Source organism: Echiichthys vipera (genome assembly GCF_963691815.1).
Source record: "Echiichthys vipera genome assembly, chromosome: 4".
NCBI lineage: Eukaryota > Metazoa > Chordata > Actinopteri > Perciformes > Trachinidae > Echiichthys > Echiichthys vipera.
This window is the reverse complement of record NC_139829.1, coordinates 16,062,949-16,124,844: the sequence shown is the minus strand read 5'-3', so window position 1 is coordinate 16,124,844 and position 61,896 is coordinate 16,062,949. Positions and strand designations below refer to the sequence as shown.

At 39.3% G+C, this 61,896-nt stretch overlaps 4 protein-coding genes across 4 annotated transcripts; 2 read left to right on the top strand and 2 right to left on the bottom strand.

The window, feature by feature from the left end:
* Window positions 1-24,278: 24,278 nt before the first annotated feature.
* htr1aa (5-hydroxytryptamine (serotonin) receptor 1A a) lies at window positions 24,279-25,601 on the bottom strand (the record flags this gene model as incomplete). Its single annotated transcript, XM_083912249.1, has 1 exon — window positions 24,279-25,601. The coding sequence occupies exon 1, from the start codon at window positions 25,557-25,559 to the stop codon at window positions 24,279-24,281; it is 1,281 nt and encodes a 426-aa protein (XP_083768375.1). The 5' UTR covers window positions 25,560-25,601.
* Window positions 25,561-39,312, top strand: rnf180a (ring finger protein 180a; the record flags this gene model as incomplete). Its single annotated transcript, XM_083912214.1, has 7 exons — window positions 25,561-25,737; window positions 29,454-29,771; window positions 30,066-30,188; window positions 30,411-30,512; window positions 36,875-37,112; window positions 38,036-38,161; window positions 39,107-39,312. The coding sequence occupies 7 exons, from the start codon at window positions 25,561-25,563 to the stop codon at window positions 39,310-39,312; spliced, it is 1,290 nt and encodes a 429-aa protein (XP_083768340.1).
* Window positions 39,313-42,183: 2,871 nt separating this feature from the next.
* Window positions 42,184-49,713, top strand: rgs7bpa (regulator of G protein signaling 7 binding protein a). The gene is made up of 6 exons (XM_083912976.1): window positions 42,184-42,946; window positions 43,754-43,920; window positions 47,121-47,251; window positions 48,055-48,199; window positions 49,296-49,366; window positions 49,574-49,713. The coding sequence occupies exons 1-6, from the start codon at window positions 42,797-42,799 to the stop codon at window positions 49,663-49,665; spliced, it is 756 nt and encodes a 251-aa protein (XP_083769102.1). The 5' UTR covers window positions 42,184-42,796; the 3' UTR covers window positions 49,666-49,713.
* A 1,294-nt stretch (window positions 49,714-51,007) lies between these two features.
* Window positions 51,008-61,236, bottom strand: c7a (complement component 7a). Its single transcript, XM_083911958.1, has 18 exons — window positions 61,134-61,236; window positions 60,752-60,813; window positions 60,537-60,615; window positions 59,823-59,964; window positions 59,236-59,380; window positions 59,012-59,150; window positions 57,931-58,074; window positions 57,577-57,820; window positions 56,571-56,684; window positions 56,297-56,463; window positions 55,942-56,170; window positions 54,554-54,725; window positions 54,321-54,408; window positions 53,641-53,770; window positions 53,375-53,563; window positions 53,078-53,174; window positions 52,777-52,961; window positions 51,008-52,680 (listed from the first exon to the last, which is right to left on the bottom strand). The coding sequence occupies exons 1-18, from the start codon at window positions 61,209-61,211 to the stop codon at window positions 52,505-52,507; spliced, it is 2,580 nt and encodes an 859-aa protein (XP_083768084.1). The 5' UTR covers window positions 61,212-61,236; the 3' UTR covers window positions 51,008-52,504.
* Window positions 61,237-61,896: the final 660 nt, after the last annotated feature.

Here is a 61,896-nt window from a genome sequence, read left to right as displayed (position 1 = left end):
AATCACTCTTTTGGCAAAACCATGAGCACTTTTCACCTGTTTAGACACAACTTCCCAACACATTTTCATTGTGATGCACCTGTGTTGCATAATGGTAAGCACAGGTGGCAAAAGTCAAACACAATTAAAGCACAGTTGTCACTACTTGAACACAACAACTCAAAATTGATCACACTTGTGGCTAATGATGTGAGGGAATATATAAAGCCAGTTCAGAGAGCACTGATTTGTGAGGCACTACAATGGATAGAAATCTGAGAGGAAGAGTTTGTGTGAGAGGAGGTCAAGGAGGTTGAGGTGGTCGAGGTGGTCGAGGTGGTCAAGGTGGTCAGCGAAGACAAAGAACAGTAATATCTGATGAAATCAGAGCTACTGTGATTGACCATGTTCTTGTCCATGGTATGAGCATGAGGGAGGCCGGAGAAAGGGTACAACCAAACATGGGTAGATTCACTGCGTCCACCATAATCTGAAGATTTAGAGAAGAGAACAGGTAATTATCTTTTTTGACATTATAGTACAGTATGTAAATGTTGAGAGCAAACTAGTGTATGACATATTACTGTAGAGGTACCACAGTATACTGTAAGTAAATATATGTTTCAGTACATCACTGTGCCAATGTACTGTAGTATTGTAATGGAGGGTTAGTCTAACTGTCTGTAGGCCTAGTATTCCATGTATATTTTTTGTAACTGCATGTTCTCTTTTTGTAGAATTGAAAGACTGCCTCATGGGGGTGGGAGGACAGGTGGCACATGTACACAAGTGGCAAATGCATACGATTTATGTTTATTTTGTACAAGTGCTGCATGTAAATGCACAAGATTTCTGTTTTTTGTCTTTGTGTAAAGTGCTAAATACACAGGTTTTTTGTTTTGCAGCATGATTCAGCTTCATGTCCTGAGCTTTGTGTTTTCTATTTTTCTATGTAGTGTTTAGTGACTGCTCAGTAGTGTTTTTTATTTAGATTCGGCTGTTAAGTCGTGACGTAACGCCCTTTCAAAATATGATTTCCGGGTCCAAGCAGGTCGAAGCCCTGTATTTCTTCCACAACGCAGTGCCGTGTTCCCCCTTGTTTGAACAGATCTGAGTTTTTAAAAAAGCAACGTAATTGTCATTTTACCTCTTTCTTATGGATGAAAAAGGTGTTTAACTGTCGGAAGAGGTGATTGTAATTGTTCACGTTAGGCCGTTGTTGTCTGTTTTGTTTCAACGGAGCGTTTGGATCTGGAAGTCTTATTTTTAAAGGGCGTGACGTCAGACTTAACAGGCGGATTGACTTGGGGCACGATTTGACAACAAAGTTCAGTTTTGGGCAAAGATTGAACTGTTCTGGGGTGAAAGTTTGGTTTTGCAAGAAGAGTCTGAGGTTTTGTGAATGTAGCTTGAAAATTGGGGTTTGTGCTCACAGTTTAGAGAAGAGGAGAGAAGCTTTCAAGAAATGTGTCTTAGCAATCGAGAAAAACTGTAATCATATCTATGAATTATGAATGCATTAGCGTGTATGAAAGTATATAGAAGCTATCTGGAGAACTGTATGTACTTGAAATGTATAAAATGCTCAGTGAAAAATCCCCCTAGGGTCTGAGCCTCCTGCTTTCTGCTGTACAGTTTCTTATCAAAGAAGAGTTGAGGTTTGTGTCAACTTTAGACATGAATCATGTCCTTTCACAGTTATTTATAAACCTGTTTCTAAATACATAATGATCTGCAGGTGAACTCCTCTGTGAATATGAAGTGTAAAGAATTTCTACAGTAACTATTTTAAAATAGTTGAGATTCTCTCTTCACCAGAATACATCTAAGGATATGAAACACAGCTCACTGTCTCACTGATTTTCTTTTGTATTTGTTTTTCCATATCTCGATTTAACTTTAACCCTTTATCTTTAAATACTTACATATTTAGTTAAAAACAAAACAAAACAAAACACGAAATGTTAAAAAAAATGCCCTGGCGTAAATGACAGAGTAATAAGACCACAAACACATACCACATTATCATGCTGAGAGCACCAAATTATTCATGCATTTATGTTTACATAAGGGATTAAAAACATGAAGGTTGTGGGATGATATCTTTGTGAACAGGGAGGTTAATACACAGCAGGGGTCCTGATGCAGTTGCAGCGCATTCACAGATGGTTGGTTGCATGTGTGTGCAAGTGTACATATGGTACAGAAGTGTGTATTAAAAAAAGCTGTGGATTAGACATCAAAGAGTGACAGGATTAGAGCACAGCATTGGTCCACTCGCAGCACAATCAGTGCTTCATGGCAAATGTGTTAAAATTACAGTAATATGTAGTGTATGTTATTGCCTGTATCAGAGAGTATAGAGGAGACCATATGCATTAATTATGAATCAAATAGCCTCTAACTCGGAGGAAACCGGCTTGGATAAAAAAAATTGGGGGGAAAAACAAACGTGCCGTGAGAAATTCATTTGAAAATTATAAATGCAATGCTTCTCTATAGCAATAACATACATTATGGTAATATACTGTATACTTTATTGTTATATATTTTTTATTATTTTTATATTCTTCTTATATTGTCAGTATGTCTTTAATAATCAAGTGTGTTTCATTCCATTCTATGGAAACAGTGACAACTAGAAAACTGACCACCCCCCCGCCCCCCCTTGGATTTTTTCATATTTTATATTATGCAACTTGAAATCAAGGTAGATTAATTAAGCAGCAGACGAAAAAAAGAAACACAATTATAAGGAAGATCATAGGAAAATTGCATCAGATGAAATAAACAGGAAAAGAAGATGAGGCAGAGGAAGGAGGTGGAGAAGGGAGTCAGAAGGAGAGAGGAGGAAGAAGAGGTAACAGGAGGAACAGCAGAAGAGGTTAGGAAGAAGAAAAAAGTTATCTGACAAGCAATCATATTGACTCTCTATCTCTCTAAGGAACAACTACTAAATTTGAGTCCGGACTGATTTCTTATTGACAATATAAAGCAATTGAGCATTTTCAAGAAATCTCATCCCAGAGCAAGAAGAGAAAGAAGCAGGTTAAAGGATGGTGGTGATGATGATGACGGTAAGAAAGTTAGAAGAGAAAAATTAAAATTAGATGCAGAGAAGTAAATCATATGTCTGATTAAATATAGTTATTCAACTATACTCTGTCAGACCTGAACTTACCAAGAAACCTTCTCAACTCTCTTGACTAATACATGCACCACGCTGTGATGCTCTTGTTATTTTATGTCCATCCACAGTCTTCTCTAACGCAGTTCACAGCAAGAGCTCTGCAGTCTAAAGCCCAGTTCAGTTCTGGACTCAAACTGGCTGATGTTGTCGCCTGTGACTGAGCTTGTCAAGTCGCCAGCAGCTGGTTTTAGAACTTAAGGCACATCACCCGACCAATCGGCTTGTAGCAAAGTCTGCTGGACAAGTACATTTCAAAATGTCAGCTGGTAGAAATGGCCGTTTTGGACAAAGGCTCAGCGAGCATGCGTGACAGGGAGACAAAAAGAGAAGGAGTGGAGAGGGAGCGCTGTAATCCAAAACAAAGCTGTGAATCAGGGAAATAAAACAGTATTTTGCCATTTCATCACTGCTATAAATGCAGCTGTAGCGAGTATCTCACTATCTCTATCCTCATTTATATTTTATAATGCTACAAATTATATCCAGCTACGAAGAAATCCCTGTAAAGTCAAAGGTTAGAACGGAAGTAAAGAGAGTTGTTGCTATAGAAATTATACACTGTCTCGCCTCCTCTCACTGGTGTAAACTGCAAGGTTTCAGAACATTGCAGACCTGCACATTGCAACCAATCTTTGGCCTGAACTGCAGGCTTTAATCACTACAAGCAGCTTATGTGTGTGGTGTCAAAACTCAAGGTCAAAGAGACATCGGACCTCTGAGCAGAATTTCAAAACTGTCAGTCCTTTACTCAAGGCCAGTTGAACCGAAACTACATCTAATATGCTTCACCTTTGTACACACACTTTGACTGAACAACTAAGTCGTACTCCAGGTGCCTCATTTACATTTGAAATGTGTTTGCCAGAAAGCCAACAGCACAACAAAAAAAAAAAACATCACAGATTTCTGAGCAGCACTAAATAGGCTGGTTTACTTGAATATTAAACCCAGCAACAATTTGAGAACAGATGCAAATCACTGTTGTGCACTGAAGCAAAATGCATCATTTTTGGAATCTTTTGAGCTATAAAGATCAATAACTGAACACAATTTGTTTTTGAATTATATTTTCATAGTTCAGTTTAGCGCAAAAAAAATGACCATGGCTGCCTGCCTTCTAATTGATTTTATTGTCCCGTGAGTTATAATTGTACTTTCTGTTTTATGAGATAAGAAATGCCTTTATAAGTACTAAATGCCACATTTCATTTACACTTTATCTAAGTGATTTTATATCTTCAAGACTTTTATTTCTTACACATCTATGAATTTTATCTGTTAGCACACACTCACAAACTTTAATTTCTGTACATAACAGAAGGTCATATACATTGCAGGTGATCATTTCACCAGCTCAGAATCCTTTATACCCTGTTTTTATCACATTGCAGAGATTCACACTCTCTCTGGACCTTTGATTATGCCGTTATAAATCTTAATAATGTCACCATATATTACCATGCTTTTTTTTCATGACCTGAGTAGTTATTGCCCATACCTAAAATTCCACTGACCTCATACCCTGCACTACATGACACTTTAGCCTCAAAAATATGAAATAGCCATATTTATTCCACAAGTCCCATTCTCAGTATGCTTCAAACCAACTTGATTGTATAATGTGTCTTCTAACCACTTTGTAAGTGTTGATACCTGTTCCAAATGGTCATTCTTGAAGCCTGCCATAATTGCAACGGGAGAAAGTTCAAATTCGACCTTCTTTCCAGTCCTGACTCATCTCTCCTCTCACACCTAGCGTTTGCACCTCTGACTCCATCTGATCACTGGGCTGGACCTTCTTCTCCTTACAAACTACTTTCCGTAGTCTATCATGCATTCATTACGTATTTCAATTTTACCTTTTCTTTTACCATATGTCTCCTAAGACTGCAAATCAATGTGGTTATCAATAATTCTCTGCACCCGTGTCACTGATTCACTTTTCAATGCACTTGTCACATGTGTGAAATGGTTCTGGAAAACTCTTCAGGGAACCGGATCGCAATTCATTTTTCATGTTGAACTTTGCCTGAGATCAACATCTCTTGGTTATAATGAGATTGCATCTCCACAGACTATAAATTATTTCTGAGAGTTCTCAGTTCCCATGCTATGAAAATGCCAGCCTAGCTCTTAAGGGGGCAACATTGCAATCAATTTCCTAATGCTAAAGTGAAAATGTCAAGTACTTTCAATGTTGATTTGCCCAAAGGTCCTTGTGGCTCAGTTGAAGCTCATTATAATGAGTTTATATATTGATATATTGTGAAACTATACTTTATGTGTACTACTGGTGTCTGAAGATCTTCTAAGGAGTTTTGTTTTTCTTTTATCTAAAAATAAAATCACTCCATCACAAACTTGTGCTTTACATGACAGGATGAACGAGGGGGGATTTATGTGTCATTTTGTATTCCCAAAGGACCAATTCAATTTTAGGGATAAGAAGCTTGTCATTTAAGTCTATAGTAGCGTAGATAAGGGTACTACATTGATTGCAATGTTGCTTCTGTGGTTTCTTGTAAGCCTTTGGGATAGCTACTTGTACACTATGTGCATGAAAAGTTAAATAAAAAGTAATAATAATTACTCAAAGATAGTGCTCCATATTCAATGTACTTAAGAAATGCACTAGATATGTTTTAAATGTGTATCCTGAAGTTTAGCATTTATGCTTTACATTGCCACCTATTGCAATGATTATTTTTACATTAATGTCTTCTAATTCTAATTTACAGTGATTATCCCAGGAGCACTTTATATTTTTCATCTTAAAATGCTTTGCTTTAAACTAATGACTGTGCATTTTACTTTGGTTGTTGATGATTATATTGGCCTAAAACAAAATATATGATTATATATCATTCAATATAATACTACTGAAATTGCAAATACAATTAAGACATACAATAGGCTACTTCCATTACTTCACAATGAATGTTTATCCTGAACCATTTGGGCAATGAGGCAACTTTGGCCTATTAGTACTGAAGTTGTTTTAGCAATCTGTCAGCAAACTGATGCCTAATTACACATTCAGCAGGCAACAAGCAACATTAGCATTAATTTGGAGTCATTGTCCACCTGGCTATGTTAATACAATATTCACTCTCCCTTTAGCTCTGTTTTTGGTCTTGTCCAACTCCTGAACTCTCTTTAGTTGACAGTTAGTTGCCTCATCTTTGATGCTGAGCTGGTAGGGAACAGTTTTTTGAGCGTTGTCACTGAAAACAGCTACCTGATGAGTGTTGAGACTGAACCAAAATGGTACAGTTGCTGACTATGAAACCAAAACAATGGGCATTATTCACCTATATCTATACAATCTATATACAGTATATATACGGTATATATATATATATATTGTTGTTCTTAAGAAAGGTCCTTAGAAAAGTCATTAAAAGGGTGTTCTTTTATTGCAGATTTTTTCGTACATCTGTTTTTATAATAACAAGTTAAAAAGCGGATGCCAGTTGATCCTAATTACCATCTAACAGATACAGCAGTTATCCTTCCCCTCCTGGCCTATATTCATAGAATACACTGGAGCTGTGTGTCTTTCTTATTGTGTTTCATGAAGGCCAGGTAATTTCAAACAGTATGACTATGTTTATATAACTGCCTCAGACCCCTTTAGGTGAACATGTGTTGCCTGAAACCGGCCATCCTTGCTGAATAAGGCAAACTAGACCACCTCTCCACCTGTCTGATAAGTGGCTTGGGCCCCATTCCCTCGCGTTGCTTTTTTATGCCGTTGCTGTCTTTGATGTCATCAGATAATTGCTCCTTTTAGAACTCGGAAAGGGCCACTCAGCGCTCACGGAATGGAAGAGTATCCATGGTGACAATCTTTGTTATTCCACACTGCAAACAACTGTTTATTGTGCCCTGGAAGAGGAAAATGCTTTCGAGTGGAGATACTGCACATCTGGGGCCAAGGAGAGAGGGAGACGGAGAGAGAGAGAAACTGACAGAAATAGAAAGGGAGAATAGGGAGGGATGAGAGGCAAACTAGAAAGATCACATTGGTGTGCGAGTGACGGAGAGATAGAGAGACAGGGACTTAATGGATCGTAACTGCTCAGGAAGAGAAAGGAGAATGTGGTGAAGGCTCAGTGAGGCTGCTGAAGAGAAAAAACAAATTCAGATTTTCTTTCCTGCATTCACAAAGGATCCTCATGTGCAGAGAATTGATCCTGACCAGGCAGGAGGGATATTGATACCCACACTGTGTAGATGGATAGATGCAAGGATAACCTGTAGATGAAAGATTGTAATAGCAGTCTCTCAAAAAGAATATATGACAGCTATTCTTCTCGTGTACTTCTACCAGTGCCCTTCTGCTTTCCCTTTCCCTCATGTATTATCATTAATGAATGCACACACTGACAGTGTGGATGATTTCAGCTCAGCCATTTGTATGGCTGTCATTCCCTCAGCCCAATCAGTCGCCCTCTCGTTTCTTGTATTAGACTTGATGACTGAGCTAAACTCCACTGTACGTCAAAGCACTTTGAATTACAATCCTCTTCACACTCCAGTGCAACAAGGAAATTGGCCATCTCACATTTTGAAGTTATTACCATTGGATATTGCCAAATGCAATTATGGCAGAAAATGCATGGCTTCCAGCTATGTGATTGACTTTGACTGACTGCTGTTTCAACTTTGCTGTAATTCTACAAGGTGATGAGAGTCATATTGTGAATGTACCTGATTAATTTGGGAAGCACATAGCTCCCAGTGAAACAAGTGAGCCCAGGGCTAGGGTTTTACAGGACTATGAGAATGCTTTATCATGTATTTTCTGAAACTCTTAATTTGTACCTGTATTGCAAAGCCTACAGTTATTTGAAGAAAAGGGTTAATTACCTGTGCTTGGCTGCAGTTCACAGCGGGTTTAGGTGCGACTTATACATGATGTATTTGTTTGAAAAAAGTAAGAAAACAGAAATACGCACAGAAGAAGGGGATGGAGTATGTATTTTCAGTAAACAAGTTGTGAGCCATATCATGTGAAATTGCCCCTTGTTTACGGCCATTTGCAAACAATCTGTCCACACCATGTTTCTTGTTGTGTATGCTGAACAGCAGCAGCAGTGGATCCTCAAAGATATCCCTGGGGTCTGGAGCAGCAATCACTTCCCTGCACGGCATCTTAATGACTGAGGAGAGGAGAGATTGTGGCTCTCTGAGGAGTAAGTAAGGGGAAGGGCAAGAGGATTTTGGTCAAATAGAGTGCAATGGAGAGGAGAAAAAGTTAGAAGAAGGATGGAGATGAGAAGACAGAAAATGTGAGGTAAATTATGATAACAGAAAATAGGAAAGGAGAGTAGCAATGATCTTAAAGTCGTTGTCAGTGCCTTATTCCAGATTTTATTAATTATTTATCAATTTTGGATCTTCACCCTCCAGTGGCCACATGCATAAAGCTGTGTAGATTCAAGACTAAAACTGTGTGTATGCTCAAAGACAGAAACATGCATACAGTATGTATTATTTTCATTATATTTATATAGTGATGCATACGCCTGGATTTTGTTTTATTAATCCCAATCATTGTGAAGCTGGGTGCACATGCACAAGCCTAGTTTCCATACCCACAGTTATGGATGTAGAAATGCTCTTAAACAAATATGTGCATATAGAAAGTTGTGCCCCACTCCAGCATTCATTAGACCTGTCAATGAGAAATATGGCAAAGAAAGTGCAATTTCACTCTCTTTGTCTTATCAGCAAAGTTTTCCATTAGGCATGGCTGTGGCCATTTGTACCTTCAATTTCAGTAGCCATACTGCTAATTCATCCCATGTTTCTGTAAACCATCATCATAAAATCTCATCGCATCTCATCTCATCTTCAACCACTTATCCGAGGTCGGGTCGCGGGGGCAGCAGCTCTAGCAGGGGGATCCAGAGGCATTCCCAGGCCAGTGTGGAGATATAATCTCTCCACCTAGTCCTGGGTCCTCCCCGAGGCCTCCTCCCAGCTGGACGTGCCTGAAACACCTCCCTAGGGAGGTGCCCAGGGGGCATCCTTACTAGATGCCCGAACCACCTCAACCGGCTCCCTTCAAAGCAAAGGAGCAGTGGCTCTACTCCGAGTTCCTCACGGATGGCTGGAGTCTCCCTTAGAGATAGGGTGAGAAGAAGAGAGACAAACCCATTTCGGCCGCTCGTACCCGCGACCTCTTTCTTTCGGTCATGACCCAGCTTTCATGACCAGAGGTGAGGGTAGGAAAGAAGATTGACCGGTAGATCGAGAGCTTTGCCTTCCGGCTCAGCTCTCTTTTCGTCACTACGGTGCGGTAAAGCGTCTGCAACACCGCCCCAGCTGCTCTGATTCTCCGGCCAAACTCACGCTCCACTGTCCCCTCACTCGTGAACATGATCCCGAGGTACTTGAACTCCTTCACTTGGGGTAAGGACTCATTCCCTACCTGGCGTAAGCAATCCACCGGTTTCCTGCTGAGAGCCATAGCCTCAGATTTAGAGTGCTGATCCTCATCCCAGCCGTTTCACACTCGGCTGCGAACCGATCCAGTGAGTGCTGAAGGTCACTGACCGACTATGCCATCAGGACCACATCATCTGCAAAAAGCAGAGACGAGATCTTCAGCCCACCGAACTGCAACCCCTCCCCACCACGGCTACGCCTCAATATCCTGTCCATGAAAATCATGAACAGACAACAGTCAGAGTTTTCCCCCCTACCACCCGCAGGCGTAAGGAGGCGACCCTCTCCACCGGGGTGAACTCCAACACCGCGACACTCAGCCAGGGGTTTGTGAGTAATCATCATTATTATTAAAGTCTGAAGGATTGATACTCAGCTAAAACCATGTGTACGCCTGATCGGAAGTATGACCACCATTATTTCCCAACCTCGACCACATGCTGAATATTATAACCATGATGCCAGTAGGGCTGCCCTCATGTAGTCTTCCAAGCACTGGTCGACTGAAAAATCATTAGCAGACCAAAATTGAATTGGTCAATTGGTCGTAGAAAAAAAACATAAAACATTTGGAGCCGTGTCTTGTCAAAATCAAGTGAAAATCTATATGATGGTGGCTAGTATTTGGCCTAAAATGCTGGAGGGCTTTTTATTTTAAGGCCAAGATACAGGAAGACGTGACACTCACTCACTGTCAGTTATTATTTTCTTATGACAACAGGAAGGTCCCTTCGACATCGCAGTTAGACAGTTAATAATTAATAGCCAATCACGTCGGGAAAGACATCTAAAATATGGGATCACTTTGAAAAGACTAAGGATAACCCCCAAGAAGGTCACACGGAACTTTGTTATAAAAACTTTGTCTATCACTCGTCTATCGACCTCCGACTGTAACATGTGAGTAACGTTAGCCTAGCCTAGCTACCTACCCGTTACGACAGTCTCCTTGCTGATTTTATCTGACACATTCAGAATTAGAATCTGAAATAATTTGCTGGTGTCATTACCATGCAGTAGACTTATAGCGCGTGGCCGTCCGCACTTGTAAAATAATGGTTATTAATTATGTTGAATTATGTTTTTCAATCGCTGAGGCTATACTGAGGGGATCAACAAACCCTAGATGCCGGTCAACAAACCCCAACATATTGGTGATTTTAGCCAAATTGTACTTTAATTAACATTAACCTAACACAGTCGTGTAGTGTGACTAAACCTAACCAAATCTTAACCATAATGTTGTCAGATCATAAAACAGATTTATTTCTCAGTTTCAACAGTGATTGAGAGGCATGGATAAATGAAGTTGTCCTGCTGACAGGGGTGTCAGATCATAAAATGCTTGTGTAAGTCAGTCTGTAGGTTAGCTATAAACAATGCATTTTGTTGTTTAATTTGGAGGATTTTTATATATTTTTTGTAGTTTTGCATATTCTGAACAGAGAGTCGCAAGTAAAGGGAGTCATATGCTTTACATTTTGTAAATTCCTTTTAGACAAGTGCTTCTAAAGTTAAGTTTTGATTTTGCACTATACAGTATAAATAAAACTGACTGAACTTTTAAAGCAAAGAGTTAAAGGAGAGAGGAGGACAAAAGGATAGAATTAGGGAAAGGGTGAAAAATTGAAAAGCCTTATGGAATGAAAGAGAATACAAGAGGAGAGAAACAGAGTAAGCGAACGATGATGATGGGAGGGTGCTGGAGCTAGGCAGGAGTGAGAAAAAGAAGAGATCATTTCAGGGATACTAGAATAAAGTCTCCATGTGTTTGTTTTTTTCAAAGAGTGTATAAGTGTAAGAAAGCCTGCAAGCATTTTAAGAGCCAAAGCTCTCTGGTTTCTAATTTACAGAAGTCTCGCTCTCCCCCTGGAGTTGCACACAGGGAATTCCTGTAATTTTGCAAGGCTGAGTTTGGCATTCAGTGCGTGTATTGTTCACACATCTCTAATAATCCGGATCTAGTTCTGGTGCATTAGAGCAGGAGATTCCTCTGTGGTCTTGATGCTCAACTTTATTGATACTCAGTGTTGTTTGGGAGAAGAGAAAATATTCTATCACTGGAGGAGAAAGAATCTGATATATATTATTTCACTGACTGCAGCCTCTTTCCATTTTTCCAATGACATGTCAGTGCTGCTCATTCCAGCTGATGTATTCTAATTTTCCTAAACATAGATCTTGCACTTTCTGAAACATGACAATATGTAAGGGCAGAACTCCAGCTTTACATCAAAGTAAACCATTCAAAGGAGATGTGTGGTGTGCATAATCACATTCACGATAGATTAACAGCCAGGGAGCTTGTCTGCATAATTCATATTTTGTCAAACAGCATATTTTATCCACACTATACTTTCTCATTTTCTGTAGTTTCCCTTCTTGTGTCATTAAACGAGGAGACCTTTGAAAGAAGCACTTTATTACACTCTGTGTCAGGAATGAAAATTGATCCTTCTGCTGAAATGATGTATGACCTTGAAATAAATGTGTCACTGTTGAGATTTACTCACATGTAGTACAGTATCTAAGTTTGAGTTGGATATTTTCATTCATTGAGTCATGCTCACATGGATATGGTGTGTAAGTGTGTAATATAAAGCAGTACTAACATCAATATTTTTTTTTGTCACGACAGAAACATGCTGCAAACATAATCTTTTTTTTTACATATCACATGATGTGAAATGTGTGGCTCATATTAATTTGCTGTATCGTTTTTCCAATGTGGCCATGTCAGCTAAGTGTCACATGATAAGCAGTTTAGTCTATATAACTACGCATGACCCTCCTCATCCCCACTGCATTTAGATTAAAGAGTTCAACCACATGTCGTATGCATAGTTTTGCATTACATGGAATCACTTTTAATTGTGGTTGGCCAATACGGCAAGCGCAGTACAAAACCATCATGAGCCCACTCATAAAGGTAAGGCAAAGGCAGGGCAGTTTTCCTCATATTGCACATTTAATACACAGGAGCATTTCAAAGCTTTTGCAAATTGCATAAAACAAGAAAATTATGACTCATTAAACTTAATCATTAAAATGAGATTCATGAGCAGTTGTAAAACCAAAGTGGAGACGAAAATGGAGCCTTGTCCCAGCAGACTAATAAACATCTTGTGCTCTTACAGACTGCAAACAATAATGCTAAATTATTTCATCCTCACTGCTACACTGCACCATCCACCTGCTTAGCCACCTCTTTTTACACAACAACTCCAGAAATGTAAAAAAAAACATCTGAAGACTGTGACTCCGAACCAATAATATCCATTTTGTATTCATTGTCTTAAAAGTAGCAGCAAAAGTAATGTTTTAGTAATTCCACACACACTTTAAATTTGGGGGTCTTTTGACAGCTTGACTTGTGTTTGTCTGCTTCTTATTCTTTTTATCCAAACCACCACGATGAGAAAAGGCAAGCTGACAGCATGACATATAAATTGTGCCTGAAATTACAACATGATCAGTATCATGCATTCATCACTTAATGCATATGTACAAACAAACTCACTTACACTAACTGCTGTTTCAGAAGCACCTCTACTATAAATCTTCTAGGAAAAGGACGATTGAAGAAAATTTTGCAGCAGTTTAAGAGTAGGGATCACTTTAACAGTATGCAGAATTTTCACTGACTCTGCAAAGTAAATTCCTCCTGGTTCTACATAATTAATGGGAGCTGAGGTAGGCATGCATTATCAATAAACTGTATATACAGTATCTATTCCCATTTTGTATTGCGGTTTTCATGTGGGTTATTTTTCTCTGCTTCTCATCCACATGTGCTCATTTTCACATATTATTAACATTCTAGGAACTGATAATTAGAATATGAGGATTCAATGATTTCAGTTTAACTTCTTACCATTCCACCGCCTTTCTTTAGAGGGGCTGAGGTGGGGGGCAAGGAGTAGATTTAATGTCAAGAGTAACATAGACTGTATAAATAATGGAAGCAGTCTCTGTAAACAGATAAAAAATATGTGATTCATGTGCGATTAATCGTGAATTAACTATGGCCTATCATGCGATTAATCACGATTACATATTTTAAGCGATTGACAGCCCTAATTCTTTGTACTGAGTTCTGATACTGCAATGTTTTGTTTTGTGCTTTCCAACATTACACACAGTGTATTTTGGAGGATTAACATGAATTTAAAAGACACACAAGAACTTGAATATCTAATGTTTTAAATCATGCATAAAAGAAAAAAGTAAACTGATGCAGTCAAATACAGCCATTTAGCTTACTTTTGTGTAAGTCATGCATTTCTTATCCCAGGTTTTGTTTTATCTTTGTGGAAATTGCAGTATAATTTCCTTTTTGATGAAACAAAACATTATTTATACCATTATATTTTGAAATAAATGATTAAAATTAAGCAAGGAACATATGTCTATGCCTACAGCTGTTGTGATGCCATGATAAACATGATGCATTACCTAATTTGATATAAGTGTTTTCTTCTAATAATTCTCTATGTGAGATTTTGAGTCCAATTTTAGGACTATAGCATGTTGAGTTTAGAGTTTTGCACATCGAAACTGCTGAATTGAACTGAAGCAGTTGCATTTAAATGATCATATTTTATCAAATGCTTTGCAGCCAGCTTCTCTTCATGACTTATCTCTCTTTGTGTCTAACTCTATCTCTCTCAAAAACATTTAAAGGGTCTCACAACATTCAAGCCAAGAGGTCATCTGACAGGCTCCGCTGCTCAGAAAAACGGAACAAGAGCGAAAGGTCAAGGATTTCTGCCAGCCAGACAGCAAGTGGGTGCTGCTCTTCTCTGACCTGCTTTTTTCTGTTGCTCTTAAGTGGAAAGTCTATGAGACTAGACTGTGGAGAGAGGGGAGGAAAGTTGCTGGGGGAATAATGAAAGAGGAGTAAAAAAATGAAAAATGAAGAGCATGGGAGGTGCACTAAAAAGAGATAAGGACAAGGGGGAGAGAGACAACGGTACAGAGACGAGAAAGGGGGTTAAGGGTCGTGAGGATGATTCATGCATTGCTACTCTTCCGTGGCTCCCATGTCTGCCAGTCATTCGACTTAAATTGGCTAAAATCTATATTGAGTCTTTCATTACTGGCCTTATCAGTTGAAAAATGACAGCAACAACGTGTTACAGAGAAAAACAAAGGGAATCATTTTGCTTTTAAATCAATTTAATCAACAGCAGCCCACTGTAGTTTGAGACGGCTTAGGGGATGGAATGTGTTGATAATACTGAAAAGTAGATATTGATCAGGATGCCTCTGAGACAGTTCCCTGTGGAAGTTTTCCAGGATTTCCTCCTGCTTGGAAGAGACCTAAAGCCAGGCTCAGATCACACTGGAGGGATTATATATCTTACTGAGAAACCCCTCAGAATCACATGCTATATTTAATCACATCACATTTTTATGAATAGCACAGACCAGTAAAGCTGTGTGTTTATTGTTCCATATATATGGCTCTTCCATATGTCCCTGATATGACGCTGTGGTGCAAGCGTGCAAGTACACATGTATTTCTGTTTGCACAAACTGCCATGCATGACTACCCACAGAGCTCTGTGCATGCACTCTCATATACTATTACTCTTTTAAATGCTGTGGTCAGAGGATCACAAGATAAGCCCCCCTGGCTGCTGTTAGCACTGCATGTCTCTAATTGGCCTCCTTTATAGGCTCAGTTTGCGAATGATGAAGTGTCAGTGAGCTCTTATTCTGTAGATATGTGGAACTGCAGCTGGGCTGTGATAGAGACTAATGGATAGACTTTGCCAAGGGGACTGCTGCTGCGCTCCACTAACACATATACACAAATAAATCACACGCATATACGCAAAATACAAATGAGAGTATGCTCAACTACCACATCTGACAATCCCATATAGGCATATTAACACCCTTAGGGTGCCTATTCATGTCCAGACGAAACTAATTCAGATACACACATGAACAAAATACACACCATGCACTGTTGTTAATAGGAGCATATACCGTATGTATTCCATGCTTGAAAAAAATATTGCCTGTATATGCACACGGCAGCAGCTTCCTCTTCTCAAGCCCCAAGGCCTTCAGCTTAGCCTTGAGCTGGGACTCTGCTTATTCTTACTCATGCTGAGGATTGCTCCCATTGGTGAAAAATACACTTTCAGAGTGGATTGTGGATTGTCGTACACTGGCCTGAATTTATGGCACAAGCCTGAGGCAGAAAACATTATTCTAACATCAAAACTAGCTCTTTCTATTCCTTTTCTCCCTTTTTTAATCTCACCCCTTTCTGTCTCTTTTTTTTTTTACACCAAGGACATGGTAGCGCCCTGTTCACCATCTTCTTGCTTTGATTTATGGGTCTATCCATCACAAAGCATTTAGTAAGTGAAGAGATTGTATTAGCTAAGACAAACAGTGGTAATGGTAAATGTACCTCTCACCATTAGTCATTCAACCTTCTCACGCAAAGCTTTCCCCATTGATATAGTACACCCTGAAACAACCTGAACAATAAAACGGTGAATAATACCTTAATTAATCAAGACAAGGGAAGGGTTTAATTTAGACATGTATGGCCCTCTCTCAAGATATTTTTAAGATTCATGATTGTTCTTCACTATTTCATAGTAACGCTAGTATTTGACATTTCAGATGTTAAGATGGTCAGATATTTGTAATACCAGCAATTTTGCCTGCTTTATCTAGACTAACTAACTTCATTCATTTATTTATCAGGGACAATATACACTAATTAAAATCAATATGATGTACAGTAAAATGTGTCAGATTAAGCAGACTACTAAAGCAGGCTAATTTCCATCTGCAGTCCCTGGGCAGGTTGATGCTATACATTAAAAGAAAAGAAAAGTAGACACAAAATGCAAACAAGACCCAATTAGATGGGAAATGGGCGGCATCAGTGTGGTTTAGGGGAATATTTGTCGGTTTATTTCTATCTATGTATATGTTTGTGTGTGTGTGTGTGTGTGTGTGTGTGTTTAACTGCCCATTTAACATACACATTTTCTGCCAGTGTCCGCATCTCGATGACAGTTAAGAAAACATGACATTTTCTCAAGGGGCATAAAACAGCGCGCACTGAGATGATGTTATTAAAGCCATCCTTACTGAGGGCACAGACACTAAACTTGCATGCAAAACTAATGGTGGTGCATTTTGGTTTGCAGAAACACAGGGCAGAACTTTAAATTAAAAAAAAATCTAATTGATGTCCCTCAAGCAAAAAGATGACATGTTAAATTATTTAAATGTAGACCGTGAACATATTTACAGGACACATGGTGAGACGCTGTGAAACTGCATTGCAAAAGTTGGCAGGAGATGAAACGAAGACGGCAAGGTAATAACTCTTAATCTTGGCACAATTTTGCATGCTGACAGATTCTGGAAATGATGCAATAAGTGATTTTCCCCCTCCAAGATCTCTTTTTCTCTCACTTTGTCTCTCACTCTTCATCTCTGACTCTTGTCTTCTAACTCCATCATTGAGGTGCCAGAGGCAGCAAGTAAGTAACATTTTAACCCATGTTTATATCCTCTTCTTTTGGAATCACCACTTTTGCCTTGAGAAACACACACACACACACACACACACACACACACACACACACACACACACACACACACACACACACACACACACACACACACACACACACACACACACACACACACACACACACACACACACACACACACACACACACACACACACGCAAACAAGGTCCATTCTGTTACATTTGACTAAAAACTCATAAATCCAAGAGATAATTGGATGAATTTTCCTTGCGGGATAAATAAAAGGAAATCTTCTTCTTTTTCTTCTTCTTCTTCTTCTTCTTCTTCTTCTTCTTCTTCTTCTTCTTCTTCTTCTTCTTCTTCTTCTTCTTCTTCTTCTTTTTCTTAATGAAGTCATGTTGAATGTGTGGACCAAAATTCCACTTTTGTTTAATCTAGAGTATAACAATACATCATATTTTATGAAATGCCCATATGTTTTGAAAACCTTTGTAAAATCTGAAGCAGAACAACAAATGAAATTGGTCGAGTAAAAAGTACCCAGAAATGTAGTGGTCTAGTTAAATATCAAAGTCTTAAAGTAAACATACTTACTTACTTTTGCTTCTTCTTTTGTACTTCTGCCTTTCATCGTATCGACCAACATGATAAAGATTGAGTTTATTTTACAGCGCAGTTGTGTATTCTGTCATATTTAAAGGGGATATATGCACATTTTCAGGTTCAAACTCATAGAAGGTTTTCCGCTGGACCATGTTTGAATGTTTTAATGTTAAAAACACATAATTTTTCTCATACTGCTTATCTGAATAAGCCTGTATTCATCCTCTGTCTGAAACGCCCCATTTATGCACCTGTCTCTTTAAGACCCCTCCCCTCCCTCCCAACAAGGCCCAGTGTGCTGTGATTGGTCAGCATTTGCGGGTATTTAGCATCTGTGCTCTCTGCGTCTCTGCACTGTCACTGCAGATGGGGAATTACTGCAGCGTGGCAGCACTTATACCTATATATAAAATAGTGTAGTTGTGACATCACAACTGTACAGAAGTCCAGACAGATCTGCATACGGGATTTGTGAATTGCTCTGTAGATTTAATTAATTAATATATTAGCACCGAGACCTGCTTTATAATCAAAAAATACATGGATATTTTATTTTTATAAACAAGGCCCTTTAAAAGTCACTTCCACATTACGCCTCCTTGCAGACTGTGCTACGGAAAGATTTATTTAATCAGCAAATATTCCGACTAGAACATCACATAAGAATGTCACCATCATCAAATACACGCTTGAGATGAAGTCTGTGACCGATTGTACAATGTGATCGTGGTTTTGCATAAACTTATTAATCGTCTTTTATTGTAAGAGTGTGAAGTTTTACTGCAGATAGTTTAGGACAAGAGAGGAAACCAGAGTTGATGTTTGGTATTCCACCTCATCCGCTCTGTTTATCCCATCAAAGTTTTAAAAAGTGTTTTTTTAAAATCAGTGAGTGATCCGCTTGGAAAAGAAGAACAGAAAAAAATGAGAATCAAAGAAGCAGCTGCAAATGCTTGTCTCTAACAAAGGAGATGCAGAAGAGTTCTTTAAAATTTGTGTTTCTCACTGGCTGTGTTACTAATAGCAATGGGCACTGGAGCATGACTTTTCATCTCTCTTATTTCTAGCTGTCCTTGAACATGTGATGCCTACTCTCCATCAAAATGTGTGTGTGTGTGTGTGTGTGTGTGAGTGTGTGTGTGTGTGTGTGTGTGTGTGTGTGTGTGTGTGTGTGTGTGTGTGTGTGTGTGTGTGTGTGTGTGTGTGTGTGTGTGTGCGTGTGTGTGTGTGCGTGTGTGTGTGTGTGTGAGAGAGAGAGAGAGGGTGGGGGGTGGGGTGATCTGTTTACATATTTTGTTTCATCCATCAGTGTTTGGACTATACTGCGGAACAAAAGTGATCCATCAAACGAGGTAAACTAACCTTTGTGGTTAAAAAAAAAAAGGCGAGATCTGAAAATACCCTAACCTTCTTCTCTCCACGTCAGAAGGAGTTTCCTGGTGCTTTTCCCTCCCTGTCCCTCTCTCTCTCAGGCTTGGGCGAGAGAGAGAGCCTCCGGTGTGTGACGATCTGTGGGCTGTGAGTGCCTTGAAAAAAAAACTTAGATCAAAAAAGACCCTGAAGTAGGAGGGGGCGAAGCAGAAACGTATTGTGCTGAGTGTTCAGTCATATCTTTTTTCTCTTACTTTCTCTTTGCGTCTCCTCTCCGCATTATCTTTAAAACCTTTTTTCTATTTCTCTCTCTCTCTCTCTCTCTCTCTCTTTCTCTCTATCTCTATCTCTCTCTCTCTCTCTCTCGTTTGCTTTCTGCTCATTGTAAACTTCTTCAACTTAAAATGCTTTTCCCTCTCTATAGATTGATATGTTTTCTTTTTCTATCTGTCTTTTAAACAATTATTCTTTAGAGTACTTAGTTGCAGAGAGGGAATTTGTTTTAGACTGATGGTTAGTAGAGTCATGCATTACTGACATACTATATATAAATGTATCCTGTATGTGTTTTTAAGGGGAGACACTATGGGTGAATAGAGTAAAAAATGTAACCAATGTCACAATAAAACTTATTCAGATGATTACTTACATTAAGATCATGACTTGATTGTCCTTCTATCACATTCCGATGAAGGTGACATCTCAGGAACCCCTGGAGCGAATTGATTATATTTTGGAGGTCAAAGGTAAAGGTCACCGTGACATCACAAAACACATTTGTGACCATAACTGAAGAATAAATATGCTACTTATGCCAACATTTCACACAAAAGTCTAATAGTCTAATCCGAAAGGTCAAAGGTCAACTTCACTGTGACATCATTATGTTTTGCAAAATCCCTTTTCTGGCCATTATTCAATGCCATAACTCCCTCCCATAATGGGAGACATTTGGTCTGATACTGAATTGGTGATCTTGAAACTGTGGTGTTGTTTTACAAGTTTCCTGAAATCTTATGTTTAACCATAGTAATGTTGCATTATCTAATTAAGTATGTTCAGGAAGTTTCTCGACTGTTTACTAAGACAGCACTCACTAGCCATTCACAACAGACTTAGTGTATTTTGGATTTTACCCATGTTTTTAGAATTAAAATGTTAAATAAATCAGGCTTTGAATGATACATGAACAAACCTGTCTGTAAAAACCTTCAGAATATAGACAGGAGTGAAACTGGGAAGTTTTGTGCATGCTGAAATGTAGATTTCTGTCTCAAAGTGAGATGAAACTCATTTTGTTAATCCTTATATTTTGCAAGACACTACAGGTGGATGGGGTTAAAATGTTTAACTAAGAAATATCCCAATTTCCGAATTGATTACTTACATTACGACAATTACTATGTGTAAATGTGTAAATATGCAAATAATGGTTACGTTAATGTTGTATACCCAATGTTTGAAAAAGAAATCCTCATGCAACAAATATCTTTAGACTGAGCTCATTGTTTTTGTAAATATCACCAAAGCCGTTTTTCTTCCTTTGAACGTAGCCTAATTTCTTTTTTAGGTTATTTAAAGATTTCCATTTGGAACTCTTCATTATGACAGGCTGGACTCAGAACAAGTACATTTCAATCAGCAATGTTAACATTTGAAATGCATATGAATGTACTTTAGATAACCCTTTTGTCCATATGAATCAACTCCTTGTCTGTCTACAGCACAGTAACATCTTTTTAGTGTCCCACCTCAAAACTAACCCATTCAAGTTTAATAAGAAAAATAGTTAGAACATTAATAAAGTAATTTATATTAATGAGTAGATGTACGTCTTTAATCGTCTGTTCTTTATGCAGCCTCTGTGGTATACCATATCCGTGTGGCAACTGCTGTTTGATATTGATTAGTGGAATCAATTTCTAAGCAGCACAGTGGGAAAAAAATACAATTTTGTACCAAATTAAATGTCACTTTAAAATTCACAAGGTTGCCTGTGGAATAACGTGTTGTTTCCTTTGTAACTTTTCAAAATCTAATGTTTAATATCTTGTGTGTTGTTAGAGGGGGACGACGACTGAAGAGGGCAGTGATATTCATGCAATAAACTGTAATCATCTTGTTTGTGGTGCCATTGTCTCCCCTCCTCTACTCTCCTCTCCTCTCCTCTCCTCTCCTCTCCTCTCCTCTCCTCTCCTCTCCTCTCCTCTCCCTCTTCTCCTGCTCCCGCTCTACATTACATATAAGAATCCTTGAGGGAGTGGGATTAATGCAGTCCTACAATCCAAAGCTTTGATATTACGGAATAGTTCAGAGCTGCTTTGTAATCCCATACTGTATTACAGGACCAAATGTAATGATTTTAATGGTCTTACACACTGTGGGACTCACAATACATGCTCAGCGGCAACACCAAATTCTCTATGGGCCTCTCTGAGACCGTCATAAACCCAGAATTTGACCTACAGGTCACAGGTATGAGTTTAATTTTCCTAAAAGCATTTTGAGTGCACTGATGTAGCACTGATGCACCACAGAACAAAAGTGAGAGATAGATGGTGTTCATGACGTCCTCCTTCCAACTCATATTTACACAAACAGACACAAATATATCCAACACATTATGAATTAGTGAAGTTTTTCATAACTAAAATCACTATTTATAATTATTACTCATTAGTCATGGATGCCTGATTTTAGTTTATCATCAACGTTGGGCAATAAAATTGTGTACTTTGTCATTGCTCTATTATAAGTGCATATTTGGGCAGCGCGTAACAATTATTTTCATTATTGATTAATCTGCTGTTTCTTTGTTTTGTTTCTTCTGTCACATCCATTCGAGAAGTTCAAACAACAGAATGTTAAAGAATGTAAAAAGAAGTGATTAATGACTATCAATGATTTGAGTCATTATTTCAAGCCCTTGTGCAGTGCTACTGTGCTGCTGAGACAGCAGCATCACTACATCCCATTTGGCACAGGCTTAATCTTTAAATACCTATCAAAGAGAGATAATAGCTCTGGTGATTTTTTTTAGACTCAATTAAATATACTGTATTGTCCTGTGAATGCAACTGAATGGGTGTCTTGGTTGCCACTTAGGTCACACTTTATTGTAATCCCCCACATTTCATATTTATAAGCATGTATGAAAAATGGCTTATAAAGCTATAACACTCTATATTGTAGTCGTTAAGCATCTGTAACTGGTGTATTGAGAGTTAACGAATAATTGATCATATGATATAGTTGTAATGTTATATGAGAACATGAAGAATACATGTATGATGTATTTCTTTTATTTATAAACTATTTTGTGGTCTTATAGTTATTTATTGTACTCATCAATGAAGTGATTATTATAATTGAGCTTTATTTATTTATTTAAATACTTTATAACAAAAAAGCTCAGTATGTCTTCATTAGACCTGAACACACAAAAAACAGTGTGTTTGTTAATGATTCATAAGGATTTGTTCACGTGTGTAATCATATATAATTTAATGTTATTACAGCTATGTTATACTGTGTTATCAATCATTCATTAACTGTTTACAGCAGCTGCAGATGTCTCACAGGAGGAGCTATGGTTGTTACACATACGATAAAATGCACCCAAAAATGTTCTTACCGTATGCTTTCACTACATTATGGTGTGTTATTAATCATTTATAAAAAAATATATTTATTTATACACTGCTTAAACACTCTTTCCCTAAATTAACCAATCATTATTTTAAAAAAAAGTTTGTGTTTTGTGTAACATACATCATTGCCACAATGTATATTACACTGTGGTCTGCCTATGCACACCCAGCCTGCCAGCTGCCTCGACTGACCCGTGATGCCTTGGGTTTGATGTGTTGCCATGACAGCGAGCCAAATAGCCACCCGTCTTGTGAAGCGCGCAGGCCTCATTGGGACATCTTCCTCAAAGTTGTTTTCCTTCTTCCTCTTTTAATGTCTGACAGGTTTATCTTTGTATCTACTGTAAGTGGATTTGTGTCTGGGCAGTGAGGAGGTTTCCTGCGACTCTTTGTAATATGTGGACTATTTTTCTGAACAACCCCCTACATTATGTGGTATTACGAGTGCATGTACTAAATTTAGAACTGCTTTCTTGAGTTATTGATGTAACTAGCTAGATGTAACTAGATGTAACTGTCTTCTCAAACACTCACTGCACATTAGGCCTGTATGGGAAAAGGTGATGTAGAATAATCTATATGTATTATAGAAAAAAAAACGTTTGGTGCTCCTTCCTTTCTTTCTCAGTGTGTTGTTATTTATGTCTCTCACTCACACACACTCTTGGGTGACAATCTGAAATAGATGGGATGCGGCGAGCTCTGGAATACAAAGAGAGTTAGAGGGAGACTGAAAAACATATCATAAATGTAATAGCCTTCATTTTAGAAAAAAAAAGTCCATCTCCTTTTACTTTTGACTTTGAGATGGATTTGATGGATAGGCTGCATGGTTTATTCGATACCCATTTGCTGTCAGGCCTCAAACACACCATGCACTGATAACCTCATTGGCCCCCATCATCATCAGTGGGACCTGTCAAAGCGAACTGATAAGTTGCTTACCAGCTTTGTTTGCTCAACAACACAGTCAATGTTTCATTCCTAATATTATATGAAGATGTATGATGAGACAGTAGGCCCTGATCTTTGCTTAGCTCATTATTTCTTTTGTAATGTCTAAACAAAAATGGACTCATATTTCTTAATGACAAACTTTGATTGCTTTTATTGTTTCAGTGCTACAAAGCTCATGACGTAGGACGGATCCCCTCGCGTGTCTCATGATTAAATGCATGGAATCAGCACATGACATGTGTTGCATGGCAATACAAAGATGCTGCCGTCGCATATAGGCTATGTATACTGTAGCTACAACACTGAATAAACATGAGCTTGTACATTAAGAGCGAAAGTTTCTGTCTTATCTCATTTCATCAGCGAGCCAGTGACCCCGTTTTTTTTTTTACACGGTCCTCGAACACAAACCGAAAAGAGACTGTCCCTGAATGAAGGTCTGTATTATTTTTACGCATACAGTCAATGAACATTTTCCTGCTGTCCGTTTATTGACTCCACATTTAAGTAAACACATATGCTTTCATTATGTGTGTTTACGGCCTGTGGAATTTGCATCTTATGATCTTCTTGAAAGCACTTTGGAAGTCTTTGTTGAAGTAGGCATATATGATGGGGTTGAGGAGAGAGTTGGAGTAGCCCAGCCAGTTTATGACTGCGCCCAGCCAGTCGGGCATGTAGCAGTTCTCTGCACAGAAAGGCAGCACGAGTGCGACGATGAAAAAGGGCAGCCAGCAGAAGATGAAAGTCCCCATGATGATCCCCAGTGTTTTCACCGTTTTACGTTCCCTGGCCAGTGCGATCTTTCTCTTCGCCCCCGAGTTCTTTTCATTCATGTTCTCGTATCCCTGCGAGGACTGAGGGGTGTTGGGCAGAGGCAGGTGCGTCTTTGAGTTGCTGATAACTTCTATGATTTCAAGTGACTCGCCCTCCTCTCCGTGCTTCACCGCGCCGTTTACGCAGGGAGAGCCGGGTTTGGACTCGTCGCTGCGCTTCCAGCCTTTGCCCCCATCCTCCCAGTTGGTTTTCTTGTGGAAGATGGCCGGAGACACAGTCAAACACTTTTCTGATACTTTTGTCTTCTCGGTTTTCTTCACCGTCTTTCGAATCCGAAACCGTGCAGCCTTGAATATTCGCCCGTACAGAACCAACATGAGAATAAGAGGGATATAAAAAGCCCCAAATGTGGAGTAGATGGTGTAGCCCGGGTCCTGGCTAATGTTGCAGGCGTCAGGGTTCGCCCTGTCTTCGGCGCTTCTCCAGCCTAACATAGGCGGAATAGAGATGGAGAAACCAATTAGCCAAGTCACGCTTATCAAGATCGCAGCTCGCCTCGGTGTCCGTTTATTGACATAGTCAATTGGGTCTGTTATGGCCCAGTATCTGTCCAAGGCAATTGCGCACAGATGCAGGATGGATGATGTGCAACACAGTACATCCAGAGAGATGAATAAGTCACAGATGTCCTGCCCCAATGTCCACTTGTTCAAAACCTGGTAGAGGGCCGCCATTGGCAGAACCAGTACCGATACCATGAGGTCTGTCACCGCCAGTGATCCAATAAGATAGTTAGCCACATTCTGGAGAGATCTCTCCAGGGCGATGGCTGCCACGACGCACGCATTGCCAAATATGGAGCAGAGAATGAGGGCACCCAAGAGCAGAGAGGTGATGATCTGGTAACTTAGCTTCACATCTGGAAGAGACCCAAACATTGTGCCATTCTCATCCCCGTCCCAGTCGGCAACCACGTTCCCCCCAGCATGGTAACCGCTGGTGGCATTGCTGTCGTTGCTGCTTGTTGTTATAAAATCCATAATGCGACCAAACTCAGAGTGCAACTTTCCCGGAGCAGTGGGGGACACAGCTGGACAGATAATCAGGACACAGTCAGCCCCTCAGACTGCTGCCGCTGTGTCTTTTACCGGGGTCCATTGGAGCTACCGCGTTCGTGCCGTCGCTCTCAGGACGCATGACGCAGATGTGTTTGTGAGTGTGAGTGTGTGAGGGGACGTGTGTGTGTTGTAGCCGGATCGTGTTGACAGCCGGGTGCGCTCACTGGTACTGCGAATCATCTGAGCTTGGTGACGCCGGGATATCATTTATACCAGCAGCTTTGGATACGTCAGAACGTGTGGAGGTCGCCCTGGAGTTGTATGCCTCTGTTCTCCTTGTTGCTCCGTTTTTTTACTGCAGACAGCCGATGAGGGTGCAGAGCTCTCATCTCCTTTGCTCTCTCCTGTATTTTAGTCTTTGGACTCACTGAATATAACATTCTGGGATTTATTTATTTTTTTAGTTTGCATCTTACGGGGTAGTTGTCAGACTGGGACTAATTAACTGATTTATTAGAAACAAATAGCAAGAAAGTTGAGTGCACTTTTTTATTAAAGCCAACTTTAATCTGCGTTTTTTGATCAGCAAAAATAATCTAAAGATAAGCTCAGAAACAAGTGGAAAGAGTGTTTAAGGGCGCAACAATGCGTTTAGAGCCGGGAAACATGCCCAGAGCGTTGAGAGCGAGAGGTAGTTTCAGCATGGACAGCGCCACGGCGGTCCAGAGAGGAGAGCTGCTGCCATCTGCTGTTCACAGCGGGTGCTGCATCAAAGGGGGGAACTGTTGTGTCAGTATTTTGAGTTCAAGGAAGATGATATAGAAAGGATGAGGAGACAGGGAGGGGTAGAGCTGCCGAGGGAGATGGCGAGATGGTTGCAGTAATGAGAAGCAGACCGTAAGTGTGTGAGATCCCCTGTTCAGATATGTTTGAGCCAACTTGTCAACAGTGAATTAGAAATCATCTTGGTATAAAAACAGCTACTGAGGAAAAACAAACGCTCCCTTGCAGGGTGGATGGAGGGAGGGGCCTGCAGCTGTTGGATTTTGGAAGAACACTTAACCCAAAATTAAAATTAGAAAGGCAAAATCGAATAAAATAGAGGAGGAACATATTCAAGTCAGCAGTTACAACAATGGGGAGAAGTTTTCTGACTCCATATAGAGATGGACAATGTGTAACCATTAACTGCCACTAGCTACAAATTGAAGTCAAAGTTGGCTTGGCATTGGCATTGGCTGCTCCATACAGCCATTGTACTTTTGACTGACCCTGCTGCTGCAGTGAGTCTCAAAAGAAAATGAGTATATAACCAGTCAACAGCCATTTAGCCATTTTTTTACACCAAAGAAACATTTTCACAAGAAGTTTAGTCAGAGGGCAGATGGTTGAAGATTTTTCCTGACTGTGCAACGTTGGCTTACTAACGCTGCAAGCTGCACTCAATATTCAAAGTGGATTCACTCATTTAATAAGCTCTTAAAATACAAGTACACGGTTCAGCCCTATACTAATTGTTTCTTCTGTCTGTATGGCACTCATCATGTGTGTGGGGAGACATGCAACAGACCATGTGTGTTGTCTGGTTTGCCAGTAACATAGAAAGTCATGTTACTTTTAGCCCCCTAAAGTGTCCAATAAACCACTTGAAACATCAGTATTAGAGAAGCAGACTGATCAAACACTGTAAACACAGCACATTGTACATCCTATTGACTGTATTGCATTTAAATCCAGGTACGTAGCGATGGGAAAGGATAGTGTGTAAAAAGAGATAGAGCGGTGGTAGAAACAACGTAGTAGGAATCTGTCTCAGAATTTAACCCATCCGATCAGGAGTGGTGGGAGGAAACTGGAGCACCCAGAGGAATGTCCATGTGAACATGGACATTCTTGCTGTGTGCTAGCCAGAAAAAGGGAGAAGAGGGGGGAGAAAAGGGGATGTCAGGAGGAAGAGGAGCTGGAGCTTTGTCATGCCCTCTGTTCTTTACTTGTGAAGGCAACAGCTGCACAAACTGCAGCACAGCACCACTTCCAAAAAGGAGGCTGCTTGGTCTGATTCTCTGCTGGATCCCTTTTCTCCTTTTTCTCATTGTTTTGGTAATAGAAACAAAACAACATGCAAAACAGGGTAGATGGATTCAATTTGGCCCCTTGCTTTAAAGAACACCTTGTTAATTGTATCAATAAGACTGGACTGCTTGTGTTGATATTTTATAAAAGCAGGACATTTATGTTTGAATCTTAAATCTATGGAAAGGGTCTTAAAAGGTCTTAAAATGTTTTAATTTTAACTTCAGGATTCCTGAATATACTTTGGATAGGACCCCATCAATGACCTCTTCTGCTATGGTCTCTGGGAGTTTGGGTGGAATCCTTCGAGGGGTGCCCATACCAACATCACAGAAAGCCTTGCAGAAGGAACTTTCCAAAATCCCTGAATGCTACGCCTGGTGAGACCGAAGTACTCAGTGAGAGGTGCTGAGGACAAGGGACTCTCCAGGGCCAATGTGTCAAACATGGAACCCTGACCCTGATGGATGGCGTGTAAGATGTTCTTAGCAACCGACTCTGAGATGGACCTTGCCACATCTGTGCCCTAAGTCATCTGCTCCTTCACAACCTGATTGCAAATGCTTTCGCTTACTTCCCTCCATTGCATTAAAAAGTAAGAACAAAAAAGGAAAGATTGAACATAATAATAACACACATGTTGCAAATATATTATCTTCACAAGAGTTTTTATGGGAGAAAAATATCATCTTGATCATCTGTGATGTACAGTGTCTTGACAGCCTTAGTGGTTTCCAGTGTCTTGTCAGTCTTATAAATCACCTGGGAGATAACATTTTGGCTACCTTAGTGATGGCTGTGTTGGTGGAAGAAGAAGAAGAGGCACAGGAGGCAGGTCTTGTGCTCTCCTCTGACCTGATGGCTAGTCTGAAGGTTGATCTTATCTTGGTGGTCCAGATTTCCTCTTTTTCTCAAAAATCCTCTGTCTGTATCTCCAAGTTATTTGGGTTCAACAATACATCCTACAGTACCAGTAGTCCGAATTTTGGATTTATTGCTTATTACTTCTGGACATCTATGTTATATAAAGTCATAAAAATATTGTCTGTAATTATAACAAATTATTAGATAACCTACAACCTAACCCAATATAATTGTGAATGTTAATTGTTTTCTGAAGCAGTTTGTTTTCCTCTGATGAAGAATCTCCTTTTCATTCTCAGATTATTTTTTTGGAAACGATAAAGCACCACCGAACAAGTTCTCCTGATATTTTTCATCAGATTCATGTAGATTTTCTTCAGGCCTAGAAGTTTCTTAGGTGCAAATACACTGGAAACTATGCACCGACAGAAGCTAGAAATCAGACATCAAATAAAGGAATAGTCAGAGGAATTACAGTTTTCTTTACAACATGCTCTCAGACATAACCACTCACTATGTGCTCTGTTTGTAAAACCCAGAGTAAAAAAAAAAAGCTGACACCATGTTGGTGGACTCTAGTTTTTTCACCTTATTTTTGTGTATTCAGTGGTTGCATAGCAGTGTATTTTCTATAGGTCACACAAGACAATAGTGAGGCCATGAACAGTGCACCTATTGTAATGTGGCTCACCAGGGTCTTTGTATTTGTCAACAGTGTGGAATGTCCCAGTGGGCTAACGGGCAGGATAGGCCAGGCCAGAGGGCTGCACTGCTCACCTCCTATACACTGGAACAGTCCCTCTAGCTCTTAGAAAAAGAGCTTGGAGCTATACATCCAGAAGGAGTGGGAGACCAAGAGAAGACGTAGAGAAAGATGAAAGGGAAAAGACCAGGCTAGCTGGTTGAATTCACATCAGATGCTCTCTATTGGTGATTTAGGGGCTCAAAATCACCATCATGAGCTCCCATTTGGGACCCGCTGGTGTAAATGGCTCAAGCAGAGTTGAAGGACTTGGAAGTGAGGAAGCCCGTAAAGAAAACAGAAACAACAAGACTTACACCGCATGCTTGAAGGCAGTGAGACCCCGGCTGAGGAGTGATCCAGTTGAAGAGGGAAGGTCCAGCAGTGTGGAACAACTGGTGAGGCCTTCTCTGCCGGGAAGAAAAGCACACAGAAAGACCTGCAGCAATGACAACAGAGGAAGAGGGAGAGGAGGAAACCAAGATAGGGATGAGGAGAGACAAAATGTTGAACAGGTAGGAGGCAAGGAAAGAGTTAAACAAAGACAGAGAAAGACTGAAAGAACTAAGACACATGGAGATGGAGCCCAGGACAGACAGGGTACAGAAAGCACTGAAAGTTTGTCTAGCAGTAATTCTGACATCCAGTTTAACACCACTTTGGAAGTTGGAGAAGGATCAAACAACTTGCAGAGAGGACACACATGTACCAGACCAACCAGTATTGGCTGCACCCGGACCATCACTACCAATTTATACCCCCAATCCCCTCAACCAGCAATGAGTCCCATGTCACCTGCTCTCCCTCAGCCTGCCATCCAAACAAGATCCACACCTCTGTCTCCTCAGAGACTTTCATCCAGGACGGCAGCAAGAGACCTGGACTGTTACCCATTTAGTTCATCCAGAGAGCCAGATCCGTTCTGGGTTGAGGTGAGAACACGGGCACCAACTGGCCGATCGCCACAAAGCCTCCAGACACACATCCCATCTCTCACCAGCTCAGAGCTAGGAGAAGAAGAAGGGGAAGAGGAGGAAGAAGAGGACGAGGACGAGGATGTAGAAGATGGTGGGGAAGGAGGCAGTGGTGTCATGGAGGTGATTGGTCAAACTATGACCTCAGCAGTGGTGCTGCCTTGTGTTCCTTTTGGGGAGAGGAGGATGAGTAAAAGAGAGAAGAACAGGATTAAGTGTCTGAGGAGGAGGCAGAGGAGAAGGGAGAGGTGGAGACAAAGTCAACTGCAGGAGATCAGACAGGTGAATGACACAATTAACTGAACCCTCAGTTTAACAGTGGATACCGAAGTCACTGTTCTTTTACCAAATGCTTTGCTGGTAATTTTAGGATTCAATTCAGGCAACTGACGCATATATTTGTGTGCTACAAAAAGATTAAATAAGTGGATATTCTTCTCTCCTATTTCCCATTTTTTGATGTAGACACTGAGAAGTAAGGGCAATTATCTACCTCTGATTTACACACTTTTTAAAAATCATTTACCAAATCAAACCTGCTGTCTTCATGTGCAGTCGTTATCAGTTAACATTAGCAGGATTTTTGAGAAACTTTAGGATACTCTTAAGTTGCTCAAGTCTCCAGACACTTCAGCCTTAAATGACCTACCTGATCCACTTAGAGGTATATTTACATTTTGAGGATGGGGGGCTAATGCAAGAAAGTAAGTAAGACTTGTGTGCGTGTGTGTTTGTGTGTGTGGTACAATACATAGTCACACAAGTCAGACTAAACGTGTGTTTTGTGTCAGCGTGTGTTTATTTAATCTAGAGTCTGACTGTCGACAGCCCCATCAGCACCCAGCTCATCTCAACAGCCATTGTCTGTGCGGTTTAAAGTGGGGTTACATCTGAATTAGTTGTATGATGAGGCTTGGGTTGAGAGCCCTTCAAAAACAACCAGACAAAAGAGCACATTCTGTTTTGATTGGCTGCTGCAGATCTGCAGTCTTGTTGGTGGATTGAATTATTCTGTCTGCCGAATTTGAGAAAGCTGAATAGCATTAGTTGCTTTGAAACACAGAATATCTATTTCCGAATTCAATTCCCCCCCTGATGATGATATTGTTTTTAGTTAACATATTCCTCGCTCCCTCACATTGGAGTTGGTGTGTTAATGTATGCATGATGTAGATACATAATACACATACTGGCTCTAGCAGATATAATTGTGTTCATTATTCTGTGGATTATTTCTGTGGGAGAACAGATGGCATGTGGCACCATGAGGAAAATGGATGAAGTGTTTTAAAATCGTTCTCAGTTTGTCCCACAGTTATCGCATGTAAATGTGTAAAAGCCAAATGTTAGAAACTTAAACGTCTTGCCGAGAGTTAGATGGGAAGATTGATACCCTCTCATGTTTTCACGTTAAGTAGACGCAGCTCAAGGTAAGAGGTGATTAGTTTAGCCTAGCTTACAAAGACTGAAACATAGGATACAGCTAGCCTCGCTTTCTCCAAGTTAAAATGAAATAAAAATACACCTATCAACACCTCATCGAAACACACTAATGAACACGTTATATCTTGTTTTCTTAGAAATGTAATGTAACTGTACATAATGATGAGATGATACATATTGATGAGATGATAGCTCAGTCACAGGTAGGTGCTGTCACATGCGGTGAGAATAGACTGTAGGCTTTATTTCGTCCACCTCAGCTCCATCTCTTTGCCTCTGTCTCTTTGGATTTACCAGGAGCAGGCAGTTTCAGGCCTTGCCAATTGCTCACCCACTTTAGCTGGCAACACTGGACCAGTGGCTAGGCACCTGGCTGTCTCACCATGAAGACAGCCAGGTGTCTGCAAGTTGTAAGTTAACATTAGTTGTATTAACATTTCTGTTTGTGTATGAATTAAAGAAACAAGACACAACATATTATTTTTTTTGTACTTTAACGGTGTTGATAGCCATATATTTGAACTTCTTGAGAAAGCCAGGCTAGCTGCCCCCCCCCCCCGCTTCCACTGTTTATGCTAAGCAAAGCTCCATTATTAATGCACATTCATGAGAGTGGTATTGATCTTTTCACAGAACTCTCAGAGAAAAAGTGAGTAAGCATGTTTGTCCAACTATTCCTGTAGACTTTTATTTATTAAGAGAAAATTGAATGAGTGGGCTTGGTAATTTATCATTATCAAGGCTTATTGGGTGTGTATGCTCTTTTCTCAGATTCATCCTACTTTATACTTGCACAACTTTGTACTTGCAACTTTGTTACACTCATTCTCACTTGGAAGCTGCTCACATTACAAGCACAGCATTTCTACCATTACCCATAGCTCTTGGAACCAATAGTTTTTCTCATTCACCCTCTAATATTATTATTTATTTGAACTCTGTAGTCACAAAGTTATATTCAGGATACATATTTCATAATATGTTTTTCCAAATAGGATGCTTTATTTATTTCACTCATCACAGATGTCATGTAACTATATTGCCTACATGCCTTGTTTGTGGAAATGAGACCCAACAATTCCTCTGTAGAGTACGGTGGCAACGAAAACCTTCCCTATAACAGGTAGGAACGTCGGACAGACCCAGCTTTGTGGAGGACGGCCATCTGTCTTGACCGGTTGGGCAGGAAGAAAAGGAGAGAGAAAGAGAGAAAAGACACACAGATGGACAGAGAGAGAGAGACAGACACACTTCCAGAGATGCAAGCAACCAAAGCGTAACAGTAACTATAATCATATCTATAGTAATGCGAATATGACGTATATGTTAAGGCAGTTAATACAGCAGAATAGTAGAAACAAGCACAGCTAAGGTGAAAGAATATGACAATGATAATAATTATGGTGGCAAACACGATCAATGATGATTAGTGGCAATAGCAGCTACGATACAGCGAGAAATACCACTGGTGGTGTTTTTATGGCTACAAATGTTATAGTTTATTGAACTAGTGATAGTATATATAAGTAACAGTGATAATAGCAGCAGGAAGCATCATGTAGGACCACGGCAGCAGGCACCACCACGATCAGCAGAGACCTGCGAGACGACAAAGCACAAACAACTCCGGGGAAGAAGCTGAATTAGTAATATGCATTGATTAGACATGAATGATACAGACAGAGAGGAGAGAAGCTCAGAGTATCAGGAAAAGTATTATCCCCCGGCAGACTAGGCCTATAGCAGCATAATTAAGCAGAAAATCTTATCATAAGTCCTAGCTGTAAGCTTTATCAAAAAGGAAAGTTTTAAGTTTACTCTTAAATATGGGGACAGTGTCTGCCTCCCGAATAACACTTGGGAGTTTGTTCCACAGGAGAGGAGCTTGGTAGCTGAAGGCTCTGCCTCCATTTCTACTTTTGGGGACTCTAGGAACTACGAGTAGCCCTGCATTCTCAGAGCGCATAGATCTAGTCGGGTGATACGGTACTATGAGCTCTTTAACATACGACGGAGCCTGACCAATAAGAGCTTTGTACGTAAGGCGAAGGATTTTAAATTCTATTTTAGATTTTACAGGTAGCTAGTGCAGAGAAGCTAATACAGGAGAAATGTGTTCTCTTCTATTTGTTTTAGTTAGTACACGAGCTGCAGCATTTTGGACCAACTGGAGACTCTTATGAGACTTATTGGAGAAGCCTGATAATAAGGAGTTGCATTAGTCCTGCCTAGAAGTAACAAATGCATGGACTAGTGTTTCTGTATCTTTCTGAGACACAATGTTCCTAATTTTCGCAATATTACGCAGGTGAAAATATGCAGTCCTTGTCGTTAGTTTTATGTGAGAATCGAAGGAAGTATCCTGGTCAAAAATAACTCCCAGATTCCTTACTGTGGTGCTGGAGGACAACACAACATCATCCAGAGTAACAATGTCTTTAGCTATTGAGTTTCGAAAGCCTTTGGGGCCAAGTACAATAACTTCAGTTTTGTCTGAGTTTAACATCAGAGAATTGCAGGTCATCCAGCTTTTTATTTCCTTAATGCACATTTGAAGTTTATCTAACTGATCGGTTTCTTCTGGTTTGATCGACAAATATAATTGTATCATCAGCATAGCAATGAAAGTTTATGGAGTGCTTCCTTATAATATTTCCTAAGGGAAGCATATATAACGTGAATAGAATCTATCTGATAAATATGACTTAAACCAGCTCAGGTTCCTTTAATGCAGATCAGATGCTCCAGTCTCTGTAGCAGGATGTGATGGTCAATAGTGTCGAAGGCCGCACTAAGATCTAGTAAAACAAGTACAGAGACAAGTCCTTTGTCTGAAGCTATAAGAAGGTCGTTAGTAATTTTCACCAGTGCGGCCTCAGTGCTATGATTCGCTCTAAATCCTGACTGGAAGTCCTCAAATATCTCATTATTATGTAAAAAGTCACACAACTGATTGGCAACTAATTTCTCGAGGATCTTAGCGAGAAAAGGAAGGTTAGATATAGGTCTATAGTTGGCTAGTACCTCAGGATCAAGACTGGGCTTTTTAAGAAGAGGTTTAATTACAGCTACTGTGGTACATAACCTGCTGATAAAGACATGTTAATCATATCTTTTTTTGAATTGAATATCTAATACAGTAGTGCTAATTAAAGGTAACACTTCTTTAAGTAACCTAGTTGGGATAGAGTCTAGGAGACAAATAGAAGGTTTTGATGCTGAAATAGTAGAGGTTAATTTGTTAAGGTCGATTTTGTCTCTAATAGTTATAATTTTGTCATTAAAGAAGGTCATGAAGTCGTTACTACTGAGGGTTATAGGAATACATGGCTCAATAACAGCAGTCAATAGAAATAATATTAAGTACAGCATTAAATACAGCATAGACAAACATAAACTTATAGACACAAATACACAGGTTAACGCTAATGTAAAACATCAACACTGTATATGTTGATGTTTTTTGTGACATGTGGCAACGACATGCCACGTGTCACAAAAAACATCAACATATACAGTAGGCCAAAGGTCAGAGCGGGTGTTATTATCATCCAGTTTCCCACAGGAAGTGATTTCATCCTGTGTGATGAAAGAGACAATTAGTGCCAGATTGTTCCGTTACTGTATCCAGCTGCTGCACAGAAGCTGCAATGTGGTTTAAGTTGCTGTATGTAGTTCTGCAGAAACATTTATTGCTATTGTAAAACAATTATGATTCTTTAAAGTTTACACAAATCACATTTGTTTCAGGTTAGTGGTGTTGTAGCTCTACTTAACAGTTTCGATTTATTTTAACTTCCCTGTGATAAAGAAATGTATTCATTTATTTATTTATGTACACATTTTCCAATGCAACCAAGACAAAGGTGCCATGTTACAGTGTGTGTTGCCAGGGGAAAGCCTCAGTGCCCATGATTGCTTGGGAGCTGTATACTCTGTGTTCTCTCCTCTGTGTTAATGACACACCTTGGGAGGCAGGACTGGTGCAACACGGAAGTCCCAGGAGCTCCCTCTGGGTGAGAATATGGTAATTACTCTTGAATTTCAAGACTGAGCCTTCAGACACTAATCGTCTAGGTCTGCAGACACAGGTCTGAAGAGGAGGTGAGGGACTCGAGGTGACTGTCCTCAAGAGTTTGGGTACTTCCTTTTATTCCTCTCATTCAGCTGTAGTTGTACTTGCTCTGGAATGCTTTGGAAAGTGTGGATTTAAGGAGGGCAAGTAGATTGCTGAGGAGATGAGGGGGATTAGAGCAGTGGTGGTGGCAGATGTACTTTGCTGTAAGAAATAGAAGGATACAAACTGGATTAAAAAGGTAAACAGAGGACAGGCCATATGCAGCGTAAACTAAATGTTTTATCTCACAAAATGGTGTATGCATTAGTCACAATGTGCTTTATGTAAACATACTACCCGAAGAGATGCAACACCTCTCTGTTTTCTGTAAAGTGAATGGAACTTGAATTAGGGCCAGCATCACAGTCAAATTGTTCTCTTAGGCAAACCGTGTTTATGCTTTACAGTAAGAAGGTAGAAAATGTAGGTAAGTAGACATTTTACTGTCGAGCTCACACCTGACACCCTCATGTCCTCACACATGGTATTATGCTGTGCAGGTGGGTGTCAAAGACATTTACACTGATCAAATAGGGTGTATTAAAGAGGAGTTATTTTTAAAAACATAATCTCAAGAGGACCACAAAGGAGGACATTTCCAATTATATCTTTTGCCAGCTGTGAAACGACATACAGTAGTGATAATGTATGCTCAACACCTGTGAAAAGGGGTCAGATTTCTGGATTGTTCACCTTTATTCTTTTACTCAATAGTTAAACTGTCTGTTTGAGAAGCTTATTCCGTGCAGATGTAACCAGGGTTTGACGTCATGATTTTAGATTTTAGAGACAGAAGAAGAGAAAAAAAAAAAAGTATTTGCTCTTTTTCATTTTAAATAGTGGCAGAAATGTCTATTCTGGAGCTAATACGATTCGAACCTCACCCAAAACACAAAAACCAACACATAACTGGACATTGTACTGTATACAAAGACTTATGAAGGAACATGTGCATGTTTGCATACATATACAATATATATGCATGAGGAGAAGGTTTTTCGAGAAAAAATAGGATACATCTTTCAACATACTACATCTACATCTTCCTATCTTTCATCTCCCTCTGCCTTTCCTCCTCACACAGAGTTCAACAGGGAACCCATCCAGCAGCAGTAGCGAGGATGAGGAGGATGTGAGCGCAGGTGACAGAGAAGGTTACATCTGTGCAGTGTGTTTGGATGTGTACTTCAGTCCTTACATGTGTCATCCCTGCAACCACATCTTCTGTGAACCCTGTCTGAGGACACTGGCTAAGAACAGCCCCACCAACACCCCCTGCCCCCTCTGCAGAACAATCATCACACATGTCTTCTTCCAGAAGGGTGAGCCAATGGGCAGAATTAGTACAATTCACCAAATTTGAAATATTTATCACCTCACTTAAGACTCTGCTCAGCATTCAATTGAATGATGTGAGATAAAAATACAATTTGAAATATGCCTGTTAAATGTCTAGTGCAGAATAAAATAATCCATGACAGTATAATTGTAACAGTAAATGCATATTTGCAGCTATATGTGTATTCCTATGTCTGCTGCACGGATGACATCTAAGCTGATTGTTCAGAGAGCCCAGCTGCATTTGTCCCATAGGGAGCAGAGTAGACCTTTAGTTCAGCTCTGACCAGATGAGTCACCCAGACTGAGAAGAAATCAAAACAAGATCTGAACACTTTTATTTAGTGCTTTCTGATGGAAAGTAGTATTCCTTATGGGTGGAAAATGCGATACGTTGATCATTTTGAGCAAGGCCGGCACCAGTGTCTTCTAATTTTATATGTAATGTCTTGACATAACATTTTTACATAATGTGACGTACTTTTTTTTATGTATCTTCATGATCACTGCATGCTGATTACATTGGACGTAGTCTGATTTGGACAAATCTATGAATAAGTAATGAGGTACTGTGATTCACTTTGGCCTACTTCTAGACGTATGTAGGAGGAATCGAGAGGCAGGGACACTGCTGTGGCCATAAAAAGGCAGAGTGGCCATGGTTATGAGGACTGCAGACACACTAAGGGCTCTTGTGAGTGATTAGGTGACAAGTATTGTAGATTACATTCTTGTGTTGATTACCAAAGCCAAGGTCACATGGAAACAGATCAAGGAGAAAATGAGGGACTCAGGTGATGCTATATCTGCTGCTTTTTTGAATATATTGAATAAATCAACAAGTGGGGCTGTGAATAGGATGTTCACTTTTTATAATATTTAGTTCGTCTCCTTGTCTTCCTCACAGAACTAAGCCAAACAGCAAGGACATTCTTCCCAAAGGAATACCTTTCCCGAAAACAGAACTTCCAGAAAGCAAATTGTGCAAAGTGGCCTCTCCCAAGCTGCCGAAAGCTCTTCCGTATCTTTGGAGGCAAGTGTTTAATTCCCCATACATGGCAATTCGGAATTAATTTATCAAATCAAGCAAAATACCAGCAGCCGTAGGACACATGAAACTTTACTGCTTTTGACTTTGTAAGTAAGTTTATAGGTCTTGACAAGACTTGTGACAGTAGCACAAGTAAACCTGCTTTTTATTTATCCTAAAACTACCTCAAGGCTTAATGTTATATCAAATCAGTGCTTCGACTTTAAAGCATATAGAATAAAAATATAAGTGGCTGCCTTTCCTACGCACACAATATTGGAGAGCAATTTCTTATTATACACAAAATTCTTGGAGAATATCTTGAGGGGAAGCAATTTTGCACCATCCCCTATAATTTCTAACCTTTATACATCTACTGATATTGTATGATATTGTAATATACATGTCTTTTAAGCATGAAACACTTTTTCCTTATAGCAACACTTTTAGCAAAATATATATGCTTCATGGAAAGATGTAGCACAATATGGATGCACTTTATGAAACCAGTATGAGTTAAATACATAAATAATGGTTGTTTGTACCATAACTGAGAATATGGGTGGACAGTGAAACAATTTATGCTGCAGGAGTGGATTGAAACATACTTTATGTTCTGTGTCATTCTGAGGAAGTAGACCAAATCCATTTTATTTAACTTTATTTCATTTTTGACAGTCATCTATTAAGATATGTAGTTAAAAAAAAAACTAATTTTGCAGATATATTACTGATGATGCGACCTTGGTTTCCTCAATAGCAGCTACAGTCCTGATATTTTGCTATTTTCTTCCACCATGAAAACCTCTATTCTAATCTATTTTAACTTGCATGAATTTAAGTAAGAAAAGTACTATAGAAATATTTTACAGTACATTTAACAGTTTTCATAACAGTCACGCTGAAATGAAAACCACCACATGAGCTGCATCTTCTCACCCAAACCAGGCTTCCATAGGCAGTCCAGTCCCATTGCTAGACGTCAGTTCCCTCATGGAGGAGGCTACCATCTGGATGCTCTGGACTTTGAGGATGACTCTCGAGGCTGGCGCTTTGACATGGACATGGTCATCATCTACATCTACTCAGTGAACTGGGTTATTGGCTTCTTCATATTCTGCTTCCTTTGCTACCTTTTCTTCCCTTCTTTTTGACTTCCTTGCAACAGTGATGGAGTAAAATAGAGAGCAGAAAGGTTGAGGATACTGAAGGATGAGGGTCAAAGTAAGGCTATATATATATGTGAGAAAATTGAACTGTTGGATTTAATGGGAAGACAAGGAGTGAATTTCAAGCAGATGGGATGACATGGGGAAGGGAAAACAACAATGTACAAGTGTGTTATCTCTCATTAATACATGATTGAAATGGGGAAATGGTATAGGAGGATGTCTCACATGTTGCCCATGTAATGTGTGTTGCACAACATGTCCTATTCCTGTATGAAGGAACGTTAATAAAATATCCTAGCTTGTAGTGTTTTACTTTCAACAAAATTCCAACTGTCTATTAATGCTTACAATTGTTATTAGCAGCACAGCCAGATGGATTGCTTATAGTCTGATTAGATTAAATGGCATAGTAATAATCTTGAATATTTTCATTCAAATAACTGTCTGTTAAGTCTAAAGATAAATGAGACACAATGGTGACTGAGGGTTGCTGGGATTATTAATAACAGATTTTCCATAGCCCAACAGTGGTTGGTCCACCAGAGAGGGTAGGCAGAGCTAACACAACATACTCTCTTTACCTTATTTGTGTGTGAAGTGGCATACTGTTTTTTTAGGTCTCTGCTAGCATAGTGGGTAAACGGTTACTATAGCCAAACAAACAAGAGCAATGATGACAGATGATGAAACATCAGAACGATAACTTTTCAAATTCAAACCATTTTTTCAAAATCTAGATAAATTAAATTAGAACATTTTGATTGACAGTGAAAACAATTTGCATCATATTTTGTCATGGGAAAGACAAGCATGAGTTAGTGCTTGTTTATACTTTTGTCCCAAACCAAGAAGACAGCATTTCAAGACATGTTTCAAGTTTTGTAGTTGGGATACCAAATGCTCTTTTATTTGAGCTTTTCCCAAGGGCTTCACTTTCATTATCCACTTGCATCAGTGTAAGGAATGTGGTGGGCTTCCCTCAAAGCACATATTGTTCTCTGTTTGGTATAACTTTACAATAACATTTGAGTGGTTATGTGTGTTGCCAGCTGGACATCAAGCAAAGTCTGGGGCCTTGGTTGAATAACATCTGGCTACATAACTGGCATAAAATGTCACCTCTTTGGTTAATGGCTAGTCTAGGAAGTAAAGCAGTCCAAAATGGATATATGTGGGGTATAATCTAAGCACTGGCTCTGCTTTCTCTCGGACAGAGACTGCCAGAGTTTGCACGATGAGGTGCAAGGCTCCAAAGGAAAAGTTTTGGGAGGCCATAGAGAAAGACTTTCAGTTGGCAACTCAGGAAGGCAATGACATTAAACATTGATTAACTATTGACCAAGTTCTAATGTGTTAATATGTTAAAATGGTATGTACAGTTTGGAGAAAAAACAGTTAAGAACAATGAATTTGCTTGTCTTTGAAACCAGGAGATTGGTTAGGGTGGCATCACTTTAAGAAATTAAAACCAAAATCAAACACATGATCACTACAGAACCTTTTATATTTAAATAGACATCAACTTAAACTGTAAATGTCTTGTGTCCCTCAGCACTGTACGTTTCTCTTTGTGTTTGTGTGAGCGCTGCTGTGTGCATCTGTGGGTGTATGCCACTTATTGGATTTTAAAAGTCTTCTTCTGCATTCACAATTAAATAGTAATGAAGGTTTAGAAAGAGCACTCTCCATACGCTGAAATGGACTCCTAATTTATTCAGAATATCTACCACATACTTTCCTCTTTGTGGTTGTGAAAAGCAAAGAAGGGCAAATAGTCAGTGCTGAAAGCTGGCAGTTGATTCAGTGACATTTATATTAGCAAATAAAGAACTAGAAATGTTGTAAGAGTATAGATGTTGTGATGTAACCATAGTCAACAAACTGGCAGATTATATTATTATACACTTATGTATTTATACATTGTATGTATTTTATTTCTTTGATGCCACTGTGCTAAATTTGTGTGGGTGCATGAAAGCAGCTTACTTCCAATTCTCATCATTTGTATGGTTATGTATTCGTCCAGCTGTGGTATTTTTCATGACATGGATTGCGAGTAAGATTGGTACAACTACCAAGCAGCATAGTATTTTGAAGTATTATGCAGCCAGGTCCATTGAAAAAACAAAAACAATAAAACACTCCGGTTAACAACCCTAAAGGAATACTTCACCCACAAAATGAGAATTTGTATATCAATTACTCACCATGTCACCTTGAATTCTTTAGGAAAGAATAAATTCTATCAGTTTTTGGAATTTTTGTTCGCTGTGGAGGCTTTACCTTGAATTCTTTAAGAATTCAGGGTAAAGGGGTGAGCAATTGTCATACAGATGATCTTTTTGCAGGTGAAATATTCCTTTGAAATAGATTTAGGTCACCTAAATTCTAATAAAATAACACTACTTTATACTGTGTGCCTATAAGCACAGGGATGGAGATAAAAAAAAACGCAATAAAACACACTTTAAATCCCCAAAGCAATAGGTCTGAATATGCATGTTAGAGTATATGTGTATTTAAACAGTTGTTTCAAATACAAAGTTTAAATGTAGTCTTCATTGCAATATTGAATTCATTGTATTGTACATCATTGCCGTTATTAAGAGCTCATATAACTACAGCTCTGGGCGTGGGTCTGACTTGGTGGTCCATATTAGTATTCCCGTCCCTTTGGGTGCGCAGTGTTGCCAGCCACAGAGCCACGTCAGGCCTGTAGCAACTGCTCGTCTTTTCCTGTCTCTCCAAGGTTAGATATAGGCCCATTCGACCAGCTGGATACATTCGAAGAAACACACACAGGGAGCCGAGTTGAGACCGCGATACCAGGAATTAAGTTTTTTTAACGTTCAGATTTTCTCCGGCACAGGAGCTTAAAGTGTCGCCTGTGCGCTGTGAAATTGTCAGTGGGGACATTGGCAGCGTTGTTTCATCTCTATGAGGAGGTTGTGCAGCTAAGACAAGATCGTTATCGCCCGTCTAATTGGTGCTTAATGGAAACGCGCAATAAAAAATGGTTGCATTTGGAGTATATCCGTGAATGCGATCGTCTCCTTCCGACATCGGTGCGTCAGAGAAGACACCTCAGCTAGCTGGACTCCGGGTTGGGTGTGAAGTCTTCACTGTGCACCGTTTGCTACTGGAGTGAAGGTGACTTGCGCCCCGTCGCAGTCAAGGCAATGCGGAGAGCAGTCGCAGGCGCTCATCCGGTACTTTCCCTGCGCTCTGAGGCTCGTCTGGGAAAACATTTGCTCCGTCTCCCACACTAGAGGGGAGGAACGTGAGAGATAGACAATAATAGAGGTTCAACCCAGCCAGTAGAGTTGGCGAAGGTGAATTGAGCGTAAACGGAGGAGAGAATAAGGTGAACAGTAAGGTGCAGGGAGAGAGAAAGTGGTGAAGTTTGGTGAGGAAATACGACAAAACCGTTCTGTGTTAGGGCTGTTTTATTAGTGTATGTGTATGCATGAGTTCTGCATCGAATGGGCGCAAAAACCGCCCCAGATCCGCCGGGAACATCTTCCAGATCGGCAAACCTCCATCCCGAGACCCAGAGAGGAGGGAGAGCACCGAAAGTACCCGCAAAGCCCAGCGCGCCGTGGCCGACTGCAGAATGGTAGGTTTGAGACACGCCAATGCCTGCATGGTGCCTCTGATAAGGAGTGCTATGTTATCTTTGTTCTATAGGACGATCAACTATCCCGTTGCATGCAGGATGCACAAGCGACAGCTGTTAATAGCTGCAGAAAAAAGACTGTAACCCGGTCTGGGAGCCTAAAAATAGATATGCATTTGCATTGCTTTGTCGGCAGTGAAGCCAAAACGATCATCTCGGTGTGCAGATTGACTGTGTGATTTGCATTTGGAGTGCTTTTGGTGATTTGGGCTGATTTTAGAATTGCCCGAATTACAAGAATATCTACGAATGTGTTCGTGATCATGGCACAGATGTCCCGTGTTTTGACAGATGTTGGCAGGAATGATCATATGTGTAGCCTGCTTCACCCTTTCATACATCAGTGAACGTCATGGAGCCTCGTTGTTCCTATACAGGAGTGCAGCAGAATGCTATGCAGGAGTTGCACACAATGCACGGGATATCTGTGCCCCAATATCCCGAGCTCTGAGGTTGTGCAAACAACCAAACTTAGCATAATGGGATCCCTGTCAATAAAAAAATCAATACATTCAGCATGCACTCTGACTTTGCGGACTATTTAAATGGAAATGCTTCGCTTGTTTGTTTGTTTTTTGTGCCGAATGTCATGTTTTTATGTTTACAAGTCAATATGCAGGCCAAAGATAAAAGCTAATGACCAGAACGAGAAGCAATATTTAAGCAAAAGCCGTTTGTTATATTTGTGTTGTGCTTATAGGGAAATAACTTATGTTGGTGTGTTTTCATCATCTCATTATAACACAGATCGTCCAAGAATTCAATACGCTTGTGGCTCTGTACCGTGAACTTGTCATCTCCATTGGCGAAATCACTGTAGACTGTCCTTCTTTACGGGCCGAAATGCTGAAGACCCGAACTAAAGGCTGCGAAATGGCGAGAGCGGCACACCATAGTCTCTCCTTGATATCTGGGTGAGTTGGCACAGAAGCTGTCTATGGTGCTGAAAATTAGTACCTCGGAAAAGAGCTATACTTGGTGCTGAAAGTGTACCGAATGGGGCGCTCTGCAGCACTGCTGAGCCTAAAGTTGTAAAGTAGCTAATTTTACTAAAGTACATCTCAAATTTGCATAAGCATCCCGCTTTTGGCACATGTATACGTAAGCCTGCTCCTCTATACTTCAAAGAAATCATTTAAGTGTCTGCCCCATTAGTGTGAAACCAGTGAGCTTGAAGTAGGCAAAGAGTTTGGGGAAAACAGAACATCAGGTCAGCTTTTCAAAAAAAAACAAAAAAAACATGATGTCTCTAATTGCAAGTGGGACAGCTTTACCAGGAAGCCATCACAACAGCATGCTGTAACTGACCGCCTCCCATTAGCTGGGGCCTAAAACGTTAATGCATGAAGTGGAATGCTTCCTAGGACGAATATCAGAGATAATAGTATCAATAATGTAGAGCCAATGTATTTTGTATTGTTGTTTCTGATGTATTTTGAGAGTGGATCTGTGTGTGTGTGTTTCATTCGATATAATCATACTTTTCAACAATTGATATTATTGTTTTCTACGGTGAAAATTGTCTGTAAGGCTCTGAATCACTCTCTTTTTTCTTTCATCATAAACACATTATACCACAATGCAAAATGTATCTCAAGTAGGTTGTTTATGATTGAGGTTTTGGTTGAAGATGGAATTAAAAACAGCTATGATAGAAGCCTGACATGTCTGTTGACTTGGCCTGCACTCCCCATTGAGCACAACATCTACTCGACACTGGTGCCAGTGGAAGAAGGGCAAAGTGAGGTTTGGGATTTGAAGGTCCTCAGTGAGGCTAAGATGCCAGCTGACTTGGCATCCTGAAACTTACTTAAATAATAATCAGACAAACTGAAGCCAGTGGTGAGAGAGATTTGGAGGATTTTCTGCAGTGCTAGCTGCATAACAGACATGCACATTTGTTGGAGACCTGTAAAATCATTTCTCTCCCATTAAATATTAGCCTGCCATATTTTTCATAAGGACAAATTTAAAATGTGTCAGCTGTACTCTATTATGCACTGTAACCCATTTCCTCACTCAATAATGAATCCACTTTCTATATGTTACAGCTATTTAAGAATGCCTATCCTTCACTGACTGTTACAAGCATGACAGAATCTCTCCTTTAAATGTACCAAGGCTTTGAACCACATTAGTGAGACACACTTATATGGTCAGCCAGTAAGCATGTATACTGCATGTTTCCTGTCACGTGGAGGCATGAATCGTACAACTTCCATTGAACAGGGGCATCTCAGTTTCATTTTGTTACGTATAACGTTTTAATAGCATCATATTTACATATTAGGAGAAACCTGTATGCTCTGTGCTATCTTTTTCCAGTATGTGGCTCATAATTATACAGCCAGATATAGTTATACCTCCAAAACAACAAGTACTAGCCTGTGCTTGAATTTCCTGCTGCTGCTACAGAAATATACATGGTGCAGTAGCTATACAGAGAACTCTAAGTTCCCACTGATAACATCATCAACATCATTGTCATAATAATCACCAGCACATACTCTAAACCTCCTTCTCTAAAAGCTCTCCAGGTCATTTCAATGCCCGTCCCCACCACAGAGCTTGAATTAGACAGCACAGATCATTCCCCTTTAATCAAATAAAGCTGGTGTTGTCTGAATGGTTTGAGTGATGCGGGGCCTCTCCGATGTGCTAGAGGAAAGCTGATAAGCAGGATAGCATTGATGACAGCTGTGCTTTAGCAACAGTACTGTAAAAGGCAGCACTGTGACAAAACATGGATGAGAAGAAGAATCTTGCGTTTGAAAGAAGGAAATGCAACAGCATGATTTGTGTGAGAAGTATTTGTACCAGGTGCAAGTTTCACGCTTTTCATCGCTGTCACTTTCCCCTGTGATATCACACCCACTGAATATCACCTGCTGTAGTTTCCCCTTGAACACCAGATTTATATGGTTGTGAAGCTGTCTCATAAAAGCTTTCGATCACTTCCGGGTAAATAAAGAAATACTCAAATGGGGGTTTTATGTTTGAACTTCTCCACTGCATTTAAGTCTTAGACGGTTAAACAAACTTAAAATATGGACACACAAACGATTAAACAAGCACAATCCAGTCAGTAGCATTCCCCTTTAGTAGTAGCAAAAAACAGAAACCGGTTTAAAGAAACAGATAGCTCATTACACATCATGAATGCAGATTCCACATCTTATCTCCCATCTGATGGTTTGAATTTCGTAAAGTTTGGTATTTCCTTGATAGGTGTATACCAATTAACTGGCATTAGCTGCTGCTAATATGATTTTAGTTATTGTTCAGGTCATTGATCATATGAATGAAATCACAAGCAGGCAAAACCGTCAATGTTAGGAGGGATATTATCCATATTGGTTTAGATATTTCAAATTAAAAGCATATTATTGACATTTGCAGTTGACTTTCTCCTGGAATAATAAATGGTGAATTTAAGTCAATTTTTAAAGGATTGAGGAAACACTACTCTTGGTCAATTTGATTGATCCTATTGTAATTTTTTTTCGCTGAAATGTTTTACAATATTACTGCATTTCTTCTGTTTTGATATATTGTATTTTAACTGGACATCGCGCTCACTAGTATGTGGCTGTTACATTTGTATTGTTTGTGTTTATTGTTGTAGCAGTATTTACGCTACAATCTTGGCAAGGTCACTCTTGAAAAAGATATTTCAATGGACTTTTACATGGCTTAATAAAGGATACAGTATATACAGTAGATGTGCATGCTGAAATTTCAAATATTCTACAAAAGCTGGATGTCAGTATCTGTTTTTCGCTAGTTATCTACACATGTAAGTGATCAACACATACTGCACAATAACTTTTCTAAGTGAGATAAAATCAGCTCATCACTTAACCAAATAATGAGCTTAAAATAAGAGTCAGTCTGTGGTATTAATTTAAGGAACTTTTTGTATTTTACTATTTACTATACTATTGTTTACGGTTTTACTTTTTTCTTTTGGACACTGTCTTGCCTTCTTCATGCAGTTTTGGAAGCTATGCTGAACATTGGTCATCAGAGTCTTTTTAGTGGAACTAACAGTCTTAGGGTTAGGGTTAGCACACAGGCTTACTGTTAAACTGTACACAACTATTTGCCATTTCAGGCCAGAGGACGGGGAGATCCACCCTGAGATCTGTCGGCTCTTCATCCAGCTGCAGTGCTGTCTTGAGATGTACATCACTGAGATGCTCAAATCTGTCTGCTTGCTGGGATCCCTGCAGCTCCACAGGAAAGGTTAATACAAGAACAAGCTTAATGGCATATATTTTGACTTTGCGTATTCCTATGTGTGCAAGTTTGTATACAACATGCTTTCTTTCTCTTTCTAAAATGTTAATTCATTTACGAAACAACCAAGAAAACAGAAGAAGATCACAGCACCAGAGGTGGAAAGTGTACATTGGTACCGTACTCGAGTAAAAAAAAAAAAAAAAAAAAAAAAAGTATTTTATTTTTACTGATTTATTGTCCAAAAGTATAAAAAATAATAACATTATGTCTATTGCAGCTGGCTACAATGATGAAATGACTCTGACATGTTACTGCAGCAATAATAGTAATCTAATGTTATAATATATAATGATATAACAACTAAAGACCCATCAGGCTGCATATTGAGTACTTTTACTTTTATACTTTAAGTACATGTTATTGATTATATTCAAAGTACATACTTTAACTTCAGTAAGATTTGGAATGCAGGATTTTTAATTGTAATAAAGTTTTTTCTAAATCATGGTATTAGTGCTTTACTTTCACACAAGTAAAATATCGTAATACGTGTACACGTACACCACTGACTAAATTAGAAAATATATGCACCAATGTAATTATACATTGACAGCTCTCTAACCTTTTTTTATTATCCAAATTATCATCTAATATGTCACCATTATTCTTATAATAGCACCAGCAGCCTGAGGCACAACCCTGGATAAATGTGTACAAATGTAAACCAGTACCTCTTGTTTTCCTTGTGTTTTAATGCATGTGGTGGTGACACGTGTTTAAGGCTTGCTGCTCTGTTTGTGCTTTAGGTAAAGATCCCTGTGGCCCTACCGGGGTTGACAATAAGACCGAAGAGAGCTCAGACATCCCCATCTTAGAGGACACCTCTTCCTCCCCCACTGACTTTCCTCAGCTCTGCTGGCTGGTGGCCACTGACATAGAAAACATAGAAAGGTAGGTAGACTAAAAATGTGTTTCGTATGTGTTTATTGTGGTGTTAATAATTGTACATGTACAGTATCTTGTTGGTCAAAGTGTCAGGAAAGATAATGAAAATATGCGATTTTTTCTTGTTTCACTTTTGTCACTTTACAAGATTGAAACAATCACAGTTGCATTACCATTTATTTTAATAATTTGAATTTATTATTTAATGTACATAATTAACAGCTAATGGTTAATTAAAAATAATATATATATATATATAGAGAGAGAGAGGGGGGAGGGAGAGAGAGAGAAACAACTCCTTCACACCTCAAATGTCCCTCCTTTCAACCTCACTAATGATGTAATAGTTGATCATTTACACCGTAAAGCAGTGTGTTAAATATTTATTTTTATGAAGATATAATTGGATAACAATATATATGTATATGTATAAATATATATGTACATCGAGGAAAACTCAGATATTACTTTCTTTTTCTTATAGTACATCCTATAAAAACTAAATTATTACCACTAATTTATCACACACAATGTATGTGTCAGATGGTACAGTGCTGTCGAAACAAATTTCCTCCTTGGTGGATAATAAATCTAAATCTAAGATACTTGTGTGCTATACCAACCCACAGAATTTAAAACTTCCATTTACTGTACTTGGCAGAGTAGACAAAAGTAGTGTCTGGGGTTATTTTTAGTAGCATTGTAGTAAACCAGACAATCAAATATTCTAAATGTAAAGGTTTTTACTTTGCACCATAGACCAGGTCCCTGGTCCCAGGACCCTGAGAATGAGACCCTGTGTCTCACTGAGATTACCTGTATAAAAAAAGGTTAAATAAATATAGTTGTTTACAAACTACTTCAAATACTTCACATACTGGGGTAGCATCAAGTAGTCACTGAGTGCTTTCTTGTATTCAGTGCTGGAATAAAACTCATACATTTTGTTATGCAAAATACAATGAATTTTAACATGTACTTTTAGAGGATGCTGCAAAAATGGCAAATGAGCATTTGCTCAAATTTGTGTGTGTGTGTGTGTGTGTGTGTGTGTGTGTGCTTCAGATACACAACATAAAAGCCCATATTTGTGTTGTTGCAGGGATATGAGGGAGATGAAGAACCTTCTCAGTAAACTCAGGGAGACAATGCCTTTACCACTGAAGAACCAAGGTAAGATAGAAACTGAATACATTCTTTACCTTCACCCTCTTACACACACATCCCCCACATGCACCTCAACCCTGTAGAGCAGCCAGGTTAAGAAGTCAAAAAGTATAAAACATTCATCGGGATAAAGATTGGCAAAAACACACATCTAAAACTAGAAAGATGTCTGACGTGGCAGTGATCTACTCTGCTGTGTGTTCTTGTGCCCAGATGACAGCAGTTTGCTGAACCTGACTCCCTACCCACTGGTCCGACAGAGGAAGAGGCGGTTCTTTGGGCTCTGTTGCCTGGTAACCAGCTAAGGGCCCCGCCTTTGTGGGTAGGAGGCGGCAACAAAGACACCATTACCCACTGTCCTTCACCACTTGTGTCTCCCACCAATCTATTACTGCCATTTTCAAATAAATTGTCTCTTTCTCTTTCTTTTTAAATGCTGCCCATTTTATAATTTTATTTTGTAATACAAAGAAGAATTGTAACTGCAATGTAATGAAAACAAAAGTCATGAACATATATTTTAAGATATTTTGCAACAAATTTTCCCTTTTTTGGTAAATGAAGTCAGATATCTGCTCGTCCAATGTAAAAGAAAATGAAAGGTAATTTGAAATAATGTTGATGTTCAATTACTTCCACAAACCTGAATGAATGAGGATTCATGTTTTAAAAAAGGGAATAAAATTGTCTGTCAGAAATAATGTGAACTTATGAATAAACGCCATCCGAATATTTGAGGATGGCACTTGCAAAGACAAAATTATACCTTCGTATGTCTAAGCTGAGATGATAGGTTTGCGCAGAATAAGTTTGTTGTGTATTACAGTCTCTGTTTTCTGTTCCTTGCTGTTTTTTATTCTCAATGTACTTAATTTAGTCTTCCATAAACCAAGTACCTGTATCCAACTTTAACTTTCCAGCTTTAGAATGGAATATATGATACAATACTCAAACAGAAAACTTCTTTGCACACAATATCTATCTATAAATTGAGACATTAGACTTGTATATACACATACTCTTTACGCAATGCTCTCTGAATTATTTTCAAAGATGGAGATGGTTAGCAAATAATCTTTTGGTTGGTATAAGCAGGGTGGGTCCCCCTCTGTCTGAGGCAGTCCAGTGCAGACAGAGGCTCGGCAGCATGGGTCTTGCTTGTTATTGATAGTGATCAATGTTTAGGGCACGGTGAAGGTACAGTAGTCAAAGCTGATATAGGTCATTTTACATTGTTAATAAAACTTTTGTTATTGAAACTACTCAACTGGTCTGTGTATGTTTTTTTTTGCATGTAATGCACACAAGTGTCCACTGGGTGGAAACAAAGTATCAAAAATAAAGAAAATGTCCCAACCATTAAAAAAAATAAAGCGAGTCAAACTGAATTGATTTAATGGATTGATTAGGTGTCATCAAAGGGTAATATGTAATAATTCCTATTTTTGGAATAAACATCACAGCACTTGTTGTATGCTATTTAGGTTTATGATTTCTACTCTTAAGCTTAATTTGTAGAGTAAACATTTCTATCTGCGAGGGTTCGACGGGGACAAAGACCGATGGAGAAAATAGGAAAGAGAGAAAAGCAAGATAATCTTTTATTAAGTCCATAACCAGCAGCTTTTGTTTATATTTACAGAGCACTGGAGAAATAAGAGTGAAAAATAGACAAAGATTATGTTGACAGACCTCAGAAAGGATCCAGCTGGTCACCAATGTTTTGTTGCTGGAAAGGATCACTTTTGCAGCCTGAAAGGTGATCAGATATTTCTGACTTTTCATATGTAGATCCTCATCAACCCAGAAATTGTGCCAAAGGTAGGCTATACTTCTTATCATAAATTAGACATGCAGACTAGGTAAATTGTGAATGTGTGCCCTTTATCAAACTGGTACTTGCCCAATGCATGTACACTTAGTCCAACACACCAGAAAAGCACAATATAATCAATAGATGGAGTCTGTTATAGTTTTATACCGTTGTAAAATGTATATATTTTTGCTGTCCATTGGAAACCATGTATCTCAAGATTCATTTTGCAGATAACCTGAAGGATAAATTGTTTCTTTATGGACCTACTTCTTAAGCTAAAAATACTATTTAAAAAACATTTTGTGCATAAACATGCATTGTCGCAACAGTGAAAACAGGGCTGTTTTTCTTAGCACATAAAACGTCAAACCCGTAAAAATTTACTTTGGTATACAAGATTTTCAGAGGACAGTGACATACAAGAGTAGGCAAATGCCAATATCACCTTACAATATAAGCATGGTAACCTATAGATTCCACATCCATCTCCCACTGACTAACAGAGAAGCTTTCTCCCAACTCTATTTTGTAACTTAGTTGTATACTTATTGAGAGTTCCTTGGACTTAATGCGGCTTAGAGCTCATGGGGAGTGCTAACCTGCCTGTTCATGCCTGTATCTTCTCTCTCTCACCCAAAACAACTGTATTTCAGTTTGTTCGACCCCTTTAAGAGCGCAAATGAGCATTTTCCAGCACTATCCTCTGACCCACCAGCCTCTCTGTACAACATGGTGTAACTGAGGGCCGACAATAAGCATCTTGGTGTGATGAAGAGATAGCTGGTGTCTTCATACAGTTTCACAGGCAGGTTCAGTCACACACAGTGAGAGGGCAGCTAGCCAAAGGCAGGAATAGATGTTCAGGAGGGGTTGGCTTGGCAGGCTGGGCACTGTCTGGTTTAGTAAGCACAGGATATCTTTTGAAATAGATCATCTCAAGCCAGAACACAGATTTTCAAACATTATCTCCAGGGACATTATCAAAACTATTTTCTTCAAAACTACTTTACACATCAAACTAGCTGTATTGAACAGAAATAAACACAATTCTCTCTCTAATAATCACATCTACACACAGAATTAGGTTTTTGGGACACATCGCCGTCTCTAAATATAAAAAAAATCAAAAGAATTTAAACATGGCTTGTGCTTTGCTTTTTATTCCTTGTCTTAATGCGGTTTTCTACATGCACAGTATACTTTTAACATGTGGTGAGGCAGTGACACTTGATACAATAGTCATTCACTGGGGAAATATGAGGAAAGGGTTATAGATGATAAATGCGTAAAGGAAGGTGGAGATATTAGGTCATATGGTCAAACTCTCCTTAGGCAGCACAGGGCAGGATACTGACAACTGACACTTTTTCTCCCTTACATCTCCGCAGTCCTGCTTCGCACTCGCTCATGGTCTGAGTCGCATTCTCCCCAACTTGGATGCACAATTTTAATCCTGGGGTCAAGCAATCTGCAGAGTCTTTACATTTACACGTATTGGTTTGATCTATAAGAATGATGTGAAGACAAATTAGATCAATGACTACAAATTGCAAATACTATACATCATCATGGATTGTTTGTAGCTTTGAGATGCTCCTACCGTCACAGGTCTCCCACATGTGACAGTTGGTGCAGCCTGTTGTGTTGCGCTCCGGCCAGACGCAGGTGCTGTCCTCTGCTATTATCTGGTTCTTCCCCATACACTGGAGTGCATGCATTTTGCACACATTCATAGCAACTGATTTTCCACTCGCAGAAAATGTGGCGCACACTTCCAAAGATGAACTGGTGACAAAAATAATCATAGAACACAGTAACCACAAGAGCAAGATAATGAATCCAGTCAGTCCAATTTGCAAAAAGGCACATGGCCAAAGTGATGATTGGTTGAGTAAACATACCCGCACTCAAAAGGCATTTTGCAAACACATTTTCCTCTGGAAGACTTCTCCCATGGTTTACATTGCACTGAAGGAGAGGGCTGTAATGTCGTACTGACTGTGGGATACATAGAAATCATTTTCACACTTTGCTAAATGAACCCATGCATGCAATGCTAAAAATAAAGTACATGGAACAGTAAACGATGAGAAAAAATGAAAAGTAGGTAAACTTACATGTATATTGCAGTCTCATCAATCACATTAGTTTCATGCCGTCATTTAGACTTCTTATATGAACATTGAAATAAAATGTACCTGAGCTGCATTTGACATTTGCTGGATCTGGTGAAAAATGCAGACTGGGGTCACATATAATCCTTGCTTCTCCGAGTAGCTGTCTACCCGCCGGACAGGACAAGGTGACTGTATCACCTATGCTGTATGTCTGCTGTAAAGGAGATGCTATGACGTCATCAGCGAGGGACTCAATGTTGCACCTTGAGACTGGGAAAAAGGTTGGACAAAGTAACACTTTGATTCATTGTGGTTGTAAATGTTCAACTTTGGTTATGAGTACTCACTCGTGCACAGTCCAGGGCTTGCAGACCAGGTTTGGTTAGCAGTGCATTCTAGGGTGTCACCAATAAGATAGTAACCATCAGTGCAGCTGTACTCAACCTTACTACCCACAAGGTAAATATCCTTAGGGACCTGTGGAGCATGTGGTGACACAAATGTGATTAAATTCCATTTTTCACTTCTGATTTTTGTACAGAAACCTGTTAAAATGGACTTAAAGTTAGGAGACTTTAATAAAAATGTCATTGAACCAGGCTCATTTTACTTTATAGGGGATACATTCAATATATAATATAATTGTCCCTTTTATAAAAAAAAAAACATTTTTAAAGCTCTAAATGTAAACATTTATTGTGGAACACATAAACAAAAACATCTTCCACGCTGGTGCCTCTTTTTCCTCGTTGGGTCTCCAATGTGATTAAGAGGCTACATTATTAGGTTTACCAAATTACATAATTTCTCCATATTAAAATCTGGGTGTGTACTCTTTAGTAAATTAGGCTGACTAATGTCAAGACAAAGTAAATTATATGAGTAGAATCACTGCATTGTGGCCTTTTCCGTAATACTGACCCAATACTGAAAAATCAATTAGTGTGGTGTGGTTATAAAACATATTAAATGTTACAATAATTTGTTCCACAATGTACGGTAAAAATAAATTTGGCTCCATCTTTACCAGGATGTAGCCATTGATTAGAACAGGCGGGGTTCCACAAGTCTGACTTGCTGAGAGAGTTTGATCGAAGCACTGAGGCTCCATGGTTCTGTGGGGGAAAACAATAAAAATACGATGTTGTATATCTGCATATTGATGCAAAGAAGTTAAAATTTCGTACAAAGACTCTTAGTGCATGTTAGAAAAATGTTAAAAAATTTGCACTGGAAAATAAAACTTCAACTCGCTCTTACTTTAAGTATAGCAGGTCTTGGTCTTCGCAGTCAGAACTCTCAATGTGTTCTCCGATACATGCTTGTCCCCCGTTCTGAGTAGTGGGATTAGAGCAGGAACGACTTCTTGACCTTTGACTCCCAGAGCACGATGACCAGGCAGACCAGCAGGCCCAACTACCGTGGATCACTCCTTAATGGGCAGAAACAAAGAAAGAAAGAGGAAGAAAGAGGAAGAAAGTGAAGAAAGCCACATTTAGAGCATACCCAGACAATTTATTTTATACTTGACGAGAAAGAAAAGTCACATATGTCCATCACTGGTTTTAGTTCATCTAGAGAAAAAGTTCTACATTTTGGGAAATGCGCTTTCAAACTGATGAGAAGATTAATACCATAAACATGATACTGCTATAAATCATCTAACCCTCAGCAAGAGGGCGAATAAGCCTTTTCCCAAAATGTCAAATTGTTTTTTTTTCAAACAAATCATCTACCTAAAAGTATTCAATGCAGCAATTGTCTGTTGGTGATAGTAAACGCACAGCATTTAAAGTTGGCCAGCCACAGGTTGCCCTTGCTCAACAAGCTAGAGAGAGAGAGAGAGAGAGAGAGAGAGAGAGAGAGAGAGAGAGAGAGAGAGAGAGAGAGAGAGAGAGAGAGAGACACACACACACACACACACAAACACACACACACACACACACACACACACACACACACACACACAGAAAGAACGGCGGTGGTTGTCAAGCAAGAGAGTGAATGAAGAGAGAGAGCTGCACTGGTAAGAACAAAGCCATGAATCAGAGGAATCAAAAAACAAAAAATAGTTTTCTGATTGTTTCACATTGGTAACGTTCTTGAGCACAAATAACACACCGTACCAAAAAATCGGTGCAGATTTTTTATTAATGTAGTTGGATATTGCTGGAGAAAGGTCTGGCTGCACAAATGAATATGCTGAGATAGAGAAAAATGTCTGGTTTGTTTTTAATTCTTTAAATCCATCACAATCATCTTGGGATGCAGCGACAGGGTCTTTGCAAAATAAATAGTGGAGATTGTGGAAGGTCTGTGTAGTAGGTAAGACGCATTACAACTGAGCAGCGGGTAATTAACAACCTAGGAATGGGGTGCACATCCTGCACCCTGATATTCACTGTTACACACCTATGTGGGCCCAAAGTTCTTAAATGTCCCACACAGCAAAATAAGAGGAAAATAAGAAAATACAAGCAGAGGGCAGGGTCTGTTTAGTTACAGACATTGCCAAATGGGTAACAAGTGATGATAGAGAGATTACCTTTGTATGGGTCTATACATTGTTTTAGGAAAAATGTTACATATAATACCTTAAACCAAAACCAAAGTGACAGTAAAGAATCTTTCTGAAATGTTGCACCCACCATGCTGACCCTCTGCTTCAGTTCCGTGCTCACAGGCCAGTCCGAATGTGCCGGGTTTACAGATGCATTTGCATTTATCTCTGTCCATGACAACCATGCCATTGTTGCTGCAGGGCCGGCAGTGGCAGGCGTCACTCTCAGTAAGGTATTGCTCTATGGCCCTTCGAAGGTAGAGTCTTTTCACCCCAGCACACTGAACCTCCTTCACCAGCTCTGACAGCGGCCGCAGCTGCCAGAACAAAAGAGATGGAGGGATGTATTATTTGGTAGGATGACACACTAAAATGCATATAAGTAAATCCAACATTACGCTAATGCCTTTAAAGATCAAAGTGCTTATTTCAATTGTCCTCACCATTTGTTTTGTGACCTGTGGAAATGATCGGACGGATTCAGCCCAGTTTGAGTACATTTCCCAGTTCCTGTTTGGATCAGAGAGCTGCATGCCCTCCAGTGCTGCAATATGTTGTATACCTCCTCCATTCACAGTCACCTTTTGTACGTTATTACTCCTGGAACTATCTACATTTAAAAAAGGGTTTGCAGAGATGATGGATGACAAAAGGATTCCGAATTGTCAAGTACTTTCCGAGGCTGGTATGTTTGTAATATTAACATCAAAACTGTACCGCTTTGTGATGTATGTCGATGTTGACCACTCCTGCAGTCAACGTGGATGATGGGAAATATCAGAAACCAGCGTTTAGTCCTTGCACATTCATTATACTGAGAGCTTTTGCTGACTTTAAAACAACAGAAAGTCAAAGGAGAAAGTCAAATATAAGTCAGTGTCCGAAATTAAAGACAATTTGTGGCAGTGCTTTATGGATGGATTGGATTAAAACTACTTATATTACCAAGTACTGTTTTTACAGTTTAATTTACCCACTGAATATCTATTATCTAGTTTTGATTTGGAAATTCCATTTGACTGTCAAAATTAGTTGGGTTGTGCTGACTTTAAAAAAATCAGTTTAACATAATCCGATGCATGTTTCATGTCTAAACATATGGATATTGCATATGCATTTAAATGTTCTTGCAATTGTAAAAACATATTTTGGAAAATCAAAATAAATGTAATTATAAAATAGGTTATTTTAGCATTTTTGCTCAGTTTTATAGTCATACTGTACCCTACAATAATAGGTATCCAGTAGTTAAATAATAACAACAGTATACATTATCTCTAAGTGCCCTGTAATATTAGAATAACTACAGTATACATCCTTCCTATGTTCCTCCCAAATTCATTCATTCATCTTCAAATGTCAAGATTATTGATCAGTAGTCATACATGTACCCTGTAATAATATAACAGTAGTTAAACAATAACTACAGTAGTATAATAACTAAGTTATAACTTATTTGTAAGAGCCCAAATTTTTACCCTCTTATTCTGTGACTTCCCATTTTGTTCAGTATTGGTACATACTGTACAAGTACACCGTTACACACAAAATATTACACTATAACTGACACTACATTGCGGGCTGTAATCTACATAAAAAACATTACTGACATTGCATTTCTAAAAATGGCAACCAGCTATCATTAGAAGAAATATGAACCAGACTATGTGGTAAAAAGGTACTTTGTTCCCTTTCGGCCTGCTCATAATTTATAAATCCTCACCCATCCATCTTTCAGTTTCTTCATCAATCTTGGCGATGATCTTGAAGGAGCCTCCGAGGCTTCCCTCAGACAGGTAGTGTGTTCCAAACCTCTCCAAAACCTTTCTGTAGGCAGCGTAGTCATAGACTGATGGGAGTTGAACCAGTGCCTTCCACAACTCCTCAGATACTGGGAGGTACTGATGAGAGTTGCTCTGGAACTGAGCTACCTCTATGTCACTCTTTAAAACCAAAAGCTTTTGGTTCTGGATGAAGAAGAAATCAGTAAGTAAGTTTAATTTTCCTTTTAGTCTCATGCATTATCACTGGGATTTGCTGTTAAAGATACAGTGACCAAATTTCTGGTTCTTCACACCTTAGTTTTGTCATGTGTCTCATGAAAGTCATAGTTGTGGAATCCTGTCGTGGTCCCGGTCACTTTCTGTCTGTTGACAACGTCCTTTGCATAGTGCCATTTACTGCTGTACATCTCATCGCTGAAGTCATTCTGAGCTTTAACCTGAGAACAGCAAAGGTTTATGTAATGTTAATTTAACTATTTAAATCAACAAATGTGGAGAAAATACTAACTTTTCACAAAAAATGCAATAAACTGAGATGCTGAATCTTTAGAGGTACCCTGTGGAGATTTTGACACCTGGTGGTGCTGTAGAGTAACGTTTTGACCACCACATCTACACTTAAAACAAACTATGACAAGCGGCCTCTTGTAGTTGTGAGATTAATAATTATTCTCTCTAAGCAACATGGGCAGAAATGTCATTTTTATAACATTTACCCCCTTTTCACCTGCAATAAAAATGTAATCTGTATCACTAGATAATATCTGGAGGTGGTCTGCCTCATAATGTGATGTATCATTGTAAATGCAATATGTTGAAGTTGAAAAGATCACCTGCATCGAGTGATTAGAAGTAAATGTTGGCCATCCATGGCATTACCGGTACTTCCTTTGATCTGGAAGCACCATTTTTGGTGCATATTGAGATCCAAGGTATATGTGTAAATGCAATTTGTGGATCAGACGTTATTATTGAGATGGTATTTAAATTAAAAGATCACATATTAATAGGCTACTAGGTGTAATGAGGACATTGCGCATGGTTGGGTCAACTAACCTGGTGACTTAGACACCAGCGATAAGACCTGTCCACGTTTCTCTTGCCCTTGATGGCAATATTTCAACCCATATAGCCACATTTTTAACCGAGTTGTTTCAATTGACAAAAATGAACCTGATGAGAAAATGCAACAAAAGAAATGCAACAATAGTAGAGCAAAAGAAGACGGTCATACATTAATATTAGTCTATTTAGGATTTAAGGATGTTGAGAAATGTTGAATGTAAAGTGTTAATGAACAATCTAAACTCCACAGGGTACCTTTACAGCAATATGTAAGCAATACTAAGAGGAGTATCAATATTAAAGACCAACCATAAAGCTGAACTGGATAGTACTGAGCGGCAGTCTGTAGATAGCACTGTGGACACCACTGTAGATGGTGCGACACTGTCCCCCAAAGCTCTTTGTGTTGATGACAATGCCCCTCCGCTTCCCTGACACCACATCAAACCTACAGAAGCCATAAAATGATCTCACAAGCATATGGTACCTGCTTGTCTGTGATTGTATGGGTGCACAAACAATTTGTCACATACCCGAGTCCTAGAAGTTCAACGTTAGGCGGAAGAACTGTCTTTGGACATACAATGTGTTTTTCAATGTCACAGCCAAGTTCGTCTTGTCCATCTTCCTCACAGTCCTGATCTCCGTTACACACCAGAGCCTGGCTAATACACTTCCCTGTGGGTCCGAAGACAGACAGACACCTCTCAGAAACCTTTCAGTCAAAGAAAAAATAGCAGCCAGCTCACAAACTTTCTCAATTAGATAAAAATGTATACTAAAATGTGTTTCTGAAAACGTTTTAGGTGAGAAATAGGCAATACAGTAACAAAATCTTGAGTCATATTTAATCTGGGCTGCCTAGTCTGACAGTTTGATACGAGTTTGGTGAACCTGTGCCAGGTGCAGTATGCAAGTTACATTCGGTAACTACATTCAGGCATAATGCACCTCCGACAGTCATCGTCATAAACGCGCCCCACATGAGATAGACGACTACGATTGGCCTGTCAGATCTCAAGTTGATGGAAATCTGTCTGAATGTGAAGTGGATGGCAGATGTACATGCCAGAGTAAATTCTTCTGGTTCCCAGACTAGTGAACAGAGTTTATTTCTAACCCGATCGACAGCGAAACCTGCTTCCACATCCATCCTGTAGAGGGCAGCCTTTTGTGGTTTCACAGGACCTGGTCTCAGTCCGCTCCCCATTGCAGGGATTCCCTCCAAACTGAGCATAGACAGCCATGGCTCGACTTCTTGTCTGTAACATGTGACAATTTGTCAAAGAAATATGAAAGAATATACTATCAAGCAAATACATTTAAAAATACCTTCATCAATTAAAAAAAATAAATCTTGAGCAGTTTTGCTTGGAAAAAAATGTGGATTTTATTATCATTTTATAAAGTTTCACATTTTATCTATCCCCAAAGAAATTTAAGTCAAAAGCAAGCTTTTGACTTAAAGTCTTTGGGATATAGATGGCCTGGACAAATGAGAACATTCACAGGCTTACATTTGATCTAATATTTACTTTAAAGGTAGAATAAGTAGGATTTGTATAAATAATATTGAAAGCTGGCCTCTCCATCATGGCTCACCAGCAGGTGAAAGCCACCCCCAGATTCACTCGTTTTGTAGAGAGCTTTGTCATTTCACCTCAATATATTTGTTTTTTTTCATGTTGTGTCTGACCTGGACCCTGGTGGCTACATTTCTATAGAGGATGATTTTGTACATGTTTTAGAAAGATCCTACTCATTGTGCCTTCAGGTTGTGCTAATAATAACTTAAACAGAAAAGTGCACTGATCAATGAATGAATCCTCCTAACCTGTAATTTGGTACAGCCATCACACTCTGACCAGTCACCATAAGGCCGCCATTGGCAATGAACTCTCTGGTCACAAAACCTTGATAGTTAAATTAAAATCAGATGATAAAATAAATTAAACCAAATTAATCACTGCTTATTTATGTGATTTATAATATGTTTTATGTTTTTGTTGTTAATGTAGAAACAGGAAATCAAAAACAGATTTACAGTACCCTTTGGGAGTGAACAGGAATAACAGCCACAACACAGCTGCTAAAAAGAGTTGTGTAATCGCCTAAATAAGAGAAAAGGAGAGGAGAAGAGAAGTAGAGAAGTGAGAAGAGAAGAAGAGAACAGAAGAGAAGAAGGGGAGAAGAGAAGAGATGAGAAGAGAAGAAGAGAAGAGAAGAGAAGAGAAGAGAAGAGAAGAGAAGAGAAGAGAAGAGAAGAGAAGAGAAGAGAAGAGAAGAGAAGAGAAGAGAAGATGGGGAAAGAATGGGTTTCGGTAGTAAACTGAAGACACAGTACTAAAACAAAATACTCTAAGATCTCAGTTATAAATGTTTAGCAAAATTCCTAAAAAATGTGTTTGTTATAAGTATAAAATATACTTGCCTTCATGGTAAGTGAAGAGCGGAAAACTGAAAAGTGTTGAAGAGGCTTTGTCGCTGGTTTAAACTCTTGCAAGGACATTCCTGAACTTATGAGGGAAAATAAATGTGTATGTGTGTGTGTGTGTGTGTGTGTGTGTGTGTGTGTGTGTGTGTGTGTGTGTGTGTGTGTGTGTGTGTGTGTGTGTGTGTGTGTGTGTGTGTGTGTGTGGCTTCTCCTGCAAAACAACTCATTGTGAAACTGAAAGCAAAGTTTCCTCTTGATGAGATAATCTCTGTCTTCTGATATTGTTCTGACTGACATGTATATTATTGAGCTGCATAAGGGAAATGATGTTTGCAAGGATCATACATGTGATCAAGTTAACTCCACTGTGTTTGATCACACTGAATCCAGTACAATTTAACCTTCAACAGGAGGAATCTTGGCCTGATTGCTAAACTAGGTCACTACCTGGATGTCATTTGAAGATCCTGACCTTTGTCTTTGAATAAAGGCATGCAATATAATCAGAGATTTGGCTGAATGTCTGAATAACATTTAGCTCCAATTTCCAACCAGTTTCAGGGTCTGTTATACATGCTGGCTCAGTGGTCACACTGTTATGACTCACTGGGACACCTGAATAGAAGAGAGCAATCTGTAATGTTATTATAACAACTGTGCTTCTCTTACTAGGGTCAGTCAAACTGTCTGCAGTGAGCAAAGGCTATTCTCAAACAAGGTAAAAGAAATGTCATGTTAGGGCCAGTGCCTTGTAATTTCA

Bases quoted from the DNA above. Each gene is read 5' to 3' on its own strand.
- rgs7bpa (XM_083912976.1), top strand. From the start codon at position 42,797: ATGAGTTCTGCATCGAATGGGCGCAAAAACCGCCCCAGATCCGCCGGG. The intron at 47,252-48,054 runs GTTAATACAAGA...TTTGTGCTTTAG, and splicing joins CCTGCAGCTCCACAGGAAAG to GTAAAGATCCCTGTGGCCCT. The intron at 48,200-49,295 runs GTAGGTAGACTA...GTGTTGTTGCAG, and splicing joins GACATAGAAAACATAGAAAG to GGATATGAGGGAGATGAAGA.
- c7a (XM_083911958.1), bottom strand. From the start codon at position 61,211: ATGTCCTTGCAAGAGTTTAAACCAGCGACAAAGCCTCTTCAACACTTT. The intron at 57,821-57,930 runs GTGTGAAGAACC...TTCTTCATCCAG, and splicing joins AGACACATGACAAAACTAAG to AACCAAAAGCTTTTGGTTTT. The intron at 52,681-52,776 runs GTAGGAGCATCT...TCATTCTTATAG, and splicing joins CATGTGGGAGACCTGTGACG to ATCAAACCAATACGTGTAAA.